Source organism: Chionomys nivalis, chromosome 8 (genome assembly GCF_950005125.1).
Source record: "Chionomys nivalis chromosome 8, mChiNiv1.1, whole genome shotgun sequence".
NCBI lineage: Eukaryota > Metazoa > Chordata > Mammalia > Rodentia > Cricetidae > Chionomys > Chionomys nivalis.
In genome coordinates, this window is record NC_080093.1 from 69,501,226 (window position 1) to 69,569,003 (window position 67,778).

Consider the following 67,778-nt stretch of genomic DNA (forward strand, 5'->3'; position numbering starts at 1 on the left):
CACGTCCCCCTCCCTGGGATCTCTCTACTTGACATATGCCAAATGTCTGCTTCCATCTTTTCTCAAGAGAAAGAAAAATGCCGTCTCTCCTTTCAACCAGTTTCTTCCAGTTTGTTTAGTTACGAAACAAAAAAACCACAGATGCTGCACCATGCAAATGGGAGAGTTTGACTCATTAGCTGTCAAGAATGCTACCAAACTTGTTTTGGCAGAAGAATAGAAAGTGACTAGGTTGGACATTATCATCTCCCCAGGGTCACATTCTCCAGCTTTCAAAGCCACACCTAGCCGGTGTTTCCTGGTTCCCTTCTGTTTCAACTGCTGGTGCAACTACTCCCTGCTATCTTAAGGGGAAAGCTTTTTCTTGTAGATAAGGGAGAACAGATGGAGACATCTGGAAGAGTCCAGAGCAGAGAGAGGAAGAAGACTGAACATGGCCAGCAGACTGGACAGGGGCTATCTGCAAGAGAGGGAACAATAGTGGGGGTGGGGGGGCAGAGAATAGAGAAAACACAGTGAGAGAAGCAGGAACACAGAGAGAAGTGGAGGGGGGAAATGGGGAGGGGGAGACGACAATCGTCTAGAATAACAGGGTTATAAGGAGAATGAGCAGCTGGGGGAGAGAGGCCTGAGAGCTGAAGGGAATTTAGGGCAGGAGAGATGACTAACACTAACAGACTCTGAAATGTGACATTGCCACAGGTAACCACTTCTCCCCTCTGCCAGAGGAAAGGGAAATGACTCCTTTTGGTAGAGGGGAACCAGCTTCAGAAAGTCCCTAAGGACTGTTGGCTTTTATCTAGCTGCCAGAGAACCTCCTATAGTCCATGTTGAGCTCATCTCTGGGTATTTGGACGCCTTTTGTGGTTTGGGGTACTGGAGTTTCCTTTGAACTTGATAGCTTCCTTCCAACTCTCCATGCAAGCCAGATGCCTTAAAGGTTGACTCCCTTCTGTCGGGTTCCCTTCTGGAACTCTTCAATGTCACCCTCACCTCGGAACTATCCTGCATGCTTCAGTGCGGGAAAATCCGGAAACCAGGGATTAAACAGAACTCAGGATTTGTGAAAGTGAGCATCGCTGACTGACCCCTCAGCACCTGTAAAACCTGAGGTTAGAAGGAAACAAGGAAACGTGGGGGAGTGTCTAGCCTAAGAGTCCTCGGCTTCCATTCTTCATAATACAGGACAAATGGCGCGGGGGAAAGTTTTGAAAGCACAGAGCGAGCTGGCGGGGAGACGCCTGGCACCTCCTACTCACATTCCTGCTGGCATTTCAGGCAGACAGCAGTTTGGAAAGACTTGAGCACCCTCAGCTCAATGAGACCAGGAGCCTGGGAGACCCGCGATCTAAGGAGGTGGGAAGTGGCGGCCAGAATGCCAGCCCTAGCGGCCAATCGTCGGCGGAGTGGGCGGAGCCTCGCAGCGCGGAGGCGGGGCTGTCTCTCTGGCAACGAGCCGCGGCGCGGGGGGTGGAGGACGTGGGCGGGGGAGTGGGCGCGGGTGTCACCGCCGTAGTTGGGCTGGCTGGCGCGTTTTGGGCTTCAGAACCTGGAGACGCGGTCAAACGAGCGGTCGCCCACGTTCCCGGGGCCAGTCCGAGTGAACCCCGAGGCTGAGGAAAGGAGCTAGCCGCCTCCCCCGCTGGCGCTAGGAAGCGTCGCTCCTCCTCGCTGACCTTGGTCTCGCTTGTCGTCTCGCCTTTGGCCACACTCAGTGGCCGGGCACACGGTCCGAGAGGTCTGCAGATAGGTCCCTGGACAGGCTGAGACTCGCGATGTAGGCACACAAACTGCTGTCGTCCTTCCCTCCGCCTCTGGGGCGTCGGGTCGCCCCCACCCCAACGCCCGGGCGAGCCAGTCCAGGGTTAATGCCAACGAGTTTCCACCTCCAGCCGCTCCTAGAGAGGCCGCGGCGCGAGCCAGCGGGGGAAACTGGCCAGGGACGGACACTTCCTGTGGGGGGGGAGGGGACGGGAGAGCAGTAGCCCAGCCGGGGCTTGGGGGGGGCAAGACGAGGGGTCTCGGGCTGGGAGCAGTGGCTGGGGACGGCCGGAGGAGTAGATTAGCCTCTTCGCCTCCGTGGCCACGACGCGAGGGCCGGTGAGGGCCGCAGGACAATCCGAGACCTTGGGAGGGGGGCGGGGCCGCGGGCAGGGGCGGGGCCGGAGAGGCCCAGGGTCAAGACGTCCGGCCTTCGCGGCCCGAACCAGGCCACCCGGTCTCCTGGGCGGCTCTGAAACGGCGGGTGGCGAGGGCTCGGGGCTCCGGACACTCGAACTGGGTTGCAGGATCGTCCGCCATCGCCACGGCCGCTGCCCTGGGAGCTGGCAGGGATGGAGCGGGAGGCGTCGTCGTGGGGCCTCGAGCCTGGGGATGTGCACAGTCCTGACGAAACGGGCAGCCCCGAAGGGTCTCTCAAAGGTGAGGGAAGGACCGCGCCTCTTCGGAGTGTACCAGAAAACAGGGCTGTGGCCTGTGGGAGGAAAATAAGGCCGGAAGCACAGACACTTGGGAGTGGGGTTGGGGGTGGAGACTTGGTGTCCCGGGTCTTTGGAGAGGAGGTGGTAAATTTCAGCACCTCGATTTAGGGCCAGCGACCCCGCTTGGGGAGTGGGGAAGAGAAGTGTGTGGCAGTAATGGACCCAATGACCTTCCAGACCCACCAATCAATCTATTTTCTATAATTCTCTGATCCCACAGGCAACACAAATGAAAGTGAAGGGGCAGTTTCTCAGCAAGAAGACCGTGGGGACTATGAAGTTGAAGAAATACCTTTTGGGCTCGAACCCCAAAGCCCAGAGTTTGAACCCCAAAGCCCAGAGTTTGAGTCCCAGAGCCCCAGGTTTGAGCCTGAAAGCCCAGGGTTTGAATCCCGAAGCCCTGGGTTTGTGCCCCCAAGCCCTGAGTTTGCACCCAGAAGTCCTGAATCAGATCCTCAGAGCCCCGAGTTTGAATCCCAGAGTCCCAGGTATGAGCCGCAAAGCCCTGGCTATGATCCCAAGAGTCCAGGCTATGAACCCGGGAGCCCTAGGTATGAACCCAAAAGCCCTGGATATGTATCGAAGAGCCCCCAATTTGAATCTCCAAGCCCCGGGTATGAATCCCAGAGTCCCGGGTATGCACCGCAGAACTCTGGAGATGAAGCTCGGAACCCAGAGTTCAAAGCCCATAGCCCCGAATTTGAAACTCAAAGTTCCAAATTCCAGGAAGGTGCAGACATGCTTCTGAACCCCGAGGAAAAGAATCCATTGAGCATCTCCTTAGGAGTGCACCCCCTGGACTCCTTTACTCAGGGGTTTGGGGAGCAACCCGCAGGGGCACTGCCTCTAGGAGCACCATTTGATATGCCTGCAGGGTCCCTGCTGGCCACACCCCAGTTTGAGATGCTCCAGAATCCCCTAAATCTGACAGGGACCCTTCGTGGTCCAGGCCGTAGAGGTGGCCGGGCCAGGGGTGGGCAAGGCCCCCGACCTAACATCTGCGGCATCTGTGGGAAGAGCTTTGGGCGAGGCTCTACCCTGATCCAGCACCAGCGCATCCATACCGGCGAGAAGCCTTACAAATGTGAGGTGTGCAGCAAGGCCTTTTCCCAGAGCTCTGACCTCATCAAACACCAGCGTACCCATACCGGCGAGCGGCCCTACAAGTGTCCCAGGTGCGGCAAGGCCTTCGCAGATAGCTCTTACCTTCTTCGTCACCAGCGCACACACTCTGGCCAGAAGCCCTACAAGTGCCCACACTGTGGCAAGGCCTTCGGCGACAGCTCCTACCTCCTGCGGCACCAGCGCACCCACAGCCACGAGCGGCCCTACAGCTGCCCAGAGTGTGGCAAGTGCTATAGCCAGAACTCATCCCTGCGCAGCCACCAGAGAGTGCACACTGGGCAGCGGCCTTTCAGCTGCGGCATCTGTGGCAAGAGCTTCTCCCAACGCTCGGCACTTATCCCGCATGCCCGCAGCCACGCCCGGGAAAAGCCCTTCAAGTGCCCGGAGTGCGGCAAGCGCTTTGGCCAGAGCTCGGTTCTGGCCATCCATGCCCGCACCCATCTGCCAGGCCGCACGTACAGCTGCCCCGACTGCGGCAAGACCTTCAACCGCTCCTCCACCCTCATTCAGCACCAGCGCTCCCACACAGGCGAGAGGCCCTACCGCTGTGCTGTGTGCGGCAAGGGCTTCTGCCGCTCCTCCACGCTGCTGCAGCACCATCGCGTGCACAGTGGGGAGCGACCCTACAAGTGTGATGACTGTGGAAAGGCCTTCTCGCAGAGCTCCGACCTCATCCGCCACCAGCGGACCCACGCAGCCGGCCGGCGCTGAGCAGTCAAGGGTGGGGAGGTGATGGGCGGAAGAGAAGGGGTCAGGAAACTTAGAGAAACCGCTTGAGAGGATAATGGAAAAGCTGGAGAATAGAAAGGTGGAATATTCCAGAAGACGGGTCAGGGTGCAGGAAGTCATATGCCCTCGAGAAGTATGAGAAGTGGGCTGCGAAGAGGGGTTGGAGGGAGGCCAGACAGGCAACAGGAAGCCCCAGGAGAGATCCATGCTGCTTGCCTCCGCAGCAGCAGCAGCGTCTCCTTCGCTGGAGGCCTGTCCTGGCAGAGTACTGATGGGGAGGGGGGAGGGCAAGGGAGTGTCACTGAATTAGAGTAGGGTAGCGTAGATTGGTAGCTGCTGAGACCCTTGTGAAACCAGGAAGAAGGCAAAGGGTAGGTAGGTGGGGGGTGGGGCCCAAGGGGTAGGGCCTGGGCCTCTCAGAGCAAACCCCAGTCTACCTTGTCTTCCTCAGGCTTTGGAGCCCTTTGAGTTCAATAAAACTTTCATGTGGTAAGAGACTTGTCCCTAAGATGTGTTTGTGGACAGTTCCCTGAACAGTGGGAGACGCCAGTCAGAACTGCAGCTCTGGGTCTTGCTCAGAAATCTTTTGTGCTCAGTGGTTCTGTGGGATCTTAGCAGCCAGAGTTCAGGGCATGGTTTATTTGCCTGTGGACACCGAAGTTCATGTCCTGCTCTTGCATGCTGCATACATTCAGAGTGACTGGTTGCAGGAGGGGAGAGGAAGTCCTCAACTCTTTCTAAACAACGGATCTGTGCTTAGGCCAGAAAACACCAGGGTGCTCATACCTAGGTACAGCTGTTTCCTGTCACACCTGGCTTAACCCCACCCTGCATCCCCAGTCAGCACTTCAGTAGATCTCCCTAGGCTCTTGAGACTGGGGGGGGGGGGGAGCGGGGGGGGGCGTACCTGCTTGACCACTCCTCAGTGCCTGGCCAGCTGGGATCGGTTGGTCACAGGTCTGCTTTCTCTGAACCCCTGTATCAACTGAAGGGACCACCTTGCCATACCTGCTTTCCCATCCAAGTTCCAGACTCGGACTGATGCAGATCTAAGATCAGTGAGACTGGAGGATTCTGGGATATGGACTTTTGTGACCTTAGCAGAGGAGGGCAGGTCCCACCTTGGGAACAGTGCTGTTGGGGGCACATTTTGAGGGAGGGCCTGATGGAGCCCTCTGAAGGTTTACTCCACAGAAGGGGACACAGTCACGGAGGTCAGAGGTTGCTCAGTTACTATGCGACTAAGACCAGATTTGACATTCATACTACATTTACCTAGCTCCACCTCTGCCTGGAGCTGGGCCACATGGGCACATTTGAGTGTCTTTGCTCCTTGGGTTCTGGTGTCATTCCCATCCTCAGGGCCTTCAAACTTATAAAGAACAAATAACTTGGAAGGCCATTTCGCCTCAACTCTGGAAGGGACATCCTGATCAGTTCCGTTAGCCTGGTTTTCAAAGTTGAAAGTACTTTTGGAAGTAGACCATTGTTGTTCAAGTGAAATCTTACAGTAATTTAAAGACTTTTATGAACTTCATGCAAGCAGCCACTGCCCAGCGGCCACTGCAGCCGCCCCCTTCCTTTCTTTTTTCCTGCTCCTTTTGCTCCTCCTTTTTCTCCTGAAATGGTATGTCCAGCTAGCCCAGGCTGGTCTCACACTCAAGATCTGGCTGTTGGATTATGCCGAGTGTTAAGAGTACAGGTGTGCTGCACCACACCCAAATTATAGAAGCTGGGAGTTGAACCAAGGCAAGGGAGTGCCACAATTAAAGTAGCACCCTGCTTAGATGCCTTCCAGTCACATCTTCAGCTCTGTACCCAGTGGAGCTGTATCCAAAGACTTCATACCTAGCTTATTTTATTTTATTTTATTTATTTTTTGAGACATGGTCTTTCTGTGTCACCCTGGATGCCCTGGTATGGTTTTTTTTTTTTTTTTTTTGGTTTTTCTATTTATTTATTTATTTTTTTTTGGTTTTTCGAGACAGGGTTTCTCTGTAGCTTTAGAGCCTTTCCTGGAACTAGCTCTGTAGACCAGGCTGGTCTCGAACTCACAGAGATCCACCTGCCTCTGCCTCCCAAGTGCTGGGATTAAAGGCGTGCGCCACCACCGCCCGGCTTTTTTTGGTTTTTCGAGACAGGGTTTCTCTGTGGTTTTGGAGCCTGTCCCGGAACTAGCTCTTGTAGACCACAGAGAACTCACAGAGATCCGCCTGCCTCTGCCTCCCGAGTGCTGGGATTAAAGGCGTGCGCCACCACCGCCCGGCCTGCCCTGGTATGTTTTATGTAGATCAAGCTGGCCTCAAATGCACAGAGATCCACCTACCTTTGCCTCCCAAATGAAAGCCATGTGTCATTATGCCTGACTTCATGCCTGGCTTTTAAATATTCAGTTCTTTTGTTTTATATTTGGATTTATTTTTTATAGGACTGGCGTTTGAGTTCAGAGCCTTGCATTTGTCAGGCAAGTGTTCCAACACTGAGCTATATCGCTAGTTTCAAATATGTACTTTTAAATATATATATTTTTGAGACAGTCTTACTATGTGGTCCTCTTTAACCTGGAACTCCCAATGTAGACCAAGCAGGCCCCAAGCTCTCAAGTTTCCAGCCTCTGTGTCCTGATGAAAATGCTTTTTTATTTTTATTTTTGAGACTGGGCTTTAATCTGTATCCCCGGCTAGCCTGGGTTCACCGTGTAGCCCTGGGAACTCATGTCTGTCCTCTTGCCTTTGCTTTCCAGTTCTGGGGTTGCAGCTGAGCGCTCTGCCTTGCTTGGAGTCAGGTTAGATAGATAGATAGATAGATAGATAGATAGATAGATAGATAGATAGATAGATAGACAGATGGATAGATAGATAGACAGATGGATAGATAGATAGACAGATGGATAGATAGACAGATAGATAGATAGATGATAGATAGATAGATAGATAGATAGATAGATAGATAGATAGATAATAGATAGATGATGATAGATGATAGATAGATAGATAGATAGATAGATAGATAGATAGATAGATAGATAGATGGATGGATGGATGGATGGATGGATGGATAGATAGATAGATAGATAGATAGATAGATAGATAGATTTTACTCTTTATGTGAACAAGCGTTTTTGCCTGCATGTGAGTTTGAATAATAAGAATGTGGCCGGTGCCAGAAGCAGGTGTGGGATCCTCTGGAACTGGAATTACAGATGGCTGTGAGCCACCGTGTGAGTGCCAAGAACTGAACCTGGGCCCTCCGTAAGCAAGGAATGCTTTTTCCTCAGCCCAATGTTTCTCCCTAATGATTAATGCAACAAGTGTTCTTAACCACCAAGCTGCTTCTTCAGCACCTAGATTTTTATTCTTAGATCCATTGTTCATTTTGTGTGTTTGTATGTGAGAGTGTGTATATATGTAGACATGGACATGACGTGGCTGTGTGTAGCTCACTTGTGGAGGTCAGAGGACAGCTTTCAGGAGTCTGTTCTCTCCCTCCTCTGTATGGTCCTAGGAGTTAAGTAAGGCAGGTCATTAGGCTTGGCAGCAGGTGCCTTCAACATGGTTATACCCTGAGCCAGTCTCCATCTTCAGAAGTCCAGCTGAGCCCAAAAAAAGCTTTTCGACAAAGCTTTCCAGCTGAACTTGAGTGTTAACACGCCCTCACAGAGGGGCGGGGCGGGCCGGGGACCTCATCTGAGTGCCCAGCTGTGCCATACCACCTGTTGCATATGACTGTGCCCCAGTTGCACGTGGCCTCAGAGGCTGGACTACCTAGATTGGGGAAGACTGAGACAGGTGACGCTCTGAGTGTGTAGCCGTGGGAAAGTCAACAACCCTGCTAGGTTAAGACTTTGCTTGCAGCCTTGTCTTTGGAAGGAGCACCCATATTCCTGTAGGTAACCCTCAGCTATGCTCTGGAAGGAAGGCCACTAAACTCATTGGTTCCTAGCGTGACCATTGTGGAACAGTGCCTGAGCATATGTGTTCTTAACAACTGAGCCATCTCTCCAGTCTCTTTACTCCCACATCCTAAAAAACTGCCAATTGCTTAGCCTCTTCTTCCATTTAGTCTCTTTCCTATGCTTCCGTTCGGAATTAACCCACAGTGTTAGCTGCAGGTCAGGGTTGGCCGCCTGAGGGCCATGATGGCAAAGGCAGAGACGGATGACGAGACCTGAATGGAGACCTCCGTGAAGGCTCGTGTTATTTGAAGACTTGGTCCGCAGTTGGTGATATTGTTTAGGAAGGATATGGGACCTTCAGGAGGCAGAGCCTCATTGGAGGAAGTGGGTCAGGGGTGGGTTCTGAGTTTTTATATCCTCCTTCACATCCTGTTTGCTCTCTGATTCCAAACCGCCCGAGCAGTGGGTCAACACTTAAGCTCCTGCCTCCTGGCTCCTGCCTCCTCTGCCACAGTCGCTCATAGCCCTTCTGGAAGTGCAAGGCAAAATAAACCTTTCTTCTGGAAGCTGCTTTTGTTAGGGTGCATTACTGCAGCAGCTGCTGCAAAAAATCAAGCAGAGAAAGCAAAACCTAATACAGGAGAAAAGAGGCAGGGTTGATGATTGTGGCTCTACTTGGTAAAAATGTAGAGGAATATATTCCTTTCTATGAGCTAGGCTGGAATGCTGAGCCAGGCCCCGCACGGGACCATCAGAACTGGACGTAATCCCACACTTACGTAATTTCACACACGATGCAGGCATGTTGTGTTCCTTCCTTTTCTGTTGCCGTGACAGACTATCACACTCACGGCAACTTACAGAAGAAAGTTTATTGGGCTCATGGTTCCAGAGGGTAAGAGTCTATCACAGCGGGAAGACACAACAGTCAGCGACTGGCAAGACAGAAGGAAACAAGAGGGCACATCAGCTGTAAGCACAAAGCAAAGTGAGGACTGCAGGCGGGGTAAGGCTCCTCCCCAGACAGACTTCTTCAAGCAAGGCTGCGCCTCCCCACACCTCTCAGAAAGTCCCTCCAGCGGGGGACCAAGTGTTCAGATGCCCGTGTGAGGCATCTCTCATTCAAACCACTATGCGTATGCTTTGTGCAGGGGGCTCCTTGAGCTCCTTCTGTGTGGGAGCTGGGGACTGAGCAGGGTGTGAAGGAGTCTGGAAATCAGAGGCTTCAAGGATGCAATGTCTGGGGCTCATCCATCCTGTTTCTCTCTTACCACAGCCTTCATCACCAATTTAATGAAACTGTATCAAGTACCTCCTACATCCCTACCCTGTGATGTCACCAGAGATCCCCAAGGTGAACAGGATAGATATGGATGCACTAACTTCAAGGAGCTCACTGGGAGGCAGGGATTAAAACATCAAAGAGAGGACGAACACAGCCTGGGAGACAAGAAACAAGTGCAGGCTGCTGCAATGCTCGCTCACAGTGTGGACCCTCCCTTGCAGGACAGGAGGAGGCAGGGATGTTCCAGGCAGAAGAGGACACAGGAAAGGCTGCAGTGACTGCAGACGGAGAGAGCAGGAAAGAGTGGGAAACAGGCAGGTTATCTGCAGCAGAGGCTGGGAGGACCACTGGGCCTGCTTTTGCAATGCCTTCTAAGGCTCATCAAGAATTTTGTCTTTGACTCAAGAAGAAGGCACCTGCAATAGCAATGCAATGGCACAGGTGGGATTTGCAGTCTGTCAGCAGAGCCCAGGCTAGACCCTAGGCAGGAGAGAGCGTGCGGCAGATCCAGAAGGCTGGGACATCCGGGGGCAGTTGGGAGGACCGGAGTGTAACAGGATCCTGGAGATGACAGTGTCTTCAAGTTTAGATCAAAGATTCTCTCTGGGAGCCAGTAAGGCAGGCTAGCAAAGACAGGGCTTCGCCTCTGCCACCCCCCCCCCCGGCCTCCCTCCGCAGAGTCTTATCCCACACCTGTAGATAGGTAGGAGCTCTATGCCCACAACAAGGAAATTTAGGGCTAGGAACAGCCATGACTAGCCAAGGATAGGGTACACAGCGTCACGTGGCTGAAGCTGGTTAGTGCCAGTGCTCTCGAGTCTAGTCCTGGGCTGTTGGAGTATCAGACCTAGGCCTCAGTGTCCTTGTCCCCCTCATGGAGGGGCTCTAAGCAGCCCGGATCTTTGGTCTCTTCTCCAGATGCTGCCAGAGGGTCCGCGTCTTCGCCAGGGCTTCCGTTCAGGACACTTCCATCGGCCTCCATCTTCTCCTTCAGGTTCCTTTTGAAGAAGCCAACCTGTCAGAAATATACAGAGTGGGCCGACGTCCAGAGACCAGCAGCCCCTGCAAGACTTGAAGACACCCTATGCCACCAAATAAGATACACTGCAGCCACATGGCGGCTGCTTTGAGGATGGGGGTGTCTGCATGCTTGCTGCTTGGAAATCGGCCACACAAGCCTGTTGACTTGAGTCTGGTCCCCAGAGCTGCAGTGGAAGGAGAGAGCACGCTCCTGAAAGTTGTCCACTGACCTCTACCTGGGCACTAAGGCATCCTTCCCCTGCCACTCCCACCACGGTGTGGGAGGTCCTTCTGTATCTGGGTTGCTTTTATTGGTTAGTGAATAAAGCTGTTTCAGTCAGTGGCTTAGCAGAATTGAACTAGATGGAAAAATTGAACTGAATGCTGGGAGAAAGAAGGCGGAGTCAAAGAGAAGCCATGTAGCCGCTGCAGGAGACAGACACCTGGAACCTTGTTGGTAAACCATGAGCCTTGTGGTAAAATATAAAATAATGGAAATGGGTTAATTTAAGATATAAGAGTTAACCAGAAATATGCTTAAGGTATTGGCTAAACAGTATGGCAATTAATACAGTTTCTGTGTGGTTATTTCAGGTCTGGGCAGCTGGGAAATGAATGAGCGGCCTCTATCAATACTACCAATTGTAGGAAATTTTAAAAAAATTTAGATCCTTTTTTATTTATTATTATTTTGTGTTTATGAGTGTTTTGTATGCATGGTGTGTGAGGAGGTGGTGAGCCTCCATGTGGGTGCTGGGAATTGAATTTGGGTCCTTTGCAAAATCAACAAGTTCTCTTAACCACTGAGTCAACTCTCCAGCCCACAAATAAAAGCCATTTTGGTTAGGCATGGTGGTACATGCTAGCACTCTGGAGTCATACATCAAAAATTCTAGGCAGTCAGAGCTACATGGTGAGATCTTGTTCCCTCCATCCCCCACAGAAAATAATAAAATGAAAGAAATAGATATTTTTTTAAATCTCCTAACTACTTTAAAAAGCTTTAAGTTTGGTAATTTATTCTTTAGACTCATTAGATACACCATGCCATATATCAGCCAGGCTTGGTGGCCCAAGATCACAGTCCCAAAATTCAGGAGGAAAGACAGGAGGATCTTGAGTTTTAGCCATACTGGGCTACATACTGATGCTCTCTGTGGGGCCAGAAACAGTGGTGCACGCCTTTAATCCCAGTGCCCAGAAGGCAGAAGCAGGTGAATCTCAGTGAGTTCAAGGCCAGCCTGGTCTACAAAGCCAGTTCCAGGACAGCCAGAGCTGCTACACAAAGAAACCTCATCTTGGAAAACAAAACAAAACAAACAAACAAAAAAGTTTCCTGTGGGCTAAGCTGTAGCTTGATTGACGAGCACTTGCTAGGAAGCAAGCCCAGCAGGCTGTGTGGCTCTACCCCGTTTTTTGTCTCTCTCCCTTATCTTTTTTTTTTTAATTGTATGTACATTGGTGTTTTGCTTGCATGCATGTCTGTGTGAGGATGTTGGATCCCCTGGAGTTACAGACAGTTGTGAACTGTCATGTAGGTGCTGTGAACTGAACCCAGGACCTTTGGAAGAGCAGCACATACTCTTAACCTCTGAGCCATCTTTCCAGCCCCTCTCCCTTAAATTTTGAGACAGTGTCTCCATAGGCACCTTGTGCTGACCTTGAGTTTGCAGAGTCTACCTCTGACACCCGAGAGCCGGGACTGCAGTGTGGCCGTGGCAGCAGGCTTCTTTTCTGAAACTCTGGAGCCTTTCCAAGGGAACACCTGTCCTCTGGCCCTCTCTCTTCCTAACTTTTACTCTTGTCCAGATTTCAGCTCAAATGTTGCCTCTTCTAGGTGACCCCTCTCCAGGTCCTCCAGCCAGAGTCAGGTACCTCCATTACATGTTCCAGAATACACAGGCCCTGGTATAGGCTTCATTGTGCTCACTCCTGTCTGTGTTGACCGTGAACTTATATGAGTGAGGGCCATATTTATATCTCAACAGTAGCTGTACCAGAAGGTTCTCAGTACGTGCGTACCTCCTTTCTCTTCCCCCCTCACCCTCATCCTGACTGGGCCTGCATTGAACTGAGTGACAGTTCACTTGTTCTTTGAGTCTTACAAGCCTATCTATAGAAGGATGGGGTGAGCCGAGGCTTATGCTGTGACTTATACTCCCCGGTCCAGTATGCTCCTCCCTGGTGCCTGCCAGCACCCTCCCCACCCCCACCCCCCTTGCCTTAGCTGTCTTGGCAATGCTTAACCATTAAAAGTTCCTACCTTGTAGAGCGCTAGGAAAATCAGCGAGAGAAGCACCAGCCCCCCAATACTGCTGAGCACATACAGGTGCGTCATCTCCTTCTCATAGACCACGTCAACCTTCATGAGGACCTGGGGACGAGAGCTAGATGGGGGGAAGAGACCCTCAAAACGCCCCTGTGTGCCTGGTCCACCCCCAGTCTTATCTCTTATGCGTGGGTTGCATCATAGCGTTGGGCTCTGGCCACAGATCCTTTTCCGTAAATGTGTCACCCATTGCCCTCGCCTGTCACTTGGTCACATGTTCTGCTGGCTGCCCTGAGACTTACATGGTTTGCCATGGTTTGCCAGGGGAAGCACCTCAGTTGGGCACTCAGAGCCCAGAAGAACTTGCTTTCTGGGTTTAAATCCATCTTCTGGCCACACTGAGTCGCCTGATCCCCTAAGCCTGGGCCGCTGTGCTCACAGCTGAGCTGGTGGCCCCTTTGCTAAGGTACCATTGCTCTGATCTTTAGCAGACGTCCGCGTCCATGACATCTCAGACAAGTGACCCTGCGTTTGGTCTGCTTCCCAGTGAAGCGACACCTCCCACCTCACAAGGATTTGGGTTAGAGGAGGCTCTGACTGGGGTCAGAGCTTCCCTTCTCCCATGTGACCCCCTCCTGTGAGCTCTGCATGGGTTCCCAGACCTCTCTGCTGCTGGCTCTCAGGCTTCTGAGGTCTGTACCTGAGCGGTGGAGGATTTGTTGCCGTACAGATGGAAATGCTTGCTGCTGTTGAAGGAGATGGAGACCGAACTGCAGAGGTTGAGCGTGGAGGAGGCCTGTGGAGCGGGACAAGTGTCTGTCAGGACAGGCTCAAGACCCCAGACCTGTGCTCGCTTACACAGGGAAGGAAAGGAGCCAATTCCCTGCCTCATCTTATTTCTCTACTGTGATAGGCTAACGTGTCACTCACTCCTTAGCATCAGAGGGGAGCCTCCTAAAAAGAACATGTAACTACCCGTGGCGACTGTGGTACATGGCCCTCATCCCAGTACTTGGGAGGCTACAGTTGGAAGATCATAAGTTTTAGGCTAGTCTGGCTACACTGTGAGACTCTAACTCAAAGGCAAACAAAGCTGGGGGTTCTGGCCTCGCCTTTAATACCAGCACTCAGAAGCAGAGGCGGGTCCCTCTCTGTGAGTTCAAGACCAGCCTGGTCTACAGAGAGACTTCCAATGTAACATAGAAATCAAGTCTCAAAACACCAAAACCAAAGAAAACCAAAACCAAAATAAAAATTAACAACAGGCCTCCCTGACAAAAACAACCCTATAAATGTCAAACAAATCCAGGTGGTTTGTTGTTCATTTGCAGCTGTGCAAGCCTGGGTGTTATTTAAGAAAAGACCAAAGTAGGGAGCCCATGCAGGAAGACCATCCCCATCACTCCTACGGCAAGTGAATCCTCAATACTCCTCACTGCCAAAGACAAGCAGGTGCTACCTTGATCTCCTCCGAGAGTTCCACTGTCCCGGTCACTTGGATGAGGGTCTCCCGCCTGAAGACAAGTGGGCAGCGGAACAAAATTCCAGGCAGACAAGACTGTTGCGGTCAAGAACACCAGTCAGAGAGGCCCACCATCCCCAGCTTACCGCCCACCTCCAGCCTGGTTCCTCAGCTCACAACACACATACATCAGCTTCATCGGATGGCCTCTTCAGGTCCTCACGGTGGCAAGTGACAGGAGGCTCCTAGGAATTGGAGATGGGTCTTCAGTAGGTCTGAGGCTTCTTCCTCCCCCTCAGAACTCAGGCAGATAACCCTGTCTAGTTCAGACATCACTGAGTCCATAGAACTGAGTCCACCCGTGCACTTTCCCTTCCCACATCTAGCAGTTCAGTGTAGTTGTTCCCCGCCACGGACCAGCTCACTCTGCCCTCTTCTGAGCGGTACTCACCATCTGTACAGTCCATGTGTGTGTGATGGGGCTCTCACTGTGAGGCTGCGGCACCCCAACCAAGGCCTCCAGTGTGGGCATGTTGTGGTCGTAGGCCGAAGGCTGAATCCTCACCTGGGAAAGAGTAGAGACTGAAAAGCTGGAATGGCAGCTACCCCGACCACCACCCAGCCTGCGATCCAAGGCACTACCTGGGTGAGCTCTAGGCCCTGTTATCGTCTAGGCGGTACATAAAGATGGACCACACACAGCCTTGTCCTGGTGCAGGCACCAGGCACGCAAGCAGTGCAAAGAAATACATGCAGGCAAAGTACCCCCACACATGAAAACATAGAAATAATAAAAGAAACTGGCTTCAAGGACCTTCCCATGGAAGTTCGTACCTGGTAGATGTGCTGGACTTGTTGGGTCTTAGGACCTTTGGGGGTGAAGCTGGTGTACAGTGTGGAGTTCTCCTGGCTGTGGGAGAGGTACACAGAGATGGGTAGTGGAAGAAAGGAGTCCAGACCCCGAGAAGCCTCTGAGCCTCCCACACCGTGCCGGGGACTTCACAGGCACCTTGTCACAGGGTCCTACTAAGGCCAGCAGAGAGACAGGACTGAAGCTTTGGGATTAAGGTCATTCCTTGAGAGTCACGTCCTCACTACCACATGCCAGCTTCATTAGGGTCTCAGCTCAGCTTTTTGTCTAGATAACCATTTCTCCGGTGTATCCTCTGCACGTGCAAGTCCTCTGACTCGCGCGATTTCACCCCGCCTGCAGCTCACCTGCTCGCGCCAAGACCCTTCTCACTGCTGTCTCGCACACGCTGCCGGTGGTGGAGCCTACCACCTGCTTTCCCTCTCTGAGCTCTGCCTCCTGCCTTTGCCTAGGCTCTGTTCTCTGTCTCCTTCCTGGCCCTCATCCTGGAAGGCCAAGGCCAACTTTCTCCAGAACCCTCCCTCTCTCCAGCACCTGCTCCATCTTTCACATCAACACCACCATGCTTGACGCTTACGTTCAGAAGCATTGGAGACTTGAGCTCAGACACAGACTCTGTCCTCATCACCTAGAGCCAACTTCAAAAAGCCACTGTGTTCTCTATAGTAAGCAGAACATCCCACTAGAGAGCCTTGAGTCTGCTACTCACTTATGAGTCTGCTCTCACTAGATGCTAAAGGGCTGGAGGGCAAAGGTCACTCAGGAAATGCTCCTACCCTCTCTTCCAGCACTACAATCCCAGGAGGGAGGAAATCCAGTGCAATTGGACACAGCCAAGTGCTTTGGGATCAAACAAACTGGAGGTCCCACCTAGCTGCAGGGCCCTGGGCAACACCGGCCTTCTCGGGATCCGTGTTCAGTACTAGGGTGCAGAGTTGTGAGGCTCCTCACAGTAAGGGAAATCTCAGAGAGAGAGAGAGCCTGCTGCCAGCCAGCTCACTCCTCTGGTGAGCGCTGACCTGAGTCACACACAGCTCCGAAAAAGTCTACTTTGGAACCTTGAAGCCTGCTGTGGTGGGAATGAGTTCTGACTGAACCTGAGACATTCAAGAAGGAAGAGGGCTGGGGTTGGGGGGAGGTGAACCTCACAGTACATGTCCACCTGGGGGACCCTGGGTGATAAGGACACCCAGGTGGGAAGCCCAGGGTAGACGGAGGGGGTGACCGAGCTCAGTAACACTCACTCTTCAATAAGGATGTTGACAGGGTACAGGACCGGGATGCGGGTGGCGGCTGAGTTGTCCTGCAGGAGGTTTGAGTCCTCGTTCTCACTGCAAGGACAAGGTAGAGGGACGCCGTTAGAAGAGCATAGCTGGGCTTCCTGGCCGTCTAACCCCAGCCCAGGCACGCGGCTGATCCTGCTCACCAGTGCACAGTGCCGTTCAGCTCAACAAAATCTCCCCAGGAGCTGTTGAGCAGTGTGTTGAACATCACCCGGAGGCTCACCTAGCAGGGAGACAGAGGTGAGAGAAGACGGAAGACTCTCAGGGGTACCTGAGTGTCTCATGGTCCCGGGGGACTACCAGCCCTATGGTGACCACGAAGTGTGTGCTTCCTGCCTCTCTGGCACTGGGGAGATGTCTCATCCCCGCTGGACTGATGAGGAAATCGGTCTAAGGGACTGAGTGAGGTGTGCAAGCCACAAACTGAATTAACCCAGTCGGGTTTGTCTCATCCCAAATCCAGGCTCAGAGATGCAAAGCAGCTCTGTATACTCTGTGACAGGCCAACCACCTGCTTCCTTTCCCCAGAGCCAGGATCTCCTCCCTGTTTGCCAGCTCAGGCCCTTGTGGGAGGGCTGCCCAACGCTCACCTGTCGGCCTGCTTTGAAGATAGGAGAGCTTACATTGCAGGCCAGTGTCTTGCTCAGGAGTCTCGACTCCTCGGCCACCTCCTGGCAGCTCACAGGTATTCGGCTGTGTGGCTGGGAATGAGGAAGATTTTTGGTGAACAAGGTCCAGGGTCCCCCAGGGGCCACTAACTCTCTGGGCTTGTAGCTCTCAGGACTGTGTTCTGCCATGACACACGCTCAGAGAGGCAGATCCAGAGGAGGCAAAGAGGAAGGCATAGCTGAACCCCACAGTGCTGACTAGCTGCTGTTGTTACTTAAGAGGCTGAGGCAGGTGGACTGTCTGAACCCAAAAGTCTGAGTCCAACCTGAGCAACACTGAGATACAATGTTAAAGAAAACAAGCCTTGTAAAGTGAAATAGGCCAGATATGCAGGACTCATGTCGGGAGCCTATTGCTGTGTGCACGCTAATATGAAAATCCACAGAATAGTATTAATACGCTGACAGGAGACAAGGACAGGGAGTGGCACCTAGTCTTCAGCAGGCTTGAGATGATGTAAGAGTTCTGGAAAGACGGTTGGGTGGCAGTGTGGCTAGACTAGAGTCAGCGAGCTACTTGCCTAGGAGTGGTTAGGACGCTAAAACTTACATGCATTCACAATTTTAAAAAAGCTAAACCGGGTGGTGGTGGTGGTGCGCGCCTTTAATCCCAGCACTCAGGAGGCAGAGGCAGGTGAATCTCTGTGAGTTCAAGGTCAGCCTGGTCTACAAGAGCTAGTTCCAGGACAGCCAGGGCTACACACACACACACAAAAATCTGTCTCAGAAAAAATAAAAGAAAAAGTAAAAGTCTCAACTTGTTTAATCCCCGGAGAGACGGCTCAGCAGTTCCGAGCACTGACTGCTCTTCCAGAGACCCAGGTTCAATTCCCAGCACCTACATGGCAGCTCACATCTATCTGTGACTCCAGTTCCAGGGCTTCTGACATACACAGACACACATGCAGACAATATTAAATGAATATTAAATTAACCGAACAAACAAAAACAAAACCACACACTTAGGGACAAAGAAGAATAATAACAAAAGGACAGGAATGCTTGGCTAGGGATTTATCTTAGTAACAGAGAACTTGTCTAACATGCTCGAGGCCCTCCATGGATTCAATTGTCATTGTTGCAAATGCATGCATGCATACAGACAGACAGACATAAATGCAGTGGCTGATGAACTGTCCATATAAACTCTTTGAACTTCTCTGTAATTTCCAAGTTTCCATAGTGACCACTTACGACTTTTAAAATATTTATTTATTTATTATGTATACAATATTCTGTCTGTGTGTATGCCTGAAGGCCAGAAGAGGGCGCCAGACCTCTTTACAGATGGTTGTGAGCCACCATGTGGTTGCTGGGAATTGAACTCAGGACCTTTCGAAGAGCAGGCAATGCTCTTAACCACTGAGCCATCTCTCCAGCCCCCACTTATGACTTTTAAAACAGTATTTGAAACAAAAGTTCTGTCTGCTCGGAGCGACTGTACCCCAGACTCAGCATTGCAGACTAGTCTCTGACTCACCACGCAGCAAAGGAGGGCTTGCCCTTCTCACGCACCACCCCTCATCTCCGTCTCCACTCCTCAGCGCTGGAACCACAGGCAGGTACCACCCCCTTGCCAGCTGTATTCAGTGCTGGAAGGAACGCAGGGCTTCATGCCTGCTGCGCAAGCACCCTGAAAGGTACACCCTGAAAGTTCTATTCCAAACAACGCACGGCACCGCGCAAACGATGCCAGCCTTCTGCTGGGGCATGTCATTTCATGTCACCAGTGCACAGAAGACACCAGAGCCTCCTTCATGCACTGCTTTTTTTCTCTCTTTCCCTCTTATTTAGTTTTTAGTTTTTTAGTAGTCATTATTTTAGCTGAGCATGTTGACTTCCACCTTTAATCTCAGCACTTGGGAGGCAGAGGCAGGTGGATGTCTGTGAGTTCAAGGCCAGCCTGGTCTACATAGGAGTTCCAGGCCAGTCAGAGCTACATGTGAGAACCTGTCTCAAAAAACAAAACAAAATACATACATACTTACTTGTTTTATGTACATGAGTGTGTAGTTGAATTTGTGTGTATAAACATATGTGCATACACACACACACACACACATGCATCACATACATGAAGGAGCCCACCAAAGTCAGAAGAGGCAACAGAACCCTGGAATTGGAGATACAGCAGTTGGGAGCCCCCATATGTATGCTGGGAACTGAACCTGGGTTATTCGGAAGAGTAGTCCATGCTCGTAAGTGCTAAACCATCTCTGTAGTCCCTTTTAATTTTACTTTTTAAGTTTGTGTGTGTGTATGAGGATGCACACATGTGTGAGCTTTTTACATTGGGACCAGACTCAGGTCTTCATGTATGCATGACAGATCCTTTACCTACTGACTGAACCATCTCCCCAGCCCTATTCCAATTTCCTGCCTCATTTGCAGGGGCAGGGAGCTCTGAAAAGAGAATTCAGGGCCCACGGAGCTAATGCCTCAGACCAGAGTTTAACGAACATCACCAGGCTGAGAATGCAGACGTGACGGTCAGGGCCCTACACATCAGCTGCCATCCCACCTACTCAGCCCATCTGGGATACCCAAAGCTCACTGCAGCAACAGGAGCCGGTGCAGGAACCTACTCAGGAAGGTGGTACCCTTGAGCTCACCTCAAGCATCTCCACCTTACGGAAGGAGAGTCCTGGGGGGAAGCCCAAGCTCAGCTGCACCCAGTAAGCATCTTCTCCCGAGTTGCTCAATGTCCACTCCACAGCAAGGCTGGCAGAGGAAGTCAGCTGCAGGACTCTGGAACTGGGGGATGGGGGGTGACCAGAAAAAAGTCATGGGGGCCAAGATGGCAGGAGACAGCATTATGTGAGGACTTCAGACTTTGGGAGTTGACTGGCCATAGACACCATCCTATGCTCAGGTCCGGGGCCCTGACACTATATAATCCCCGTGTAGCTCTGATAATGAGCCTTTCTCAGAGAAGCAAGGTGAGACCAGAGAGGACGTCTCCTTCCTCGTGGACACAGCCCATGAGTGATCTTTTGACACTGCCTCGGTATTCTTTGCACCTACTTCAGGAAGACAGAACTGAACTAAAGAAGGGGTCAAGGGTCAAGGGCTTACACACCTGGGAGGGGACAGCAGGGCCAGGTTTGCCTCACATTTCTTGTCCTCACCACAGTTCTTCTCAAAAGGGATCTGAAAAGCCAGGACCCGGAAGGAGGCTCAGGTCCCTGACCCAGCAGGGCGGGACAGGACTGGGAAGGAGGCTCAGGCCCCGGACCCAGCAGGGCAGGACAGGGACCCCAGGCCCAGGAGGCTCAGGTCCCAGACCCAGCAGGGCGGGACGGGGACCCCAGGTCCACGGGTCTGCCTCTCCTCCCTCTTACCTCCGTTGTCACTGCGTGGATTGAAGGTCTCAGGATGGGCTGCGTATCTGTGCCCTGTTGAGCATGGAAGAGTGAAGACAGAGTACTCGGGTGAGGGGATAACAGAGGCTTGGGGTTCATCTGGAATGACTGTGGTCTTCTACCCACACCCACAGCCAGGTACACGGTCCTTCTCTGGTGACAGCTTCACAATGGGAGGATGAGGCTTGGGGTGCCTCTCCCTCCCTTTGTCTGGGCTGGGACAAGGCAGACTGTACAGTTCCACCCTTGGCAGGAGCTCCTGGGCGTCCACCATTTGGCCTCACCTGCCTGCCAATGGCCCTTTCTCTGTGGTTTGCCTCTGCTAACACCTATCCTCCTAGGCCTGCTCCCAGACTCCATTTAACCCAGCATTTCCTGAGCTTCTCCTCTAATTCAGCCCTGCAGCCCTACTGGATAATAGGTAATATGAATGATAGTAAAATATGTGGAGAATTGTCAAGGCAATGTCCTCAGCCGGGGAGGAGTTAGGATGAGACACACACAGGGTGGAGAAATGCCAAGGCAATGTCCACAGCGGGGAGGAGTTAGGATGAGACACACACAGGAAGCTTCAGAGCATGGAGAAAGGACCCTTAACCAGGACAAAGACGTGTCCTGAAGCAATGGCGTCCCCGGTAACAGCTGTATCTGGATCTAGAATGCCCACCTCTCTGTGTGTCAAGGGCTTGGCCCCAGCCTATGCTGCAGTGGAAGGTGGCAGAGCCTCTAAGAGCAAACAGCTAGTTGAAGAATGTTGTTGTTGGAGGCAGAAGTTGGCACTGGCACCCCAAGTCTGTCCTCCTCTCTCTTTATGACCCAGCCACAATGACATGAGGAGGGGGCTTTACTGTGCACCCCCCATGTGTGCTCATCATGAGCCCGGAGCAACAGAGCCAACTGATGATCATAGACTGGAACCTCTGAGGTCCTGAGCCCAAAGGAACATTTCTTCTTTAAAAGTTCTCTCTCAAGCTCTTGTTACCAGAACAGACCGCTGACTAGTGCATTACAAAGAAAAGAAAGAGGGGGGTCAGAGGTCATAACAGCCCTGAGGCAAGAGGCAGCCATCTCTCCCAGGAGCAGGAGGAACCAGAGCACAGCACTTCAGAAGGAGCAGCAGAGCAGAGTCCAGGGTCCGAGCCTCGCGGGCGATGCTGGGGCACTGGGATTATATTCTAAAGGTAATGTGACCCTTCTTTCCTAACTTCAGCGGTTACCATGGCTGCATCTTTATGTGAATAGAGGCCTAGTGGTCCCTGCTGACTGATCCCCACCCCCCTCAGCATTCATATAGGACACCCATGGAACCATGAGCCAAATGGGTGTCCAGGGCCCTGACCCCCTCAGCTGTTTGTCTGGAAGAAGCATGGTTCATCACCCATCTCCCTTGACCGTATCAGCATACATCACCCCCATATCCCATCATCATACATCACCCCCACATCCCATCCCGCCCCTGCTGCCTTTCCCTAATCTATTCATTTTGTAAAACCCAGAACTAATGACATTTCCCAAGAAAGGCATGTGACGTTGGCTGTGCCCTCAGGTGCCCTTCTGACGGGCTGAGTTCTCATTAGGGCTGCTGGGGGTCCTTTTCCCCCCTTGCCTAACAAACAGTCTTTTCTTTCCTTTGCTTTCTTTTTATGAACCTGACTGCAGTCTCCCTCCCTCCACACCTCTCAGCCCCCTCCACTTTCCCTCTCCCCCAGATCCCACTGCTCCTCCATTGCCCTTCAGGTCCACACTGCTGCAGTGCAGCCCCACATCAGTGAATCTTCTCCCCATATCTGGTCCCACCCTACGTGGCTTTGGTTGCCTCCATACACACTGGGTATGGATCTGGTCTAGGCCTGGTCCCCGGCATTGGGTTAGGGGTGTGGATAAGACGAGATCACTACAACAGAGAGGTCTCTCTCTTTTGCTTGGTTGGCAGTCTGACAAAGGAACAATACAAAGGCAGTAAGCTACACAATACAAAGAAAGCTCAGGATTTAGGGAATGGAAGCAGGAACCAGGAGTTTAAAGACAACCTGGACTTCAGAGCAAGCTCCAGGTCAGTCTGGGCTATACGAAGGAGGGGAGAGAAAAGAGAAAAGAGGGAGAAAGAGTCTTGATGCCTTTGTCCAGATGTCTGGACACAGATAGACACGAAGCTAGGCCTGTGCTTCCGTCTGGTTTGGCCAACACCTCTTCTTGCTCACATAAAGTTTCAGTTGGTTTCTGACACGGGCACTAAAGCCACCAGGAGGAGCTGGAGAGATGGCTCAGCAGTTGCACTGACCACTCTTCCAGAGGACCCAGGTTCAGTTCCCAGCACCCATGCAAATGGTAGCTCCAAACTCCAGTTTCAGGAGACCTGATGCCCACTTCTGACTTTCATGGGCACACATGTAATGCAAATACATACATGCAAGCAAAACACTCATATATATAAAATAAAATTAATAAATATGAAAAAAATGTAAGCTCATGAATATACATTTCCTTTCCCCACATAAAAATTCTTTGATGCTTCCACAATGCCCTTAACTAGACCCTAAGTCCATCTGACCTCATCTTCGTCTTTGTGCCCATCATCCTACCGTCTCCAGTGTCTTTTGCCTCTGCCACATTATGGTCTATCTGAACACTTACCTCTCCTTCCTTGGAGACCTCTGAGTCACCTCTATGGGGAGACTTGCCTTACCCCTCAGATCTCTAGCATATATTATGGCAGCCTGGCCCATAATTTGACAGCAGCACCGTTGAAGAGGGTTGTGGCCATGGCTTCTCTGGCAGCAAGTTGTGAGCTTGTCACACTTATGGACCACATCAGAACAGGTGCCCAGAGGGGGCATAGCCCAGAGGGGGCATAGCGCAGAGGGGGCCTCAGGTGCATGTGGAGCAGCCAGTATACTGGGCTTGTTTCTTGTAAATGCCCTGCCCTTACCTCCAATTCCCAGGATTGGGGTGGCAGGCAGGGGCACACTCATCATATGACACCAAAGGCACAGAATGAGCTTAACTATCACACACAGGCCTCCTCTAGCTCTGGAAGAGCCTCTCTAAGAAGCCACTCTACGCTGGGCTTTGGTGGTGCATACCTTTAATACCAGCACTTGGGAGGCAGAGGCAGGCAGATCTCTATGAGTTCGAACTAACAAGAGCTAGTTCCAGGATAGGCACCAAAGCTACAGAGAAACCATGTCTCAAAAAACCAAAACCAAGAGAGAGACTCTACAAACACAGTCCCAAGAGACAGGTGGGGACAGAGCCTACTAAGACTTTGCCCAAAAGATCCACACTCAGGTTCCCAGGTCACCTTCTTTCCCCGAGACCTTGTTGCCTCTCAGCAGCCTAACCAACCATCAAGAATTTTGAAGGAGGATGTCATACTTCTGACGCTGCACAGGGAGTATCTGATCTTGGAAATTTGGATAGATACTTCCCCCACTAGCTATGTAGTACTTCAACTGGACATTAAATTGAATACAGAAGGGAATGAAGGCTCATTAAGGTGCCCTGTCTTTGTAATATCAGGGACAGGCCTGACCCAAAGCATGGCCTTCTAAAGTTCTCCCTTGCTCTGGGACAATGGCATCGCACCCTGTAAAGGTTTGTCACTTGTTGTGGTTTAATAAAATGCTGATTGGTCAGTGGCCAGGCAAGAAATATAAGCAGGGCCATCAGAACAGGAGAATCCTGGGAAGAGGAAAGGCTCAGTCTTCAGTCATCACCCAGACACAGAGGAAGCAGGATGAGAATGCCTCACTGATAAAGGTACCAAGCCACATGGCTAACACAGATAAGAATTATGGGTTAATGTAAGATATAAGAATTAATAAGAAGCCTGAGCTAATAGGCCAACCATTTTGTAATTAATGTAGGACTCTGTGTGTTTCTTTGGATCTAAATGGTTGCAAGACTGGGTGAGACAAAACCTCAGTCAACACTCCCTGCAGTGTATGCCATACAGTTAAAAAGCAATGTGGTTATGACTGATGCCCAGCAGGACCTGGAACAGCTTCACTGAAGAGACCCTCCAGACTCCACCCATTATCTCTTCTTCCTCAGAGCCCTCAGAGCCTGAGGAAGACCCTGCCAAACCTTCTTCCCAAAGCAGTTTTAAATACAAACTCCTATGAACCCCTTCTTGTTTAAGTAACACATATTAGCTTTATTGTTGCAAGACAGAGTTTCCAGCCTTCCCTTAACATCTGCCCTCCATTCATCTCACCATCTTTTGGTCCCTCGGTGTTCCTTCTTCCTCCAAAAGGGAGAAATTCAGAGAGACATTGATAGGGGAGATGAGGTCTTGAATGCAGATCTGAGGGTGAGAACACAGAGTCATGAGGACTCTAATGGGAGCCACTCCCCTGCCTGAGAGCATGCTGCATCTGTCCTCCACGTGTTAAGACCTTATCCCTCCCCACTGCATACACTTAAATGCACGAAACACAGCTATTGTGTACCAGGCGTTTATAATGTGCTTCTCAGCACAAGCTTTTATTTCTCATTGCCAGATATCACTGATCAGTTCCTCAGTGGCCCACAGGATTGTAATGGAAGCCCTTGAACCATTTGTAATGGTTTGAATAAGAATGTCCCCATAGGCCCATATATTTGGATAGTTTGTCTCCAGTTGATGGTGCTGTTTGGGAAGGATTAAGAGTCGTGACTTTGTTGAAGGAGGTGTGTCAGTGAGGGTGGGCTTTGAGGTTTCAAAAGCCCATGTAATTCCCATTTAGTTATCTCTGCCTCTTGCTTGTTGGTCAGATGCACACTGGCAGCTACTCCAGCTCCATGTCTGCCTGATGCCATGCTCCCTGCCATGATGATCATGGACTCACCCTCTGAAATTGTAAGCCAGTCTCCAGTAAACTCTATTCTATAAATAGTCTTGGCCATGGTGTCTCTTCATAGCAATAAAAAAGTAACTAAGATACCATTATTAAATTGATTCAGGTGTGGTGGTTCATGCTTGTAATACCAAGACTTAAGAGGTTGAGGCAGGAGGATTACCTAGTGCTCCAGGCCAGCCTGGGCCACAGAGTGAGACCTTTTTCAAATGATGTCTTAAAGATTGCTTTAGGGAGCTGAACGATGGCTCAGTGGTTAAGAGTACTGACTGCTCTTCCAGAGGACCCAGGTTTGATTCCCAGCACCCACAGATGACTCCCAGCTATCTGTAACTCCAAACCTAGGAGATTCGATGCCTTCAGTCTTGCTTGGGCACCACACATGTAAGTGGTACAGAGACATACATACAGGCAAAACACCCATATACATAATATATATACATGATATATGTATATAATATACACATGTTATATATACATTTATTTAATAACATATATTATGTATTTATGTATTCTAGACAGTCATTATCAAATTTCATGCAAAAATATTCCAGAGCAATCAGGCTATACCTTCTTTGACTCCAGAGTCGGCACATCAGCCTTTTGTCATTACTAGTGGCCGGAACACTAGGTAGGCTCTCAGTTTGTACTATGCCTAAGGGGGCCTGTGGATCACAATTATTCCCAATTCAGAATGAGGGGAAGAGCTCTAAAAACTGCCACGATTGTCTTCAGATTAGAACTGAGAGCCATAGAGCCAAGAACCCACAGACCCAGACCCAAAGCTCAAGGTCCCCCATGCCATATTGCTCTCCTCTCTGGCAAATTTATGTTTAAAGTTTCCAGAGTTAAAAGGGTGGGGTGTGAGGAGCAGAGGGACACAGTACTGGTTAGAAACAAACCGATACTGCGAGTGGAGAACCATTCAGGGTGGGTGCCAGCCACCTGGGTAATGCTTCTGGTTCTGTGTGTTTGACACCCCAGAAAAGAAACACAAGCAACAAGCCAACTCCATTTGGACCTTTCAGCAATGTCTGAAATAATATTTTTTAAAAAATTGGGCCATGCCGGGCAGTGGTGGCGCACGCCTTTAATCCCAGCACTCGGGAGGCAGAAGCAGGCGGATCTCTGTGAGTTCGAGGTCAGCCTGGTCTACAAGAGCTAGTTCCAGGACCAGAACCAAAAAAGCTACAGAGAAACCCTGTCTCGAAAATTAAAAAAAAAAAAAAAAAATTGGGCCAATGGCTGGTGAGATGGGTCAAGGGTTAAGAGCACTGGCTACTCTTCCAGCATCAACATCGCGGCTGGCAACCACCGGGAATGGATTTGGTGCCTCTTCTGACGTGCAGGCACACATGCAGGTAGAGCACTCATAAAATACGTATACAAATAAACTTTTGAAAAAACAAAAATCCCAGCAGAGGCTGGTGAATCTTTGTGAATGAGGCCAGCCTGGTCTACAGAACAAGTTCCAGGACAGCCAGGACTACACAGAGAAACCCTGTCTCCAAGAAAACAAAAGCAAAACAAACAAGCAAAGATGTCAATGTCACTGTCACAGCTGCATGGTGACAGAGCTAAGCCTGTACGTTCATTGCTTCTCTCTGTGGTCAGTCCTTCCCAGAACACCAGCAACAGCTCCCTTACCGGGAAGTGAAACAGGAAGTCCTTGCAGGTTTTCTTGGGGGTGACAGGTGTGTTCCCGCTGAGCTTGTGGCTCCCTCCCGAGAACAGACCTCTGCTCCTCGTCCGGTGGCCGTCCAGCTGCAGGGTGTAGCTAAGGTTGACCAGCAGGCTACCTGGACACCAAGGAAGGTGAGAGTGGAATGATAGGGCATCCTCCCAATACCGGGAGCTCCTCTGGGGGCAGGAAGACGGTGCTGACCTTGAAACTGAGGCGTGAGGGCCTGGATCTGGAAGCACACCTCGAGGGTGACTCCTTTCTTCTGCTCCTCACTGGCTGAGAAGGAGCACTCCACCTCATGCACCGGGATTTCGTTTGGGGAGAAGGACATCTCAGTGACAACGTCCACCACCGGCCTCGAGCTGCAGAGCAGAAAACCATCCCACTGGACTGGTGACACAGATTTGGGGGCTCTGTCTAGCAGAGGACAGAGGGCTGTCTTTCCCTGTCACTGTCAGAAGTCCCTCAGTCACAACAGCAGTGACAGCTACAGCGTCCCCAGTTCACTGGCCTTGTGACCCACTCTTCCATAAAGAAATGATCTTTGCAAAAAGAGAAGCCAGGGCCAGTGAGACGATGGCTCAGTAGGGTAAAGGCGCTAGGCATCAAGACTGATGACAAGATTTGGTCCCCAGGACCCACATGGTAGAAACAGAGTAGAGGCCTACAAACTGACCTCACACATATATAACATATAAGTAAGTAAATAAACAAACATCATTTCTTGTTTTTGAGACAAGGTTTCCCTATATGTCCTTGGCTGCCTTGGAAACTGCTCTGTAGACCAGGCTGAACTTGAACTCAGAAAAATCCTGCTTCTGCCTCCCCAGTGTTGGGATTAAAAGAGTGTGTCACCACAAACAGTCAAATAAGCATAATTTTCAAAAAGGGTGCCAATGATGTGGCTTAGCTGGTAAAGGCATTTGCTACCAAGCCAGATCACCTGGGTTCAGTCTCGAAAACCTACATGGTGGAAAGAAAGCCAACTCTCTTCAGTTGTCCTCTGAAACCCCCTAAGTGCATGCCCACATGCCCACATGCATACATGCATACATACATACATGCATACATACATACATACATACATACATACATGGTTTTTGAAAAGAGAGAAAGAAAACAAGAGAAATCCGAGGGTGCAGTAGCACACGCCTACATTCCTGGTACTAGTAAGCATGAGACAGAAAGACCACAGCCTAGGCTATTGAGATCCTAAGAGGGAGAAAGGGGGCGGGGAGACCCACTTATGTCACGTGATACAGTGATGGGGTCTATGCTGGGGTTTGTGGTATTAGGAAATGGACTTAAAGACTATACCCATTGTCATATGAGAGATGGACAGACAGACCGATGGACGGACGGACGGACGGACGGACGGATGGATGGGTAGATTAAGACAAGTTCTTACTATGTAGGCCCTGGTTGGCCTGAAAATCACTCTGTTGACGTGGTCATGCCATGTAATATTCAGAATAAATTTCAAGCTTTTTATTACCCATGATGTATTTATCACCTGTCTCAGTAGTTTTATTTCCTAGCACAGTGCCCTGGGACAAGCACATTCCAGCCACACTTCCCTCCTTCCTGTCAGCCTCCCACCTTCCTCATGACTGGGCACCTGCTGGGATTTCTACAGAGCTCTTAACCTAGGCTTCTGCCAGCCTACACAGTCCCATCTTTCAGTTCTCAGCTCCAACACCAGCCCCTTAGAGATCTGTACTCAGCTGCCCCTGCTACTGACTGCCTTACAGGAGCCTGCTCATCTCCTTGTAGCCCTCAGCCGTCCAACTGTAAGTTTTCATTATACGTATCCTCACAGACACTCGGGGCCTGGAGGCCCATACTTCAGTATGGTATGGCAGCCAGGCTAAAGCTGTAGGCCACACCTGAGGTGGTCACGTACCCTTCTAGACAGGCTGTCGCTAATCTAACAAAAGGTCAGGATGTTGTTCTGTTCTTTCTTTGTAATTTGGAAGATGCCTAAAAAGAGGTGCTAATTCAGCCTACATGACAGCGACAGCTAGCATACAGATCAGGAAGATGTGATAGCAAGCACAGGTAGATGTGGATGTGACCAAAAGCCATTCACCTGGTTACCTAGGAAACAGAATGCTAATGATTTTACCCCTCAGTTTATGTTTTGACATATAAGACTGTTTGGAGAATAAACGAGAGGAATCTTCAGGATGAGAACTCAGGATTTCAGGAGGGATCCCTGAGAATCTCCCTCCCGATAAAGCCATGTGAGTTGTGTCTTTATTCCCGCACATCCACACTGGTCCAGAGAGATAGTTCATGCTGGGGTCTGGTTCAGAAAAATAATTTATAGTCTGGGCTAACATCAGACCCCGACAGGGGCCCAATGTCTGACCCAATGTTCAAGATACAGCAGATGCTGAGCACAGTGGTACAGGCCTGTAATCCTGGCAAAGGGAGGTAGAGGCACAAAGACCTTGATCTCAGGATAGCCTGGGCTACCAGACTGAACTCTAAGTCAGTCTGTACTCCATTGTGACTCTGTATGGAAAAGACAGAAGAAAATCCACATATAAAAACAAAACAAAGGGTTTGGCAACCAGGCTAAGGGTGTGTGTGTGTGTGCAGATAGAATACTTCCTCGTCTGCCCAGGCCTGGTTTCCATCCCCAGCACTGCCACAAAAGCAAAAAGGAAGCCAGCAAAAAGGGTCAGAGTGTAAAGAAGCCTGAGTTTAATCCCTGGGACCCACAAGGTGGAAGGAGAGCACTGACTCCCAAGAGTTGTGCCCTGATCCCCACTTGTGTGTGGGATGTGCATGAGAGTAAACACACGCACACACACACATACACGCACACACATGAGCATAATTTCCAGAGACACAACGTGGTAATATCTATTCTTCGTACCCGGTACTAACAGAGCAGGAAATGTCAACACCGCTTCAAAAACGGAGAAACTTGGGTTCCAAGAACTCAAGCCAGCAGATTTTAACATCATATAACGAATTTAAGACCAGAGAGACTTGGGTTCAAATCCCTTCTCTGTCTCTGAGTATCAGCTACTGAACCTGGAGGAAGCCATGAAGGAGGGCTGGCCCCGAGGGCTGGAGTATAGTGCCCCCGAGGCTCCAGGGAGGAAGAGGGCTGCACTGATCAGGGTGACTCAGGAAGCCCATCTTACCTCAGCACAATCACCCGGCTCTCAGCTCCTACAACTACGTCTGCCAGCCTGTCCCCTCCAAGGTCCTTCACCCCATGGATGGACCGTCCAAACCACCGGATCCCTGGGGACACCTGGGTTCCTTGTATTCTCTGGGAGAGAGCAAGAGAGAAATGGATGGTAAGCTGGGAGAGGCTAGGTGCAGGAAACCAAGTCAAGGTTCAGACTGGACCATAAGCTTGGAGGCTTCAAGGCACATGGGATCCCAATTTGATGGGCAGGCAGGGTACCTTACCTGGCTTGGCTGGGAATTGAGCCCTCCGGGCTGCCCATTGAAGATATACACAGCTCCCTGTTCCTCCAGAGGGGCTCCCACGGCCACGTCTGTCAGCCCATCCCCATTGATGTCTGTCAGGGCAGCTATGGCAGCTCCAAACCGCCCAAGTGGGTAGCCAGGGTCACCCTGCAGCTCTGAGACTATGCTGAACACCTTCAGGGGAAGGAGATGGGCCATATCTTAACCCCTTAACCTCAGCAAACTTCCAGAATGTGGCATTGCGGTCAATACATTGACGAGCACAAAATAAGAAAGGTGTGGCCAAGTCCCTCAAAGCATCACAACGCCACCGTCACGCTGATAGCCTAGTTTGTTTCTGTGCACACATCTGTAACATAAGGCTCGCGGTGCTTAGGAAACGATCACACAATGAATGAGGCCATGTATACAAGACGCTCGGCACCGGGCCTTGCACAATATACCACAAGGAGTGTCAGCAGCTCTTTGCTGTTTAAAGGGTTTGATTGGCATAGCGAAGGAGAAGCCCTTCAGAATAACCCAGACCTGAGCAGAGCTTCCCTCCTTGCCGCCTCGCCCCCTGCCCTGCCCCTTCCCTGCCTCACTGGGAGCCCTGGTTCTCACCTTTCTTCCCTGGTAAATGAACACTCGGCCTCCTCTCTGCTCCCCATAGAACAGGGGCGCCCCAATCAGCAATAGCTCTGTCTCACCATCCTGGTCCAAGTCAATGCTACATAGTTCCCCACCAAAATAAGATCCAATCTGTGGGGACAGGAAGGCATCCGAGGAAGAGTCAACAGGGCCAGCAGGAGGTGCAGGTCTCCTCCCAGCTCTCAGCTGTACCATGTCCACCTCCCTGCCCCAGACCCCCAAGACCCCCCAGACCCCGCCCAGACCCCGCCCAGACCCCCGCCGCCTCAAAAGTAGGAGCAGCTCTAGGTTCCACCCTTGAGCTTATGTGAATTAAGACGAGTTGGGGCCCTGGAGGGTCAGTGTCTTAAGGCAGAGAAATGGCGATTTACCTCAGAGGCTGTTCTAAGCAGCAAGCATGATTCACCCCACACTGCACGGTGTTTGCAGGACACACTGCACTGGCAGATGCCCTTCCGGTCACTCTCACCTGAGTCCCTTCGAGTTTCTGGGTCTGACTCCAGTGTCCTCCGGCCTGAGGTGCTTGGAAGAGCAGCACCTGTCCCACGTGCTGGTATCGCGGGGCGCCCACAGCCAGGAGTGAGGCGGAGCTGTGGGAGGGCAGCCAGGCCACGGTGTAACCTGATGAGACACGGGTGAGGGATCGGAGTTAGAAGCTAACCGGGAACAGCCAGTCACGTGCCCATGGACACAGAGTGTCGGCTGAGGCACAACTTATCCTATTGCCTGTATATGAGGGCTTTACCTGTACGTATGCGTCTCATGTGTGTACTTAACAACCACGGAGACCAGAAGAGAGTGTCAGATCCCTTGAAATTGGTGTTACAGATGGTTGTGGGCCACCATGTGGGTGCTGGGAATCAAACCCCAGTCCTCTGAGAGAGCAGCCAGAGCTTTAAATCACTGAGCCATTTCTCCCACCCTTCCCACAAGGTCTAATGAAGGAGGGGAATTCCACCCTGCTATGGCCAGTACCATTTCACACTGAGTTCCAGGACTGAAAGAAAAATAGTAATCTAATCTTCACAGATGAATTGTGACCAGCCACCTCAAACTCCTGCAACCATGCCTTCCCAAACTGTGAGCCAAAACCAACCCCTTCCTTCCCTGTTGTCTCGTCAGGGATCTATTCATGGCCACAAGTAACCCACACAATATCTTCAAGAGAAGGCAAAGAGCCGCGTGTGGTGGCACATGCCTTTGATCCAGCCCTTGGGAGGCAGAGGCAGGTGGATCTCTGAGTTTGAGGCCAGCCTGGTCTACAGAGCAAGTTCTAGACAGCCAAGGCTACACGGAGAAACCCTGGTGAAGTTGATGTGCACATTGGAAATAAAGAGGTGATGTGCAGACGGACACACGTACTCAACATTCTATTCAGGGAATCTGCTGGTTCCCTCTCAGTTCCAGCTACTCACATCAAAAGTAAGGGAAGGGAAGGACATTTGAGAAACATCCTTACTTAAACATGTTACTTCAAAACCCTTTTTAGGGGCAGATAGCTGGTTCAGATTAAGAACACCAGCTGTTTTTTTGTTTTTGTTTTGTTGTTGTTGTTGTTGTTGTTGTTGTTGTTGTTGTTTTTAGAGGACCCAGGTCTGACTCCCAGTGCTGCCATGGCTCACAGTTCCAGGGTGTAAGACTCCCTCTTCTGGCCTTCAGGGGCACTGCATGCACGTAGTAGTACACAGACATACATGCAGACAAACCTATGCTCATACAATACAATATATATGTCTCAAAAGCAAAAACAAAAATCTTTTCACCAAGACACCACCAAAAAATGAAAAAAGAAACCCCATCCCTCCCAAAGCTGAAACCACAAGCAACACTGAAAGACATCCACAGCCAATCAAAGATGACCACACGTCACCCACTTTCTGGTGGCCCAAACGCGGCGGCTCTGGAGGCAGAAGAGCACCACAGGGGAAACACCGTCACCCAGCTCCCCTGACCACTGTGAAGAAGACAGAAAACGCTTGTGCGCTGTGGTGGCAAGGCCGGATCTAACAGGCCGTGAAGACCTCTGAGCCACTGCTGGGGCCAGGATCAAACCTTGAGAAGTTTCGGCAGGAAGAAGAAGGCACGCGATCCCCAGATGCTGCTCTGGGCGTTGTCACAATAAATAAACAAAAGTAGATATGAAGCAAGGCCCTTTAACCCCGGCACTCGGGAGGCAGAGGCAAGGGTGTCTTTGAATTTGAGGCCAGCCTGTTCTACACAGTGAGTTCCAGGTGGGAAACTTTGCCCCCCCCCAAAAAAAAACTAGAAGTAAGTATGGTTCAAGAGTCTATTCCATTCTTTTTGCAGAACAGCTGAAAAGAAAAGCATGGGAAAGGAGGGCAAAGAGACTGAACCTCATCCCTGTCCAGGGAAAGTATTCATGAGCAAGCCTGAAGGATGCCCTTGGGAGCCAGTGAGGTGGCTTGGATCCCAGGGCTGTGACTTCCTAGCTGTGTGACCCAGTGAAAATCACTCCATGCCTCTCAGTCTGTTTATAATCTTAAAAAAAGAAAAAAAAAAAGGGGGGAACAGCACCAGTTGCATGGAAGTGGTTCTGAGAATCAGATAAGACCACAGATAAGACCAGAGATGTAAGAGCTTTGCACCCGCTAGTGAGAGCTAACATCACAAGGACAGCCAGAGAGAGGAAAGGCCGACCAGACGAAGTCAACTGAAGAGCATCAGCCTGGGAAAGCTCCCCAGATGAACCAGCAGCCTGGAGCTATGCAGGGTTAGACCCCTGGCAACTGTGACCAGACAGACACATTTTTTTTTTTAATTTTCGAGACAGGGTTTCTCTGTAGCTTTTGGTGCCTGTCCTGGAACTAGTTCTTGTAGACCACGCTGGCCTTAAAATCACAGAGATCCTCCTGCCTCTGCCTCCCAAGTGCTAGGATTCAAGGCGTGTGCCACCACTGCCCGGCAACACATTTTTTTCTATGTGCTTATCGTGACTTTTTTTTTTTTGCAGGGGCTGGAGGGTTCTCTGCGTAGCCCTGACTGTCCCAGAACTCACTCTGCAGACCTGACTGGCCTCAGGTTTGCCTGCCTTTGCCTCCCAAATGCTAGGATTAAAGATATGTTCCATCACTGCCTGGTAGTTTAGCAGAATTTTTTAAATGTATTTATGTGCATGCATGCGTCTGTGAGGAAGAGAGAGAGTGCGTGTGTACCCTGGGTGGCCAAAAGAGGGTAATAGAGTCCCTGGAGGTGGCCTTACAGGTGGCGTGAGTGGCCCAGTGTAGATGCTAGGAACTCAGCTATTGTCCTCAGCACGAGCAACAAACACTGTTAATCTTTGAGTTCTCTCCCCAGTTCCCCCCAGTCTCCACCTTCGTTCTGAAACAGAATCTCTCTGTTCGGGTCATGATGGCCTCTGAATACCCAGTCTTCTTGGCTCAGTCTCCCAAAGTGCTGAGATTATGGGCCTGTGCCATCATCATGCCCAGCTGAGAAGAACTCTTGAAATTAAATAAAATTTAGCCAGGCGAGGGTGGTGCACGCCTTTAATCCCAACATTTGGAAGGCAGAGGCAGGCAGATCTCTGTGAGTTTGAGACCAGCCTGGTCTAAAGAACTAGTTCCAGGACAGACACCAAAGCTACAGAGAATCCTGTCTCGAAAAAAAAAAAAAAAAACCAAATAAATAAATAAATAACTGGATTGCTGAGATGGCTCAGCAAGAAAAGGCTGTTGCACCAAAGCTGATGTGCTGAGTTCCACCCCTGGGACACACATGGCAGAAAGAAGAACCAACTCTTGCAAGTTGTCCTCTGACCTCCACACACGCCCTATGGTAGTTGCAATCTATCCTGTACATAACAGTTTATCTCAAAAGCAAATGTTCACACCTATAATCTAGCATTTGGGAAGCCAAAGTAACAGGCAGGCTTGCAGTGAGTTCCAGGTTATCTCGGACTAGGTCAAACTCCACCTCAAACCTTGCTCTCCCTCAAAAAGGAAAGAAAGAAAAAGTAAGTTAGTTAGTTTCTGCTGTTATTTTGAAAGCTGGTCTGAGCTACTTTCTAGAGCAGGGTGCTCACCCAGATAGCCATCTCTCATATCTGAGGTCAGTGGTTCGTTCCCAACAAATGTGGCATTCTGCAAGTCTCCATTGAGGTCCAGAAAGCCGCCAGCCCAGTCCTTGGCTCCAACTGCTCCCACAACTGCATGGCCCTGCTTGGGGAAGGAGAGGAACAGGGTGAGTGTCACCCTGAGGCAGCCAAGCCCATCTCAGCCCCAGAGCACCCCTCATCGTCGCTGGGCACCTTGCTGAGGTCTGCGCTGATCCCGCTGGAGGAAAGTTCCATGGAAAAGGAAGTCCTGTCCTGTAAGTTTGTGCCTGCAGGACAAAGCAGACCCAAGGAACACTGAGAAGAGAGGCATTTGTGGGCACAGCGGGCAAGAGCCACAGCATGGACCTCGGGACAAGGCAGAGAGCACTAACTCAAGTGTCAAGGAATCATTGTTTTTCAAGGGTCTGACAGCACGGTGGACGGCCCCACGCCTGCGTGCATACAGGCAGCACTAATTGGAATCGGTGTATTAGTTTTCCGGGGTTTTTGTTTTGTTTTGTTTCTAATAAGGACTAGAAATTGAGAGGAGGTTGGTGACAGGCAGGTCTGGAAGGATTAGAGGATGAGGCGAGGGATGACTGACATGTTCTGTATATTGAGTCAGGAGTGGTGGCGCACACCTTTAGTCCCGCTACGCGGGAGGCAGAGGCAGGCGGATCTCTGTTTGAAGCCAGCCCGGTCTACACAGCGAGTTCCAGGACAGCCAGGGCTAAAATAAAATTATATATATGTATGAAATTCTCAACAATTAAAAAAAAAAAAAGCCGGGCAGTGGTGGCACACGCCTTTAATCCCAGCACTTGGGAGGCAGAGGCAGGCGGATCTCTGTGAGTTCGAGACCAGCCTGGTCTACAAGAGCTAGTTCCAGGACAGGCTCCAAAACCACAGAGAAACCCTGTCTCGAAAAACCAAAAAAAAAAAAAAAGAAAAAGAAAAAAAAGAAATTCTCAACAATTAAATAAAATACTACACATTTTTCAAAAGAGTTTTCCTGTTGTGGGATGCCTTGGCCACCATTGTACCAGAGCAACAGAAAAGTAACCAAGATGGGACTATTTTAAGCCAACTACCTTTGTTGTTGTTGGTTACAGCTGTTACAGCTGCCACGAAGGACCAGCACAGCAGCTGAGTTTTACACCCATAAATAGTTGGTATTGTCTTCTTTTTTATTTTATTTTTTTTTTTGTGACAGGGTCTCTCTATGTAGTCCTGTCTGTCCTGGAACTCACTATATAGATCAAGCTGGTCTTGAACGCACAGAGGTCCTCCTGTCTTTGCTTCCCGAGACAGGACTCCACCAGAACTAGAGACATGCAGCACCTCCACCAGACCTTATTGTTCTCATTTCACAGAAATAACAAAGCGAACAGAGAAGAAAGAGACCTGTCTGAGGTCACACAGCAGGTAAGAGGCAGCAAGGATCCTGGACCAAGTCTGCCTGGTCCCACCTTGTGCACAACCGTATGTCTTCCTCTGAGGTGGACCCTGAGGCCACATCCACACACAGGGAACTTCCCTGTGGATCCCGATTCCTACAGAACACTCCTGGCTGCCTGGAGAAATGTCCCTATTTTCAGTCCTCCATCTGCAGACATCACCCAAAACCTCCTCTTATTCTAGGTCAGGAAAGAGCGCCTGCGGGCTCCTCACCCTGGTTCCTGCCAGGTGGCCCATCCTACGTCATGTGGGGCCCACAATCAGTGACAGTGGGGTGAGTCATCTCTCCAGGCCTTCCTCCCCACCTGCTGCCAGGGTCTGGGACTCACCCTCAATTGCATAGATCCTATTCTGCAGTTCATCAAACAGGTCCTTGAGCTTCTCAAATGTGTCTAGAATCTTGACAAAATCACTTATGGGTTCTGAGGCAAATATGTGGAGACTCTGCTGACTTTTTGTGTTCCTAAAATGCCTTCCAACCTGTGAGGGAGGCAATGCAGAGCTGGAGCACCCCCAAAATCTCTGACCAGCTTTCTACCAGTCAGAAGACCTTGGCACAGTGAGGAGGGAGCCTGTGGCTTAGAAGAAGAGGGGAGACAGCATGGGCCTGGGGACCATACCCCAATGATGTAGCGGGTGATGTCTCGGGCGGCGTCGATGTTCGCATTATCAGTAGCTTCCCCATCTGTGATGATGATAAGCACCTTGGTAGCATCTGGCCGGGCACCAGACTCTTCTTTGAACACGTTCGTCCTGTGTCCAAGGAAGGGACATGTGAGATTCCTCTCAAAGCAGACCCCAAGGCTTCCCGCCCCCATTGCTCACCAGTCAACCAAACAAAAGCCTTTCTCCAATCTACCAAGCAGGTGTTCTAAGCCTCCAAGGGTTCCCCTAAGCCCCTACCCCAACCTTTGGCCACCCTCTCCCTCTGTTCTGGGTAGCCCAGAGGTCTGTCCCAGAGTTCACGTGTAGCTATGGGGAAGTTTGAGGAAGGGGTGATTCTGGGTTTGGCCACCCTTCATTCTGATCACATGACAACCACACTTTAGTCAACTATAGGTGTTTATCTCTGTGAAATTCCAGTGGGGAAGAAGACTCCGTGGCCAGAGAGATTTGGAGTCACTTTTACCAAGTAAGCAATCTATCAGTCACTACTCCTCCCCCACCATGCCCGGCTGCCTTTGGCTCTGCTACAGCAGAAGAACTGGTTTTTTGTTGTTGTTTTGTTTTGTTTTGTTTTTATTTTTGTTTTTTTATCTATATTTGAGATAGGGTCTCACTACCGTGTATTCCTGGCTGGTCTGGAACTTATGTAGACTAGACTGGCCTTGAACTCCCAGAAATCCACCTGCATCCACCTCTAGAGTACTGCCATGTGCCCCAACACTCAATCCAAAAAGAATCTTTTCAAGAATATAAATCATATTTGGGTGCCATGGTTGACGCCTTTGATCCCAGGACTCGGGAGGTCAAAGCAGGAGGATGGTGAGTTAGGAGACAGTCTGGGCTGTAAGAGGGAGACTATATCTCCAAAAATAAAGTAAGCACAAATGAACACACATCAGACCATTGCTCCTGTGTTTGGGGAAGCCGAGACCTCACCACAGACTCGGCCTCGCCGATCTGAACTCCTGCCCCCAGGCCTGAGTACACTTCTGTAGGGTCTCCTCTTCCTTCTTCTCCAACCACATAGACAGCCTAGTTCCCTTTTTTTCTTCACGATCTTTAGTCTGAGCCTACTTATGTGATTCACGGGTGTTTGTGTGGTGCATGTGCTCACGAGAGCAGACGCCTGCAGAGGCCAGAAGAGGCCTTAGAGCTCCTGGAGCTGAAGTCACAAGCTGCCCAGTGTGAGTGCTGAGAACTGAGTTTGGGTCCTCTCCAAAAGCAGCACACATCCTGAACCACTGAGCTGTCTCTCCCACACTCTTTTTGAGACAGGGTTGCACTACGTAAAGGCCAGCTGCCTAAAGTCCCTATGCAGTGCAGGCTGACCTGACACTCCCTACGTAGCCCAGGCTGACAAGGAGCTGTAGGCTTCAGACTGTCTCGGAGCTTGTGACAATCCCTCTGCCTCCTGAGTGCTGACATTAGAGGCCTGTGCCACCCACCACATTTGGTTGGTTGCCTCTTCAGTGTCCTCCCCAAGGCTTGGTCTCCTGAGTGTGGCACTACTGGAACTCTTAGGAAGTGGAACTTAATGAGAGGTCTCGGGAGTCATTGAAGGGAATAGCAGGACCCTGACTCCTTCCTCTCTCCCTCCTTGACATCCAAGTCATTAGGTGAGTGGTTTCTTTCCACCGTGCTCTCCAAACATGGTGTGCTGCTGTGGCCCAAAGCAAGAGAGTCTGGGTGACCACGGACTAAAGCTCCCGAAACTGGGCAATGGTGGGAACTTAGCGGTAGCATGCTGCTCTATACGATGAGGCCCTGGTTCCAGTCCCACAACACACATAAGATGCCAAAACTGTGTACCTAAACAACTTTTCTCTTTATAGGTTCGTGGTCTCATGCTTGTGACAGTGACAGAGAGCTTCCTCTGGGTCTGTATGGCTCAGGTCCGCACATTTAGGAAGTCTTATCTACAGGACCCCTCTCTAGCTGGGTGTAGTGGTACATGCCTGAATCCTCGCACTCGAGAGAATGAGGTAGGAAGATTAGGAGTTCAAAGCCAGCCTTGTGTGCACAGTGTTTGAGGCCAGCCTGGGGCTATGTGAGGGAAAGCCTGTCTCCCTGTCTCAAATCGCTGCTCCCTGCCAAGGTCTGGCTCTGACCTGGCTCTGACCTTCATATACAATGTCGCCTTACTTTTCTGTACAGCACGCACATCTGCTGTGTTATATGACTCACTTACCTGTTTTTGTGTTTCTCACTCCGACTGAAATTTTAAGCTGCAAGATGGCAGAAGCTTCGTTCACTAGGGACATGAATGCTTAGACCTAGAACTTGACCAAGAGTCCTCCGATGGCAATGTCCAGCCTGTCCTTGTCTACTAGCTAAGAACAACTTTTTTTTTTTAATCTTGAAAGGACATAGAGTCACAAACAATGAAGACTATGTAACAGATGCCACCTACAGACAGAACACTGCAAGATTTGTTCTCAGGTCTTGTGCCGAAAAGTTGGCAAAGTTCTGGTTCAGGCACAGGATGCTACCCAGGGCAGTCAGAAGGTGTTTGTGACGCACATTTTCATGACCACATTTATCTCTCATGAGTGACACCTTTTAGAGTATCTGGTTACCCCATGGGGACCTCTTCCCCTACGAAAACCCCTTCCAAAGAGGGACAAGGTGGGTATGCCTGTCATCTCGGCACGAGGCACACTGAGGCAGGAAGATTACCATAAGTTTGAGGCAAGCCTGGGCTACAGAGTAAGTACCAAGCCAATCAAGACTACACAGAAAGACTCTGTCTCAAACAAGCAAACAACAGTGGGGAGACTCCAACATCCATGTTTGTTTCATTGACCACACTATAAGGTAGATCCAGGCTGCAGCTGAGTGGGCCTTGAACACCCAAATCAGGCTCAACTAACTACATTTTCTCTCCCGGAAAGTGGAATCGAGATTTGCACATCTGGATTGAGGGACTGAGACTGCTAACCTCCAAGCCAATGTGATTCAACCTTGTCCCCACCGTAGCCTCTACAGGAACAGTGAAATGGCTACCACAGATCAAATGAGCCCCAGAAGACAGAGCAGCACCCAGGGAGTCTTCAAAGGCGCAGTGCGTGCTGTGTACGTTTACTCAACACACACACGTGTGGCAGAGAAGAGAAAACGAGGGAAAATGTGAAATGGTAGGGGTCTTTCCCTCTGTCCACAGTCTGCGTGTGCATCCAGGGGGATCATGGGAGGAAACGGGGACACGAACTCTATAGAACTCTCTAGTCCTCAGTCTGAGCGCCCACCCCTGCCGGCACAGTCTATTGTTTCAAGGGAAAGGTTTGCTTTTGCTTTAGTTTTAAAAAGCATTTATGTGTTCATCTTGTTCGAGGCAGGCCTTTCCTATTTGCTGCTGCCCTGTGTCATCAGGCTGGCTCTCCCCACAACATCTAAGGGTCCTTCTGTCTCTTGCCATCTTGTTATTGCAGTGTTGGGATGATGGACAAGTGCCACTACCTCAGACCTTCGTATGGAGTCTAGGCATCCGAACACCACGCACACATCGCTTTTGCTTTTACCTGTTGAACTATCTCTCCAGCCCCTGACCCCTGTTTTGCTTTTTGTTTGTTTGTTTGGTTGTTTTGAGACAGGGACTCTCTACAGAGCCCTGGTTGTCCTGGAACTCCCTACGTAGACCAGGCTGATTTCAAACTCATAGACATCCTCCTGCCTCTGCCTCCTGGGTGCTGAGATTAAACTCGAGCAACACCACACCCGGCTGCTGTTTTGGTGTTTGGAGATGGGGGTCTCACTATATTGTCCGAGCTCACCCTGAACTCCTGGGCTCCAATGATCTTCCTGCTCCAGTCTCCGCACGTCTAGGATTATAAACCCTTACGGCTGGCTCTAGGCAGGCTGGGGGGATTGTTCTAAAGGCTTATGTGTGTGTGTGCGCATGCTCACACTTGTGTGGAGGCCATAAGAAGACGCAGTGTCTCTTCCTCTGTCATTCTCTGCAGGCTTTTGCAGCAGGGTCTCTTCTGGAACCAGGGCTCATGTGTTCTTAGCTAGGCTGGAAACCAGCAAGGCCCCCGCAGAGCCTCCTGTCTCTGTCTCCTTCAAAACTGGGGTCACAGGCATGCACTGGGTACTTGGCTTGTTACATGGATGTCGGGATCCAAACTTTGCTCCTTATTTATTGCGAGACAAATCTTTTAACTGCTGGGTCGTATTTCCAGTTGCCTAATTTTTTTTTTTTTTTTTAGTTTTTCGAGACAGGGTTTCTCTGTAGCTTTGGAGCCTGTCCTGGCACTAGCTCTTGTAGACCAGGCTGGCCTCGAACTCACAGAGATCCGCCTGCCTCTGCCTCCCGAGTGCTGGGATTAAAGGCGTGCGCCACCACCGCCCGGCACCAGTTGCCCAATTTTTTAAAACTTTTTTTAATGTTTATTTATTTGTTTATTTGGGCAAGGTCTTATGATGTAGCCTAGGCTGGCCTCTAACCTCTAACACCTAAAGTCCTCCTGCAGAAGCCTCCCCAGGCTGCAGTTAAGGCATGGGTTGCCACACGTTTCCCTCCGCCCGAATCTATACAGTAAGCTGCCACAGTGCACCTGCCCATTGGCTTCCCGCATTACGCTGTGGAAGAGCTGGCTCACACAGAAATGATGAATTAACACTGACGTGTCTTTCCTCCAAAGGAAACTCACGCTACGTAGTTGATAGCGCCAAAGGTATTGGTCAATAGGCGCATGTGTGTGACATTGCGTAGCAGAACGTCGGGGTCCTTCTCTGTAGCATAATCCGAGAAAGTAAATTCTGTTCTGTACTTTGTGGAAAACTGAACAGCAGCAAACTAGGAAGGAAAGGAAGAAAGGGCATGGGGTTACTGGACCTGCCTCACTGGTCTGCTTCAGGCTCCGTTTCCCTCCCAGCTGTGGAAACCAGGGCATTGTGATTGCCGGGCAAACACTGCCACTCAGCTAAATGCCCAGCCTTAGTCTCTGCCTCTGCTGCAGACCCTGAGTAACCCAGCTCTAGATAAACAGATGTAGAAGCATAATTTTAAATCCTCTGCCTGTTTTCTTTCTTTCTTTCCTTCCTTCTTTCTTTCTTTCTTTCTTTCTTTCCTTCTTTCTTTCTCTCTCTCTCTCTCTTGTTTTGTTTTTTTGTTGGTTTTTTTTTTTTTTTTTGGTTTTTCGAGTCAGGGTTTCTCTGTGGCTTTGGAGCCTGTCCTGGAACTAGCTCTGTAGACCAGGCTGGTCTCGAACTCACAGAGATCCGCCTGCCTCTGCCTCCCGAGTGCTGGGATTAAAGGCACGCGCCACCACTGCCGGGCTCTGCTTTCTTACCCAGAAGTGCGTGCTGGGCTCTTGGTCTCTGGACGGCTCCCAGAAACCATGTCTGCGAAGCCCCTAAACTAGACAGAGTTAGCTGTGCCAGTGACAGCTGGGTCATTCAGAATCTCTTCAGAACTGGGACTTTGCAGGAGGAATCAGTGGGGAGGAAGTTAAAGTACTCCTTTGGAAATTTATCATGCAAATTTAGCAGTTTGCTGCAGACCAGGAAATCTAAAGAGAAACGAAAGGCAAAGGCCATCTACAGAGAAAGTGGAGAGGAAAGATGAAGACAGGCACAAAACCTGCCACAGAGAGCTGGGCTGCTTTGGACTCCTGGCTCTTGTTGCTGCCAGAGGTATAGGCACAACCGCGCGCACACACAACAGGCCTCCTCCAGCCTGTCCAGAGGTATAGACACAACCGCGCACACACACAACAGGCCTCCTCCAGCCTGTCCAAAGGTATAGACACAACCGCGCGCACACACAACAGCCTCCTCCAGCCTGTCCAGCTGGGCATCTGGGCTCTGCAGCTAGGGCTCCCGATGTGCGGAGGTACCTGATAGGAGGTGTTGCTGAGTTTCCTCATCACGTCTTTCATGAAGTCCACGATTTTTTCAAACTCATTTTGACTCAAGCTCATGGAGCCGTCGAACAGAAACACTAGGTCGACCTTGCCCTTCATACATTCTGCAGAGACACAGGCAAACAGGCCTGGCTGGCACGGCTTGGCCTGCTGTGCCGGTTCCTGTGGATTCACCCATGGGGTCTCCAATTCCTTACCCTGATAAGCAGGACGCCCTTGTAACACAGGTCCCCCCAGACTCTGGGGAAAGAGGTAACACTGGCCACTGAGGTAGGTGTTCTGATCGCATGTCCGAGACAGTCCAGGATCACAGGCCTGAGGCAGTAAAGGGAAAAAGTTAGGGCTTCCTCGTGTTGTGTCTTTCTGGCATTATCACCAGAGAACACTCCCTCCCTCCAAATGGTTCTCTCTCTCTTTTTTTCTTTTCAAGACAGGGTTTCTCTATAGCCGTCCTAGCTGTTCTGGAACTCGCTCTGTAGACCAGGCTAGCCTCAAACTCACAAAGATCCACCTGATTCTGCCTCCGGGGTGCTGGGATTAAAGGTGTGCACCACCATGCCCAGCACAAATGGTTTTCAAAGCAAAGCATTTCTGCCCCTAAGGGTCTCCGTGTCCCCAGTGCCAGCACTCTCTGTCAATGGATGCTCACTCACCGCCTATGGAGTGACATCAAACCCCCTTAGCTCATCCCCTGTCCTGTACACACCTGGGCATTACCCCACATTCCCAGGACCACCCCTCCCAACCAGACACCCTTCATTCGCCAAATCAAAGCCTTGCTTTTCCAGAATGGGTAGTACTGCATTTACAACCACTGGCTCTTCCGTCAGACTGAAATTTATAGGCGGGGCTTTGACCCTTGGTTCGTCTCTGTATCTTACAGCCTTGCCCCATGGAATCCAGGACAGTGCCTCACCTGTAGTAGTTACAATTAAACACTGCCTCCTATGGGGGCACGGAGGCGGAGGCGCGTGCCTGTAATCCCAGCACTCGGGCGGCTGAAGCAAGAGATGGCCAGGCTGGGCTACATAACAAGACCCTGTATCAATTACAACAACAATAGTCTGGGCTGGGATTACAGGTCTATACCCTATACCTGGCTTCTCTTTCCTAGTGCTTAGCTTCCCAGGCCTTGATGGAACCATGCAAAATTCTTACCAAAAGGCTTCCGTCGGCGGCGTCTGTCACTAAGGTCATTCCCAGGTATTTGGAGGTATAGTTAGAACCTGTATGCACCAGAAAGGGAGTCGGAGGAACTCAGGTCATCAGGCGTGTGGGGTCAGCCTCAGTTTCCCTGGGGTCACACTTCCCATCTCCTTCCTTCCTTACTCACCATGCAGGCTGAGTGGCTGGCAGGAACGACTGCTTGGGTGACACTCATAGAGGCTTCCCGTGTTGTTCCCCTCACCTGGAGCTCCCACGACAACCCTGACGGAAAATTTCACTTGTGAGATGAAGTTGCCTGGGCCTTTGCCTACCCAGTCCCTCTTTTTTCATTTCCTACCCATTCCTTCTTCTTTCCTTCTTTCCTTCCTTTCTCTTTGAGACAGGGTTTCACTATATAGGTAGCCCTGGCTAGCCTAGAACTTGCTACGTAGACCAGGCTAGTCTTGAACTCACAGAGATCCAACTTTCCTCTCTCTTCCAAGTGCTGAGATTAAAGTTGTGTGCCACCACTCCAGGCTCTTTTTTGTTTTAGTTTTGGTTTTAGTTTTGTTGTTTGTTTGTTCCGGACAGGGCTTCTTTTTGCAGCCTCGGCTGTCCTAGAACTACCTCTGTAGACCAGGCTGGCCTTGGACTCTTAAAAATCCGCCTGCCTCTGCCTCCTGAGTATTAGGATTAAAGGTATGCGTCACCTCCTCCCAGCTCTTTATCTTAAACAGGCGCTTCACAGTGATGCAAGACTGGCTGTCGTGAGCTCCATGGGGAAAGGCGCTCGACAAGCCTGACGACCTGAGTTTGACTTGATCCCCAGGACCCAAGTGGTAGAAGGAGAGACTGGCTCGGCAGTTGCCCTGACTTCCACACATGCACTATAGTGTTCTTGTACACACACCAACACCAACAATGATCACATACGAAAATCTTGCTGCCAAGGCAATACAGCTCCTACTCTCAGGGGGGCTCCTCCATGCCCCCTCCTGCCCAACAGCCCAGTAACATCATTCTAGAACATTAAGGTTTCTTTCCATTTGCAGCCTCGAAGAGTGGTCTGTCAGGTGGACACCTTAGAACTTCATTCACCTCGCCATCGACTCAAGAGATAACACAAGCCTCTGCTACTCAGGCAGAGGCAGGAGGATAATGAGTCCCACGCTAGCCATGGGAATTTAATGAGACCCTGTTTCAAACTAAAATTTAAAAGAAACCAGGTCCGCTGGCACCTGCCTGTGATCGCAGCACCCCAGAGGTAGAGGCCAGGGGATCACGAGTTCAAGAACAAGCTCGGCCACAGCAAGTGCAAGTGTAAAAGCAGCCTGATCCACAGACCCTGTCTCCAAACACAGCCCGAGGAGGCAATGGAGAGCTTGCCTAGCCCAGACCTAGTGTTCAAACTGCACCACCACCAGCCACAACAAAGTCATCAGTGACTAAGCTTGCCTACTATGTGCTCAACTGGGTTATGACTTAGGAAGGGGAGGGGAGAGGGTCCTAGACACTCATGTGGTACGTTGCCTGTCCCCCTCATTCTGTGGTATCGTGAGTCCTCCCCCGTTTCAAAGAGCCCGTCTAGCAGACACTTGCCGAAGTGAGGCCTGCCCCTGATAGGTGCCTCCCCACCCCACCCCTGGTTTTGTGACCCTGGTCAGATGTGTGGCCCTGCATACTCGGCTGGTGGTGGGCAGGAGCTGAAAGGGTAACAACTCACCCATCTCCAACCTGCAACACCCGGTACCCAAAGTGTCTTCCAGCGTGCGCCAAGAAGCTCTGCGCATGCCGCGTGTCCAGGTTATAGCTCCAGGCCTCGGCTGAGGGAAGCAAACTCAATCAGCGCTTCCTGTCTGGACCCCACATCCCACGTGCTGCCCCAGGGCCTCTTCCTCTGAACCCAGAGGCTGCCTACACCCAAGCAGAGAGGGACCGGTGCCAGGAATTTCCCTCCAGGGCCTGGACTGGAGAATAGGAGATGACATAGTCTGTCTCCCACGGCATAGGCAACTCCTCCCCAGACCCCGAGGACTCAACTTCCCCTTGGACCTATTGGCAAAGAAGGAAGGATAAGAAGGCGGAGGCTCATGAGAAAGAAGCCAGGGAAAGGGGTCCCCAGGCAGAGAATAGCCAAGTTCCCATGTAGGGACCAAAAGAGGGTTCCTTGAGGTCCCGTGGCTGCTCCAAACACTGATCTTTTCTGGGCGGTGGGGGGGTCTTGCAACCCAGCACCTGAGAACCCCAATGACCAGTCTCATTGAATCTCCATATCTTGCGCCCAGCAGGGAGCTGTGCTCAGACTCCCCAACTTCCCCACAAGGCACAGGTATCTCTTGAGCCTTTGGAATTCAACACATCCTCAGGCAGACAGCGTCATCCACAGACTGGAAACTGCCAACCAGTCAGACTTAGAACCCTGTGTCCCGGGAGGTCACGGATGAGGGCACCCTTATTTATTCAGGTGAAGAGAGGCGATGCCTCTGAAAGGGAAAGACTTGCCTAAAACTACGCGGAGAGCTAATATCCAACCCCAAATTCTCCTCCCAACCCTGGTCCCACCAACCATCTCTTCCCCCCAACCCCGCTTCCTTCCTCGCCCTCTTCTCTCCTTGTCAACATACTTTGACTTCATGTGGGTTCCCACTTATCTCTCTGAGGCTCCTCGGTCCCACATTGCCTATGCCACCCGCCCCTTAGCGTGGCTCCTCGCTGGCTTCAGGTCCCTTTTTCCCTCCCTGCTGGATCTCCTACCAAACAGCTGGAGTCCCAATAGCAACAGTCTGGGGCCGGTGATGCGGAAACTCATCTGCGCCAAGGAGAGACCTGGGGTCCAGTCTCAGTCCCTGAGAGCTCTTGAGATTTTCTGGCAACCTAGACAGGGTGGAAGAGGGAAATGGTGATGCCTCTTGCATGGGGCCCCTTGCAGTGGAACTTTCTCAGGGCCACCAGGCTGGTGACACTGGGTGGGGGTGGAGGGAGGGGTATGCTCCTGCCGGGGTTGTGAAACCTCTCTGTTCAGAGAGGAAGTGTAAGCAGGTTAGATACACTTCCTGTGCCTACTTGCATTTTCTCATCATCCGAGAGCAGACAGCGAGGCGGTTAAATGACGCTGCTTCAGCTAAGCAGCCTCAGCCCCGGAAGACTCTTCAAATTGAGATAGAGGGGGAGGGGTATATAGAGGGCTTGGATGAGGGTAAGGGAGGGTTGTAATGATACTATAATCTAAAACAAAACTTCTAGAGGGTTGCTCAGGGAAAAAGCCCTAAAGGGACGCTGCTGAAATACAGAGGAAGAAGGTGGGTGCTAAAAGATGGAAAAGATACAGCCTCGAGCCAGCTACAGAGTGGCATGCTTCAGAGATACTTTTGTATCTTAAAAAATAAAATAAAATCCTTAGACTGGGAGAAAACACTCTTAAATGGCGTGGATGCTGATGCGGGGTGCTCGGACTACAGATGCAAAACTCGGAACGCGAAGACAATGAGGCAGGAACAACCAAGAAGACACCTTTGGAGGGGTTCTTTTCATTTTATTCTTTCTTTTTTTTTTTCTTTTGAATTTTTGAGACAGGGTTTCTCCGTAGCTTTTGGTTCATGTCCTGGAACTAGCTCTTGTAGGCCAGGCTAGCCTCGAACTCACAGAGATCCACCTGCCTCTGCCTCCCGAGTGCTGGGATTAAAGGCGTGCGCCACCTGCCCGGCTTCATTTTATTATTTCTTTTCATTTAAAAAATCAATTACTAATTACTAGCCAGGTGGTGGTGTACCACCACCACTCGGAGATCTCAACCACTTTTCAAAAGATGTTCAGTTAAGGCCAGGCAGGGGGCACACACCAGTCTTTACTCACATCTCTCGGAAGGCAGAGGCAGGCGGATCTCTGGGAGTTAAAGACCAGACTGGTCTACACAGTGACTTCCAGGTCAACCAGGGATACGTAGTAAGATCTTGTTTCAAAGGAAAACAAAATGTTAGGTTAAGATCAGATAATTCAGAGTTATCTTTTTGATCCTCTGTAGAGAGAGAGAGCGCAGCTCAGTTACAGCCAAACAAACACTTTTGTTTTGAACTTGCAGAAAGTATATATATTTTAAAATTCAACTGCACAAAAAACAAAAAGGATAAAGGGGTTGCTGGAGGCAGGAAGGCCAGTGGAACAAAAGTGGCCTGAGTGGATCCTGGGAAGGGGGAGAAGAGAACAGGAGGGGTGAGGAGAGAGGGAGAGAGAGAGAGAGAAGAGGAAGGGGAGGAAGAGGAGTGGATGATTGGGATGGGGAGGGAGAGTAGAGAAAGGGAGGAAGTGGGGGTGAATGAGAGAAGGAGAGGAAGAAGGGAAAGAGAGGAGAGAGATGGGGTCAGGTACGAAGAGACACAAACGAGCAAAAACTGAAGTAAGCATTCTTTGTATTTTGTTTTTTCGAGACAGTTTCTCTGTATAACAGCCCTAGCTGTCCTGGAACTAGCTCTGTAGACCAGTCTGGCCTTGAACTCACAGAGATCGGCCTGCCTTTGCCTCCTGAGTGCTGGGATTAAAGGGGTGCACCACCACCTCCTTGCCCAGTTCTTTTGGGTTTTTATTTTGTTTTAATTTTAATTTTTTGCTTTTGAGATAACCTCACTGTGCAGCCCTGGCTAACCTGGAACTCTTAGGGATCTGCCTGCCTCTCCCACCCAGAGTGATGGGACTAACAGTGCCACCACACCTGACCTTGTTTTTTTGGTGCGGGGGGGGGGGGGCGGTGAGCACAAGAGGTATGTGAAGGTCAGAGAACAACCCTGGGGAGTCTGTCCTTCTATCCCTCCTCGCCGAAGCAGGGAGTACCCTCGCTCCTGCCTGCTGCTTGCAGTCTTCCAGCATATTCCAGATGCTGGCCCCTGCGGCTGACGTTTTAGGGGGGTCTGGTGATCGGGCTCAAGTCATCAGGCTTGGGCAGGCTTTCACATCTCTGTAACTCTTTGTTTTTGTTTTGAAACAGGGTCTAGCCTTATAGCCCAGGCTGGCTTCAAGCTCGAAGTACCCACGGGCCCCGCATGCTGGGATTACAGGTGTGAGCCATCACACCTGGTGAGAATACTCATTTATTAATTTATCAGTCTAGTTTCTGCAGTCTGCTTGAATTAGAGCAAAACAGTTCATGTCTTGGGACATTTTCATTTGCCTCAAAAATGGCACTTTCTCCCTCTGTCTCCTTACAACCATATCTCTAAATACCTTTGCATTGGAGTTAAATTTCAGCATAAATCCTGGGGGAAACACAAATATTCAAACCCCATGGCCCCCAACATGCGTGTTGCTGTGGGGTAATCACCAGAGAAGACAACTCAGATGTGGGTTTAAGTCAATAGAAAGTCTTTATTAGCTGCCCGATGATTACACTGGGTGCTCAGGATCTCAGGGTAGCTCTGAGCCTTTCTCGGGGTGAGTGTTTAAGCACAAAAACCATAGCCTGGGTTGACATACTTCAGTCAACAAGAACAGCTAGCCAGAGGAGGAACCACAGAAGCCAAAAGGCAAGGTTAGTACATTTAGAGACGTTCCCAGAACTATGGACTTTGGGGGATGAGGACTTTGTTTCAGTTTTGACAGGTTGTATTGCCTGCGAGCTGAGCTTTACAACCCGATTCATAGAAGTTGGTTGTGCTAGATACATGCCTTTCTCACTTGTAAAATTTGTTCTAGGCTGGAAAGACGGCTCAGCGGTTAGAGTAGTGACTGCTCTTTCAGAGGACCACGGTTCAATTCCCAGTACTCACACTGCAAAACACCAATGTACATAAAATTATGTGTGTGTGTGTGTGTATTTGTGTGTGTTCCATCTCAAGGTGGCCTCAAATACCTTAACATCAACTTTACAGCCTAAACCCTAAATCTCATCTCATCTCTTTCTTTCTCTCCCTTTCTCCCTTCTCTCTCTCTCTCTCTCTCTCTCTCTCTCTCTTTCTCTCTCTCCCTCTCCTTCCCTCTTTCTTTAGACAGGTTTCTTGTGTAGCTCTGGCTGACCTGGAACTCTTTCTGCAGACCAGGTTGGCCTCAGCCTCAGGATCTGCCGGCCTCTGCCTGCTGAGTGCTGGATTGAAGGTGTGTGCCCCGACACCCAGCTCCTGAATTGTCGTCTCAGTTGGATTCAGGCAGGACTTAATGTATGGCTCACCCTGAGGCTGAAGAGAACCAGATTTTCTTCCAGCTTTGAACCTGTCACTTGGAGCAAGTTCTGAGTCTCCAAAACCTAGTGGAGGAACAGGGGTAGGAGGGGTTCCCATTACAAAAAGGAGGGACAGCTGCCAGTCGTGGGGCATGCCTTTAATCCAGCACTCGGGACGCAAAAGCAGGCAGATCTCTGTGAGTTCGAGATCATCCTGGTCTACAGAGTGAGTACCAGGACAGCCACAGCTACACAGAGAAACCCTGTCTCCATTTTTAAAAGAATTCAAAAAAATAAAAAAGAAAGGAAGGAAGAAAACACACAGCAATAGGAGAAACTGGGAGTTCGACATCCAGCAGGGGTGTAAGGGGCCGGAATATGGGAGGAAACCTTTACACAGCTGGGTGTGATCGTGAAAACCAATCTCACAACTGAAGCAGGGGATTGCCTTGCATTTAAGGTCAGCCTGAGGTACACAGTGTGATGGCTCTATAGATAAAAGTACCCAAGCTGTGTCTCTGACCCCTGCCCCTCCAGCTCCAAGGGATCTGATGCCTCCACCCGGCCGTCCTAGACACCCTACACTCATAAATTAAATAAAACCTTTTAAAATGAGAAAGGGTTCAGGCTGTCTCTTAAGACTATTTATAGGGCACTACACTAAACCATCTCTAAGGGTAGAGTCTCATAGCTGCAATGACAAGAGGAAGGGAAGGGGGAGGGGCAAGCATGACAGCTGGGCACTATGACACACACCTTCTTTCCGGGAATTGAACCCAGGGCCTCCCCTTAAGTTAGTTCCAATGTGTGCTTGGAGAGATGTGTATTTGAACCATAGAAAATACTCAATTTTTTTTCTCTTTTGTTTAAGAACTATGGGCGCAGGAAGCTGTGGGCTCGAGGGTTACAGGAAGTCAGGGGGTCAAACCAAGAAAGAGATTCCCTTGAGGAAGTTGGACCCAAAGAACTCACGCTGGGACCACATGGGGGAAGTCCTGAGGCAGCCCCTCTCTCTCTCTCTCTCTCTCTCTCTCTCTCTCTCTCTCTCTCTCTCTCTCTCTCTCTCTCTCTCTCCCCACACACACACACACACACCCCTTCCTAGTCAGTCATCAGGGATCAGTGTCCTTTGAACCTATTCCTCAGCCCTGTTCCTTCCGTTTGGATTTTTCTCTGATCCTCCTGAAACTGATGGTCATGACCACAGCTCTTCCCTCTCAGAGGGATGCCATCTTAACCTCAGAAGCCTCAATGTAGCTCTCTTCTGCTCTGTGGACTCTGACAGCTGGTGCCTGGAACCTCAGCTTTTGGGGGCCGAATCAGGAAGATCAAAAGTGCCAGGTTAGCTTGGGATCCACGAGGCTGTCAAGGAAAGAGAAACAGAAAACTGGGTCCATGTGATACCAGCGTACGAACCCAGGATCTTGTGTTTGCTGATCTAACTCATAAGCCCTTGCTGGTCAAGGCCTTGGCCCTGGATTTTTCCTTGTTTAGTGGGAGTGACAGTGTTTTGTTGTTGTATTGTTGTTATTTTTTTCACTACAGTTTTTATTGTGAAATTACAAACGTAGATACAAAATTCTTTTTATCTAAAAGTACAGTTAACTGACTTAGAAAAATAAAAATTTAAAAATACATTACAAATTTAGATGGGGAACATTTTAAGTTAGTGTAGATGATAATCAAGACTAACCTCTGCAAATTCCTTTTGATTTTTTTCTTTTTATTTTATGTGCATTGATTGGTATTTTGCCTGCATGTATGTCTGTGTGGGGCTGTCAGGTCCCCTGGTACTGGAGTTACAGACAGTTGCGAGTTGCGTATGAATGTTGAGAACTGAACCGGGTCCTCTGGAAGAGCAGCCAGAGCTCTTTACCACTGAGCCACCTCTCCAGCCCCTGCAAACTCCTCTTGACACAGACCAACACAGAATATGCGTCTAGACTCCACATCTGTTCCACACAGACCACTGACACACATCTGAGCCTACAGAATACCTGTTTGTTTGTTTGTTTGTTTGGTGGGGTTGGCTTTTTGAGACAGGGTTTCTCTGTGTAGCTTTTATTGTCCTAGAACTCTCTCTGTAGACCAAACAGGCCTTGAACTCAGACATCTGCCTGCCTCTATCTCCCAAGTACTGGGACTAAGGGTCTGCACCACCACCACCCGACCAGAACACCTGCTTCAAGCAGAATGTGACAGTAAGAAACCCCAAGTAAATTTCAATACAGTTGCTTCAATGATAAGACGGTTGCCACGTGCAGTCCCCAAAGCCCTTGCACTCCGATATCAAAAGCAAACGCGGGAATAGGAACCCTGCAACAGGAGAAACCAGTTCCACTCATTGATCTCTGGAGGAAGGACCCTGCCTGCTGAGGGAGCTCAGAGATGGCTGTCCGGGCTGGAGCTGTTCAGGCTAGGGCTCTGTGCCGACAGCGCACAGCCCTGACTGGAAACCCATTTCTAGGCCTACGTTCTTCATTCCTGATTTATACTAGTGAGGCAATGACATCTCTGAGAAGTCCTACTTCTAGGGTGACCTCACTGCTTAGACAAAAGTCAACAGTGTAATCAGGAAATGGCAACATGTTTGCAAAATCTGTCACCTCCAGAACTGTTCCTCTTGCCTTTGTTATCTGTCAGTCAAAGAGAGCACAGTACACATCTACAATTCTCCAGGAGCATGGTGCCACCCACCGGTGACCCCAGCTCTTGGGGCTGTGAGTTCAAAGCCAGCATGGACACGTGGGGACAGTCTGAATAAAAAAGAAAAAGAAAACAGGCTGGGACAGTGAAAGAGCAATTGAGAGCAATTGCCTTGTGTTGTGTGATGGCTGTTCTTGGTAGTCAACTGGGTGATGGCTGTTCTTGGATGTCAACTGTGTGATGAATGTTCTTGGCTGTCAACTGTGTGACGGCTGTTCTTTGTTGTTAACTGTGTGATGGCTGTTCTTGGTAGTCAACTGGGTGATGGCTGTTCTTGGTTGTCAACTGGGTGATGGCTGTTCTTGGTTGTCAACTGGGTGACGGCTGTTCTTGGTTGTCAACTGGGTGACGACTCTTCTTGGTTGTCAACTTGACTGCATCTGGAGTTAACTAAAACCCAGATGGCTGGGTACACCTGTGATAAACTTTTCTTCATTGATTTAATTGAAGTGGGAAGACCCACCCTAAATCCAGATCTTTTGAGGTAAAGAGAGCCACCTTAAATCCTGGCCACGCTCTCTGCTGGCAACCTGTATAAAGGACGTGGGAGAAGGAAGCGGTTGCTCTTTACCCGCTGCCCTTGCTCTCACAGGCAAGCTCATTCCTTCACTGGCATGAGAGCCTGCTTCTTCGGGATTCTGACCTATACTGAAAACGAGCTGAGAGACGCACAGCCTGTAAGCCATTCTAAAAAGTCCTACATATGTGCACATGAATAAATATGTTCGTTCTATTAGTTCTCGTTCTCCAGAGAACCTTGACCAAGACAGCTTGTGTGTGTGTGAGGCCCCAGGTCTGACCTACAGCAATGCACACATAGAAGAAAAGAGAAGAGGGCCAGTAGGGGTCATAGCTGTAAAGGCACCCATGGTCAAGCCTGATTTATCCCAGAGACCCACATGGTGGAGGAAGAGAGCTGGCTCTTGGCTGTTCTCTGGCCTCCGTGTGAGAGTACACACACACACACACACACACACACACACACACACTAATCTTAGCACTTGGGAGGCAGAGGCAGGTTGATCTCTATGAGTTCAAGACAGCCTGGTCTACATAGTGAGTTCTAGGAAAGGTGCAGCTCTGAGCTAACAGCAGAAAAGCTGCGACTTGGCTCAAACACAATGGATTATCTGGCCTGAGTGAGCACCCGGAGTTGGGATGTCCTGGAAGGGTTCACCCCAATAAAGTGTGGCCGTGACAGGTCAGCCCATGAGCCGACTCCTTCTAGAACCTGAACTGGAGATTACAGAGAGGACTGGCCAGTTAAAAGTGAGAGAGGAGGGCTTGGGGGTTAGCCACGTGCCTGGCATGCATGAGGCCCTGGGTCAATCCACTGCACTACCGAAAAAGACTCTTCTCGGAATAAACACAAACTTTTCTTTTTTTTTTCTTTTTTTTTTTTTTTTCCCCGAGACAGGGTTTCTCTGTAGCTTTGGAGCCTGTCCTGGCACCAGTTCTTGTAGACCAGGCTGGCCTAGAACTCACAGAGATCCGCCTGCCTCTGCCTCCCAAGTGCTGGGATTAAAGGCGTGCGCCACCACCGCCCGGCTAAACACAAACTTTTCTAATGAAATAAAAGGGAAAGAGAGAGCTGAGGTGCTTGCCTCTCTTGGGAGAGCTGGGGATACTTGCCCAGCATGCTAAAGGCCTGGCACTGGACCCCCAATATTTCAATTAAAACTGAACCAGAATAAATCAGAGAACAGTGCACACAGAGAAACAGTCGCCAATGTCTTGTGAACAGGACCAGGGTGTACAAAGTAGACTGGCAGTAACAGGGGCTCAGTGGTGAAGAGAGCTTGTTGCTCTCCCAGAGGACCCGAGTTCAGTCCCTAGCACCCACATCATGGTTCACAACCATCCATAACTCTAGTTTGAGAAGACAGGATGCCTTCTTCTGACCTCCATAGGCACCAGGCACCCACACACAGTTCACATGCATATATGCAGGCAAAACACTCTCACAAATAAAATAAGTAAAGCTAAGAAATAAAAATAAAAGACTAGCAATAACAACTGAATGCCGTCCCTGCCTGATGGCTGCTCTCGTCCCAGTTCATATACCGATGTATTGAACCTTTCTTTTTTGTGGTGGGTCAGCTGTTGGAAAGTTTCCAGCTCCCCTCAGTTTTGGGAACCTGAAATTTATTTCACCCTACAGGTAAAATGGAATCTGAAGTCAAAGTGGCACACTCAGGCCGAAGTTCTTGGGTGGCCTGCTCGCTTCGCTCTTGGGTGTGGTGGCACAAGCGCTTTGGTCAGGAGGGCTCTGGCAGCAGTGTGGGGGTCACCACGATGCTCCAGAGATTAGGAGAAGAGAGGAAATTTCTACGAGTCCACCCCATATTCTAAGATAGTCTGTATCACAGATCTCATAGTAGGTGAACACGGACATTCTAAAATTCTAGGAAATTCATGTTGGATTTTGTTTTTTTGAGACAGGGTTTCTCTATATAGCGTTGGCTGTTCTGGAACTTGCTCTGTAGACCAGGCTGGCCTTGAACTCACAGTGATCCGCCCGCCTCTGCCTCCTGAGTGCTGGCAATGTGTTGGATTTTCTGAGAGTGGGCTAAACTGAACACACTGTAGGTAAGGGGTTTGTAGGGGTAGCTTTCCTTGTGGATTGTATTCACACGCAGCTGACAGTGTCCAGTGCATGTGCTCTCTGAGCAAGAGACACCAGCTTCCCCTGGGTTGCCTAGTTACCTCGCAGCCTCTGTGCAGACTGAGAAAAGAAGTGGCGTGCTGGTTTAAACAATTTGTGCCCTCTTCATAATTTTACTGAAAATAAACCTTTTAACCACCTAAAAATGTAGTGTAGCACACTAACTTTTCCCTCTAGAATTCCCTGATGATTTAATTGCTTTCTTAACAAACTTTCTCCATTAAGGAGTTCACCGGACATGCACAAAGTGTGTGTGTGTGTGTGTGTGTGTGTGTGTGTGTGTGTGTGAAAACCCTTATCTGATTTCTTATGGGGCAAAAGAATTCTGGCCCTGGAACCTGCTAGGACTGGGGAATTACTGGTTTCAAGGGTACATATACATGACTGGGAACGTTTGTAACGGGTAGGACAAGGAAGAAGGCCGTAGAACGAAGAACAATGTGGAAGTAGGGAGAGCAAGGGAGAATAAGGATTGGGAGAAGAATAAAGAAATATGGATGGATGATCCCTGTTGTGAGTAGATTTCTTATCCCTCAGATCTTCACCCTCAGATGTCTAGCCCCCCTTTAGCTATTTGTGGTGTCTTTATTTGAACCCTGTAAGGGAGTCTTTATTTTTACTTTATTTTTTTTTTTTTATTTTCGAGACAGGGTTTCTCTGTGGTTTTGGAGCCTGTCCTGGAACTAGCTCTTGTAGACCAGGCTGGCCTCAAACTCACAGAGATCCACCTGCCTCTGCCTCCCGAGTGCTGGGATTAAAGGCATGTGCCACCACCGCCTGGCTTGTAAGGGAGTCTTAAAGGCGAAACTTTTAAGGTTCCCTATAGCAACTCTCAAGTCCTCTTCTGGTCATACCAGGAAGGACTCCTGTTTCAAATTCACTCCTAAATTCTGCTACTTCAAAGTCAGTGCAATGAGGATGTTCCAGACAGGGTCTTTCTATGTAGCCCTGGCTGTCCTGAAACTTGCTACGTAGACCAGGCTGGCTTTAAACTCATAGATCAGCCTGCCTCTGCCTCCCAAGTGCTAGGATTAAAGGCGTGGGCCAGGGTTGTGGAAATTCACTCTGCCAGCCTACATGCCATTATGCCTGGCTTCCAGAAAAAAAAATCTTTTAATAAAAAAAAAAAGAAAGAAAGAAAGCAGGGCTAGGGAGGTGTCTCATAAAGTACTTGTTGAGGACACAGGTTTGAACCCTCAGGACCCGTTTAAAAGCCAGGTGCAATGACTGCATCTGTGATCCCAGAGTCAGGTCCTAGCAGCTCCTGCCAAGCCTTTCTAGAGGAACCAGCAAGCTCCAGGCTTGTCTCAAACAAACAACAGTGAACAGTGCTATGTATGCACACGTACAGGGGCACATGCCTGCACATATGAGTACACATGCATACATCACACACATGAAAATAAAGAAAACCATATCCTTTGAAAGATAAAAAGAAAAGAAAGATATGGGCTGGAGGGGAAAACTTTGGAGCCGGGTGAATGCCTTGTACACACCTGGATTTGATCTTCAGCAGCGCACAACACAAGAAGGATAAAAAATATCTTTACACACACACACACGCACACACACGCACATACACGCACACCTTCGTTATGAGAGAGAAACTGTGTGTGTATGTGTGTGTGTGTGATAAGACAGACACGATGCACTATTTAACAATGGAGAAGAATCGTATGAGCTAACTCAGATTGCCATGACGATGCAAGTAGAAACATCCAGCTACAGAACAGGTGTGCTGTCTCGCTCATCTCCTACACAGGAAGTCAGTTTTTCCTGTGGCGTCTCTGCCCTTTGATCTGACCTTGGAGACTGAACCCCCCCACCCCCCCCCACCCCACCCCCCCCACACCCCCCACACCCCCCCCACCCCGCGCAAGCTAGGACAATGCTTGCGCTATCTCACCAGCTCTGCCTCTGTCTTAACAATCCTGATAAGAGTATTCAGAAAGGGATAGTTCCTGAACCTCGCACTGTTGTTATTTCTAGATCACAGAGACATCTTGAGTTACACTAGAGACAGAAGATAAAGTTCTAAGACCTGTCTAGGAGCTGGGCAGTGGGGGCACACACATTTAATCCCAGTGCTTGGAAGGCAGAGGCAGGCAGATCTCTGAGGCAGGGGAATCTCTGTGAGTCTGAGGCCAGCTGGTCTACAGAGTGAGTTCCAGGACAACCAGGGCTACAAAGAAAAACTCTATCTTGGAAAACAGATGAGAAAGAAAGAAAGAAAGAAAGAAAGAAAGAAAGAAGAAAGAAAGAAAGAAAGAAAGAAGGAAGGAAGGAAGGAAGGAAGGAAGGAAGGAAGGAAGGAAGGAAGGAAGGAAAGAGGGAGGGTGAGAGGGAAGGAGGAAGGGAGGGAGGGAGGGAGGGAGGGAGGGAGGGAGGGAGGGAGGAAGGAAGGAAGGAAGGAAGGAAGGAAGGAAGGAAGGAAGGAAGGAAGGAAGGAAGAGAAGGAAAGGAAATTTCTGGGGCCTGGAGAGCTGGCTCAGTGGTTAAGGGCACTGCCTGCTCTGCCAGAGAACAGGACATCAGGCAGACAGGTGGTGTGCAGAGGTGCATCAGGGAAATCAGCCATGCACTTTAGATAAAAATAAACTAAAACCTCACAAAAACCTTTCTTTATAAACAAGAGAGAAATTTCTGCTGCCTTCTTTTCTCTCACTTCTCGCTGTTAGACACCCCTGCCTCCCCACTGTTTCCTTCACAGATCAGGTTTGCCCTACTTTTGCCTTTGGCATTGTGTTGCCTCTGCCCTGAAGGCCTCTCCCCCAGCTTATCCTCTTTCTTATCCACCCTGCTTCCCCAACTCTGAGATTCAGAGACTCTCTCTCTCTCTCCTCTCTCTCTTCTCTCTCTCTTCTCTCTCTCTTCTCTCTCTCTTCTCTCTCTCTCTCTCTCTCTCTCTCTCTCTCTCTTTCTCTCTCCCATCCCCCTCCCCTTTCCCCCACCCCCCACAGGAGATGACACACTTGCCCCAGACAGCTCACTCCAGCTCTCCTCCCTTGTGAAGGTAAATGGTGGAGGGGGTGTGAGAACTGTGGTTCTGGGTGTCAATCTCAAGTCTTCCGAGGCAGTTCTGTAAATTCCAGGAAGGCAGGGCCTGAAACAGGCCCAGAAACAGCAACAGAGTCAAACGGAAGGGAAGGAAAGACACCTCAGAGTCTGTGGGCCTCCAGCGTGCAGAATAAAATTATTTTTTAATTTATTATTATTATTAAGTGTATAAGTGTTTGCCCTGCATGTATATCTGTCTGTGTATCACATGTGTGCACAGTGCCCAAAAGGCCAGAAGAAGTATTGGAGTCTCTGGAACTGGAGTTACAGACGCTGTTGAGGCACCATGTGGGTGCTGGGAATCGAACCCAAATTCTCTGGCAGAATAGTCAGTGCTCTTAACCTCTGAGCCAGCTCCCCAGCCCCAGAGTAAAGTTCTTTTATTTTTTTATTTATTTATTTTTTATTTATTTTTTTTTTTGGTTTTTCAAGACAGGGTTTCTCTGTAGCTTTGGTGCCTGTCCCGGAACTAGCTCTTGTAGACCAGGCTGGCCTCGAACTCCCAGAGATCCGCCTGCCTCTGCTTCCCGAGTGCTGGGATTAAAGGCGTGCGCCACCACCGCCCGGCCAGAGTAAAGTTCTTAACAAAGAAGTCCAATAGAGAAGCTCAGTGGCAAAGCCCTTGCGCAGAACACACAGACTCCTGTGACAAACGTTCGTCTTGCGACGATCGCAGACCTGAAACCCAGGCTGCGGATTGCGGCTTTCCCGTGGGGCTCCCAGGGTCCGAACTCCTCCTCCAGCACCCCCCCCATCTATGTACCAATCCCTCCCCTCTGTTCCTCCACCATCCTCACACTTACTCATCCCCTTCAGGACTGACTTTAAAGGCTCAGTAAAATCTTCCCTGGCCACAATCACACAACACTCACTCATAAACCACCTCCCCTTCAGACCACTGCTTCGCATTTATCTGCAGTGGACAACTTGTAGGAGGTAGCTCTTCCTACCACGCAGTTCCATGTATTGGACTCAGGAATTCAGGTTGGCAGCAAGGGATTCAGGTTGCCCGATGAACTGTCTTGCCAGCCTGACAACAGGTTTGTCTGTTGTGTATCCTTCAACGCCTGGCACAGAGGAGGGCATATGTACGTTTTTATTTATTTTTATTTTTTTATTGTGTATACAGTACATTTTTTAAAATTTTAGTTTCTGAGATAGGGTTTCGTGTAGCCCAGGCTAGCCTGATACTTGCTATGTAGACAGGCATGATCTTGCTCTCCTGGATTAGAGCTATGTGCTACATCTCCTGGTTCCTAAGATTTTGTTTGTTTTAACTGAGACATGAACCTAAAAGTTATGTATGCTAGTGGGTGCCATTCTTCCAAACATTCTGGACAACACCAAATAGGATTATCTTGCTTTTGTTAAGAGAAACACACACACACACACACACACACACAGTGACAGGACGCCCCCTAGAGTTCATCATGAGGTAACTTGGCCACACACAGGCAGGAAACAGGTTTTGTTTGTTTTTTATTTGTTTGCTTTCTAGAGAGAGTAGCCCACACAGGCCTGGAATTTGAGTGTAGCCAGCTCAGGCCTCAGATCACAGCAATCCTTCTGCCTCGGTCTCCTGAGTTCTGAACTCCAGGTAGAGCACCATGCCTGGCACGCAAGGAGGCCTGAGGAGCTAATGCACCCCCTCTAGCGGTAGCAGCTCAGGCTGTTTTAACTTCCCTGTTCTTCTCTAGACTGCCTGCTACAATGAAAATGGTTTCCAGGAGCTAGAGAGGTGACTTAGAGAGAGGGTAAGCGTTCTTGTTGCTCTGCTGGAGGACCTCAGTTTGGATCCCAGCACTCACGTCAGGCAATCTATAGACAGACTCCCGAAACCCCAACTTCAAAGGACTGGACACCCCTTTCTCGTGTCTTTGGCCACCAGCATATGCATACACACACATAGACACACACAGACACACACAGTACTCTTAAAATGGTAGTGTGGTGGTTTGAATGAAAGTGGCCCTCATCAGCACAGGGAGTGGTGGTACTATTGGGAGTGTGGCCTTGTTGGAGCAGGTGCTGTGTTGTTGGAGGAAGTGTGTCCCTGGGCGCAGGCTTTGAGGGCTCAGAGACTGAAGTCAGGCCTGGTGCGTCTCACGTACTTCCTGCTGCCTAGAGATCCAGATGTAGAACTCTCAGCGCCTCTCCAACATATCTGCCTGCCTGCCGCTATGCTTCCAGCCATGACAACAAAGGGCTGAACCTCTGAAACTGTAAGCCAGCCCCAGTTAAATGTTTTCCTTTGCAAGAGTTGCTGTAGTCAGCTGGCGGTGGTGGCGCACACCTTTAATCCCAGCACTCGGGAGGAGAGGCAGGCGGATCTCTGTGAGTTCGAGGCCAGCCTGGTCTACAGAGCAAGTTCCAGGACAGGCTCCAAAGCTACAGAAAAACCCTGTCTCGAAAGAGAAAAATAAATAAGAAAATAAATAAATGAATAGAAGTGTTTCCACCATGCCCAGACCGCCCCCCAAAAAAAGTGGCTTTGTAATAGGTAAACTATGTAATTAAAAATATATTAGTGGGACTGGAGAGATGGTTACACACACACACACACACACTTTTACAAAACGGCTGCAGACTGAAGTATACCTGGGGCTTGTCATGCAGAACTTGCGCTCTTGATCCTCCTGCCTCAGCTCAGCTCCCCGAGTGCCGTGGTGACAGGCATGCACGACCATGCCTGGCCAGATCCCTTTATTTTTGAAACTTCTTTATTCTCTGATCTCCAGCCCTAGGTTTTACCTTGGCAGTCTCAGACTGTGAATGTCATTTTTGGTCACTGTGACAAAGTACCTGAGTAGGAAAAATAAAACCTTAAAGGAGCCACCAGGATGGCTCAGTGGCTCAACACCGGTCACCAAGTCCCCTGGAACCACATAGCGCAGGAAGAAAATGAACTCCCAAAAATTGCCCTCTGATGGGGACTGGAGAGATGGCTCAGTGGTTAAGAGCACCACCTGTTCTTCCAAAGGTCCTGAGTTCAATTCCCAGCAACCACATGGTGGCTCACAACCATCTGTAATGAGATCTGGTCTGCAGGCAAAGCACTGAGGATACTGTATATGTAATAAATAAATCTTTTTTTTTTTTTTTTTCTTTTTGTTTTTCGAGACATGGTTTCTCTGTGGTTTTGGAGCCTGTCCTGGAACTAGCTCTTCTAGACCAGGCTGGTCTCGAACTCACAGAGATCCGCCTGCCTCTGCCTCCCGAGTGCTGGGATTAAAGGCATGCGCCACCACCACCTGGCAATAAATAAATCTTTAAAAAAAAATTGCCCTCTGCAAGTGCACGAGCCTACACACATGCACACACACACACACTTAAACTTAAAGCAGACTCAAGGAAGAAGGATCTCCTTTGTCTCATGATTTTCATCATGAGTGACTGCCCCCACTCTCAAGCTGCAGAGTATCATGGCCAAACAGTGTGGGGGAGATGCAACCTCACGGCCGTCAGGAAGGAAGGCGAGCAGCAGAAAGGAGCCAGAGACAAGATACACCCTCCAAGCTGCCCCAGTGACCTACTTCCTCTGGCTTAGGCCCCACCTCCTAGCTTATAGCCTCCCAATGCATCAAGTTGATTGATAGATTGTTAGATCAGAGTCCTCAAGGTCCAATAACGTTAAAACAACTCTTGTTCAACACAAGAGTCTTGGGAGGAAATTCCCTATGCAGACTGTAATATCAGCCCACGTGGCTAACTACAATGGGAAATGTGGTTGGATGGCTTTCCCAGTGACAAATCAAGGGACAGATGGGTTTGTTTTTTTTTTGTTTTTTTGTTTTTTTTTTTTTTGCTTTTTCAAGACAGGGTTTCTCTGTGGTTTTGGAGCCTGTCCTGGAACTAGCTCTTGTAGACCAGGCTGGTCTCGAACTCACAGAGATCCGCCTGCCTCTGCCTCCCGAGTGCTGGGATTAAAGGCGTGCGCCACCACCGCCCGGCTGGGACAGATGTTTTTAGACACTGAAGAAACACAGTCACAAAGCTACCCTAGGGAAACTACATGGGCCACTCGTTTAGGGTCATAGGAGCTGGTCAGTCTGAGTCCACTCACTGGCCAAGGCAAATGCACAACTGCTTTGTACTGACGCAAGCGGTCATTGCTCCCAAATACCAATGTCCTGTCCCCAGGGAACTACCTGGATCAATATCGTCCCCCAGACAATCCTGTTTCCTCAAACACTGTAGGGTGAAAGGCTAGGCAGAATCCTCGGAGACCTTACAACCTGTCAACACTAAAACAAAGCCTCTCCTTTCCTTTCCGTTGTCCCTGTCCAAATCAGCAACTGCAACCCCACTGCCCTCAGCAGTGGTTAGGCCTCAAGAGCAGAACCCTGTGGGAATCCTGTTCCCTCAGGCACCGACTCTTTCAAAGCTACAAAGGGAGCTTATCTAAATCTCTGTCCCTCTGAAGAACTCAAGGTTCAAAGGCTGAGGTAGAATCCCGCTCCTCAGACAGGTTGGATAGCAAGTAGCTCCCCCCCATGCTTCTCCTCGCCCCCTCCTTGAAACCCTCCTCCACCAGGCTCCTCCCTGCCACTTCCTGTCAGCTAGTTGCTGACATAACCTTCTGACCACAGGAGAATTTTATTTAATCAAATAATCTTTGCATCACTAAACAAGTGTTCCAGAGCATTAACAAAAGTAACACACCTTAAAATAATATCCTACATAAGGTACAGTGGTACATGCCTAGAAGCCCAGGACTCTGGAGGAGGAAGCGAAAGGATCTCTGTGAGCTCAAAGACAGCCTGAGCTGTGAGTTCTAGAAGAGGGTGGGTTACAGAGCGGGACCATTGTCACAAAACAGGGAACTGAGAGATGGCTCAGTGTATAAAAGATCTTCCTGACCGCTCCTGCAAAGTCCTCTGACCTCCACATACGTGCTGAAACACAGACACACATGCGCACACACACACCACACAACCACACACATATATACACACAACACACACATATACACACAACCACACACACATATACACACACCACACACACAACACACCTATACACACACAATATATACATTTATACATGTTTATATATATATAAACATGAAACAATATATCTGGCCATAATGATTTCAGGCTTAATAATGTAAGTTTGGGCTACATAATAAGATGCTGTCTTTTAAAAAAAAAAAAAAGCATAGAGCCAGGCAATGGTGGCACACACCTTTAGTCCCAGGACTCTGGGAGGCAGAGGCAAATGGATCTCTATTTTGAGGCCAGCCTGGTCTACACAGTGAGTTCCAGGACAACCAGAGCTATGTAGTGAAATCCTATCTTGAAAAACCAAAATAAGTGATAAATAAACAAATTAAATAAATAAAAAGGCATTGCAATATTGCTCAATTGATAAGAGTGCTTGTCTAGCATATAAAAAGCCTCTCTAAAACATACAAAAATATTTAAAGGAAGCAGTAGCCTTTCCTGGGGCTGCTGTGAAGACTGTATTTTTTTTTTTCTTGAGCTTTCTTGTTGTCCAGGCTAGCTTCAAACTTGACAGATAGCGTGGACAGCTAAGTCTAGCCTTGAACTCCCAACCCTTCTATCTCCACCTCCCAAGTGCTGGGATTACAGGCGTGTGCCACCACACCCTGCTGGTTGCTGTGAATACTAAGTGAGAAGACAGATACACACGGAAAATGCTTGCCTCTTCAAGCATATGTGTCCAAATGGACGGATAACGATACAGAAGGTTTTACTCAGGTGATACATGCCATGTCATGGACAGGGCCTGGACAAGAGAAGGGGACACAGCAGCCTCTGCCCTGTGTACATTACACACCAGCATGGCACTCAGACAACCTGGCATCCTGCAGGAACACAGTATTGTCAGCCTCAAGTTAGAGACTGCCAGGGCTACATAGTGAGACCCTGTCTCAAAAACAGAATTACACATTTCAAACGAGAGGGGAAAGTTCGAAGAGCAAGAAAACAAGAAGTCTACTTGGTCCAGTCACTGTTCAACCTGCCAGGTGATGACAGAATTAGCACAACGGATTTTTTTTTTCCTCTTTGAGACAGGAGACTCCTTCAAGTGTGTCACGTGCTGAGAAGCTGCAAAGGCTTGACTCTTTCACCCTGCCATCATGCTACCCCCTAAACAGGAACTAGGATCCCCAATTTACTGAACTGGCTTGGAGGGGCAGGGAAGGATCCCTTCCCCAAGGTCACAGCTTGATTGCATTGAGTGTAAAGGTTCTGTCAAAGTTCAAAGGTCAGGTTATCAGAGCATGCTCCTTGGCAGGCTGGCCCCACACCCTTACCAAAGACAGGGGTGTTCAGTAGATCTCTCTGGAAGGGGAAGGAACCAGCAGAGTGGAGTGGATAGAAAGGGCCTAAATATGATTAAAATACAGTATATATTCAAGAACTGTCATTGAAACACATTATTATGTGTAACTAATATGTCTTTTAAAAAAAACCCTAAGCCGGGCGGTGGTGGCGCACGCCTTTAATCCCAGCACTTGGGAGGCAGAGGTAGGCGGATCTCTGTGAGTTCGAGACCAGCCTGGTCTACAAGAGCTAGTTCCAGGACAGGCTCCAAAACCACAGAGAAACCCTGTCTCGAAAAACCAAAAAAAAAAAAAAAAAACCCTAAAAAATCCAAAAGTTTTTACTTCCATATCTAGTGTTTTATCACTGTACCATTTTTTTTTGTTTTTATAAATTCTGAAATATATACTTTACTTTTCTAAATTACATTTTACTTGGGGTGTGTGTGTGTGTGTGTGTGTGTATGTGTGTGTAACAGGCTTTCTTATCATGGCACAGAGACTTCTTATTTGCTGTGAATGCTCGGCCTTAGCTTAAGCTCATTTTCGCTAGCTCTTATAACTTAAGCTGTTTCTCTTCATCTGTATTTTGCCTTGGGGCTTTCTACCTGTCTCTCATTCTGTACGTGCTACACTCACAGCTTCCTCTGTGCCTGAATGTCTTGCGGCTGCCCGGCTGGCTGGGGGGAGGGGGGGTCTCCCCTTCTTTCTCCCTGTTCTTCTCTCCTTGACCTGAGCCTAGATTCCTCCCCTCTCGCCCAAGTTATTCTCTTTGCCCCACAACCGCACCTGTCCCTCTCCTGCCTAGCTTTTTATTAGACCAGTCAGGTACCTTAGGCAGGCAAAGCAACACATCTTTACGTAATTAAAGAAATGCTTTGGGGGCTGGAGAGATGGCTCAGCGGTTAAGAGCATCGCCTGCTCTTCCAAAGGTCCTGAGTTCAATTCCCAGCAACCACATGGTGGCTCACAACCATTTGTAATGAGGTCTGGTGTCCTCTTCTGGCCTGCAGGCATACACACAGACAGAATATTGCATACATAATAAACAAATAAATAAATTTATATTTAAAAAATGTGTAAACACATGGAACACACCTTTTGTCTAGTTAAGGTAGTATCCCACATGTGTGCATGTGTTTATGTGTGGGTGTGCATCCATGTATGTGGGTGTGAGTGTGTTTGCATGAATATGAATGTGAACATGTGTGTGTGTGCATGCATGTGTGAACCCTATGGAAATCCATCCTTCCCTTCCACTGCTTCTGTCCTGGGGATCAAATGTAGGTCTTCAGGCTTGGTAGCCAGTACTTTTACCCTTGAGTTGTCTTTTTGGCCCAAATTTTCCTCTTTTTAAAAAATTGAGGACCGGAGAGATGGCTCAAAGATTTAAGAATGCTGTCTGCTCTTCCAGAGGGTCCAGATTCAGATGCCAGCACTGATATGGCATCTGTCACTCAGTTCCACTTACATACCTGCGGGCAAAACACTCATACACACAAAATAAAAATCAATCTATTTCTTAGAAAGTTGAAAACAGGGTGTGGTGGTGCATGCCTTTAATCCTAGCCCTCAGGAGACAGAGGCAGGCAGATCTCTGTGAGTTCGAGGCCAGCCTGGTCTAGAGAGAGAGTTTGAGATACACGGAGAAACTCTGTTTCATTATCGTTGTGTGTGTGTGAGTATCTGAGGGCATGACACATGTGGATGAAGAAGCCAGAAGAGGGTCTTAGAGCCCCTGGAGCTGGAGTTATACGGACATCTAAGCCACCAAGTGTGAGCTGAGAAATAAATCTGTGTCCTCTGAAAGAGCGGCAAACACTGTTTTACCAGCTGAATCATCTCTCCAGCCCCCACACCTCATGTTCTCATACAGTGAGAACAGAAGTCTAACTCACAATTTTTTTTTTTTTTTTTTTTTTTTTGGATTTTCGAGACAGGGTTTCTCTGTGGTTTTGGTGCCTGTCCTGGAACTAGCTCTTGTAGACCAGGCTGGTCTCGAACTCACAGAGATCCGCCTGCCTCTGCCTCCCGAGTGCTGGAATTAAAGGCGTGCGCCACCACCACCCGGCAGTCACAAAATTTTTATGAAAATTAAAATAGCTACAAGACAAAAAATGTCTTAGAGTGTTACTATTAAAGCTATAACGCTCATTTTAAAAATTATAATCTGGGGCTAGTGAGATGGCTTAATGAGGAAAAGCATTTGCTGTGAAAAAAAAAATTTCAAGACAGGGTTTCTTTGTGTAGCCTTAGCTGTCCTAGAACTCACTGTAGACCAGGCTGGCCTCAAACTCCCTGAGCCCCACCTGCTTCTGCCTCCCAAAGTGCTGCGGGGTAAAGGCACCAACACTACCCAACAATTAAATCTTATTTTTTGTTTGTATTGTATTGTTTTGTTTTGTAACCCTGGACTTCCTGGAAATCACCGCATAAACCAGGCTGACCTCAAACTCACAAAGATCCTCCTACCTCTGCCTCCCAAGTGATGGGATTAAAGGTGTGCGTCACCACCGCCCTGCTACTGTCAAAATCTGGACAACTTCAGTTAGATCCCGTGAACCCATTAAAGGTGGGAGACGAAAACCAATCACACAAAGTTGTTCTTGAGCACCTGCGCACATCACCAAGTACAACACTGAGAGATTTATTATTTATTTATTTATTTATTTCT

General features: G+C 49.6%; 2 protein-coding genes across 2 annotated transcripts; one reads left to right on the top strand and one right to left on the bottom strand.

Moving 5' to 3' along the window:
* The first annotated feature begins 2,021 nt into the window (after nucleotides 1-2,021).
* Nucleotides 2,022-4,791, top strand: Znf768 (zinc finger protein 768). The gene is made up of 3 exons (XM_057778441.1): nucleotides 2,022-2,100; nucleotides 2,289-2,421; nucleotides 2,701-4,791. Exons 2-3 carry the CDS (start codon nucleotides 2,334-2,336, stop codon nucleotides 4,314-4,316), a joined length of 1,704 nt encoding a protein of 567 aa, XP_057634424.1. The 5' UTR covers nucleotides 2,022-2,100; nucleotides 2,289-2,333; the 3' UTR covers nucleotides 4,317-4,791.
* Nucleotides 4,792-10,184: 5,393 nt separating this feature from the next.
* Nucleotides 10,185-47,209, bottom strand: Itgal (integrin subunit alpha L). Its single transcript, XM_057777749.1, has 31 exons — nucleotides 46,997-47,209; nucleotides 45,966-46,065; nucleotides 44,430-44,524; nucleotides 44,255-44,322; nucleotides 43,294-43,411; nucleotides 43,070-43,200; nucleotides 41,882-42,027; nucleotides 37,187-37,319; nucleotides 36,896-37,046; nucleotides 35,322-35,395; nucleotides 35,097-35,229; nucleotides 31,524-31,675; nucleotides 31,028-31,165; nucleotides 30,404-30,598; nucleotides 30,130-30,260; nucleotides 27,173-27,333; nucleotides 26,935-27,086; nucleotides 24,666-24,755; nucleotides 20,429-20,482; nucleotides 20,167-20,237; nucleotides 19,700-19,841; nucleotides 17,010-17,120; nucleotides 16,563-16,642; nucleotides 16,381-16,467; nucleotides 15,100-15,175; nucleotides 14,717-14,830; nucleotides 14,454-14,510; nucleotides 14,263-14,361; nucleotides 13,504-13,599; nucleotides 12,798-12,908; nucleotides 10,185-10,529 (listed from the first exon to the last, which is right to left on the bottom strand). The coding sequence occupies exons 1-31, from the start codon at nucleotides 47,049-47,051 to the stop codon at nucleotides 10,362-10,364; spliced, it is 3,489 nt and encodes a 1,162-aa protein (XP_057633732.1). The 5' UTR covers nucleotides 47,052-47,209; the 3' UTR covers nucleotides 10,185-10,361.
* Nucleotides 47,210-67,778: the final 20,569 nt, after the last annotated feature.

What these genes read in the sequence shown, in the direction of transcription:
- Znf768 (XM_057778441.1), top strand. Translation starts at nt 2,334, where the DNA reads ATGGAGCGGGAGGCGTCGTCGTGGGGCCTCGAGCCTGGGGATGTGCAC. An exon ending in CCCCGAAGGGTCTCTCAAAG is followed by an intron (nt 2,422 to 2,700) that starts GTGAGGGAAGGA and finishes CTGATCCCACAG; the next exon opens with GCAACACAAATGAAAGTGAA.
- Itgal (XM_057777749.1), bottom strand. Translation starts at nt 47,051, where the DNA reads ATGAGTTTCCGCATCACCGGCCCCAGACTGTTGCTATTGGGACTCCAG. An exon ending in TCAGCGCAGACCTCAGCAAG is followed by an intron (nt 35,230 to 35,321) that starts GTGCCCAGCGAC and finishes TTCCCCAAGCAG; the next exon opens with GGCCATGCAGTTGTGGGAGC. An exon ending in ACTTCCTGTTTCACTTCCCG is followed by an intron (nt 24,756 to 26,934) that starts GTAAGGGAGCTG and finishes TCTCACCCTCAG; the next exon opens with ATCTGCATTCAAGACCTCAT.